The sequence below is a fragment of the Nicotiana tabacum genome, chromosome 7 (genome assembly GCF_000715075.1).
Source record: "Nicotiana tabacum cultivar K326 chromosome 7, ASM71507v2, whole genome shotgun sequence".
Classification (NCBI taxonomy): domain Eukaryota; kingdom Viridiplantae; phylum Streptophyta; class Magnoliopsida; order Solanales; family Solanaceae; genus Nicotiana; species Nicotiana tabacum.
The window spans coordinates 107,554,126-107,626,214 of NC_134086.1; the positions used below are offsets into that span (position 1 = coordinate 107,554,126).

The following is a 72,089-nucleotide window of genomic DNA, read 5'->3' on the forward strand; positions in this document are numbered from 1 at the left end:
TCCAGATTCTATTTCTGATTATTTAAAATTTCTGCTATAATACTGTTTTTCTGTTTCTGCTTTTTTTTTTATTTCTCTGTTTCTGTTTTTTTTTTTTTTCAGAAAACTTATTGTTTCATATATTTTATAGTATTACAGTTTGACTAACAAAGGTAACTTTAACTCGAACTAATATGAGACTGTAACATATACTATACCCTATACAAGAGATTCTAATATGGTACATAGAATAGAGTTATAGTATGATCTTTTCTTGATATGACTTGACAGTTTCAAAACAAACACTGCTTAAAGTAAGTACAGATAATAGCCATCAGTTAGTTGCAACTTGCAACATCGTGTCCACAGACCACAGTCAGCAGAGGCATACTCGTGCCAGCTCCCGATTTAATCATTAATATTTGTCATTCTTGAAACTAAAAGTCAGTAAGATTGGGTCCATGTAATTAAGGTTTGTCCATTAGGAAAGCTACCCTTCCCAAATGTCATGTGTTTAAATCAAATTCTCTTTTTGAACTCATTCAACTTGAATGTGACTTCCTTCAATAAAATTAATCTGTAGACTTTACTATCATGCGATACTTTTGGGTCACTTTTCTAGCTAGCTACTCTTGTAACATCCTCTAGATAGAAATTCAAAGTTTTTTTCCAACAAAGTGGTCGAAATATAAAATATCCTCTCACTTTCAAGATTACTTCAGTATTTCATGACATTCTTTCTTCTAGTTCCATTCACTAAATTGTAGAGAAAAAAATAAAAAAAGAGCAAAAAGTATACAATAGAAAAGAACTTAAATTATATACATAGGTAGTGTGAAAATCTTTACCCTACCAATGTAGTTAAACATGTAATAATAGACTAGTTACCCTTTGCACTAGGAAACCAATTAATGTGTATAATAGAAGTTTACCTATAATTCCTTATAAATGACATGGATACAACTACAGCAACAACAACAACAACATACCTAGTATATTTTCATAAGTGGGGTATAGAAAGGGTAGTGTACGCAATCATTACCCCTACCGGTAGAGAGGTTGTTTCCGAAAGACCCTCAATACAACCAAATCACAACAATTACGACAAAGAACTATGGCAAGCGAAGTAGTAACAACAATTAAAAAAATAAGCGAAGCAAAGAGAAAAATATCGAACTAAAAATAATGAACACAAGGATAACACTAGTACTACAGCTAGAGAAGGAAGTACATGTGTGAAAAGGAAATAAACACGACCACTAACTAACCTATAACCCTAATTTTTTGACCTCCACCCCCTCCTATCCAGGATCATGTCTTCGGTAAACACTAAATATGCCCCGTCTGATGAACAAATTACTGTGATCCATCCAAAATATGTATAGATATTCATGGGCCATATTCATAAATGACATGAATGATTATAAAAATATTTTTTTATATCATTAGTGCATAAAACATAAAAGTCGGAGAAAATCAATAGCTATTGTTCGAGAAGATGTGAAAAAGCAAGATGAAAGGGCGCAAACGACTTCTCTAAATTTTCTTTTATTTTTTAGTTTTCAAGGGGTTAAATTAGGAGATACTTGACACTATGGGAAAAGAAAACAGAAACAGGGAAAACAGCAACTTCACTCTGTAAATGCTTTTATTTATTAATGTTGGATATCACAACAATTCGATTTTGCAGCTTGCGCTGACTGAAAGAAACTAAGTACAAGAGTAGTAAGTACATAAAAGGGTACAATATCTGTATCAGTTGATAGCAGAGCAAACTTTACGAATTTCACCATTAGTGCCAGTCTTAACTTCAATATTGCTCATTTTAACCATGGACCTGCCAAACTCCACGCCGAATGTCAATCCAAGTAATCCCCTAATACCTAAAAACCTTTGGACAAACACCTGTGTAGAAGCATCGGTCCACAGCTTCTGGTCTGATTCCAGAACTCCACGACCATTCCTGAGGTTGGAGAAATACGAAGTGTCGAAATTGTTTACGCTTCCAGTGTCTAGTCCCACACGCCTTGAGGCATCCCCATTTTGTGGACATAATGCTCGAAGCTGAGGAAGAAAGGTTGCATCTATTGAAGGGTCAGGGCCACCAGTGGAGTTGAAATTGAATAGCCTGTCTCTGATGACTGCGCAACCTGCGGTTCCAATAGTGTGCGCACCTAGCCACACAAAATTAAGCATTGATTATACACACAAGGGTTGATGTATTAGTATCTCTTTGAAGGCTACTTTCATTTTATATGACAACCTCTTCTGGGCACGACGTTAGAAAATAAAGATTTTTGACACGCACCAAAAGTATGATAGAACTTGAGGACCGTGTTAAATTGCCATGACAATTTTATCGTTATAAGAACATGCATGTCATTAAAGATAAAAATAAGAAATTTGTAGTTAAAATAGTTCCCACCTGCTTTGCCATGCTAACAAATAATTAAAACATAGTACTATGTTATACTCATTACTTAGTTACCAGTAAGGGCGACAAGATCTTGAGTGTTGAGACCCTTTGTAAGAAACTTTCGCTTTTGAATATCCACAGAATCAAAAAAAGCTGGCAGGTCACCCGCATCAGCTGCTCTCGAAACTCGCCCATCTCTACGTCCCGTAGGCACAGACCATGTCAGTCCCCTAGTCTGCATCAACAATAGTAGATTATTACTACAAAGGATTTAGCTTAATTATATACTAAGAATTTTACACCATAAGCATATTTTAACCCGTTTTAGTAGGTAATTTTGTATTACTTTTCAGGTCATAAATAAATTCCTAAATATTCTTAATGTATAGAAGTAAAACTCTATTATGGATACATGCATGGGACCATACAAACTATTTACCATTCAAGCATGGTCGCATGAGTTGGAACGGAGGAAATATACGTTTAGATATTTGTGCGTGTATATAGATAATAAGAAGCGTAAAATATATAAGACAATGGGGGAGATATTCTTACCGCAACAACGGAATCACGAGCAGCTAGAGCAAGAATATCAGCACAGGAAACAACTCCAGGACAGATAGCTTCAATTTGCGTCTTAGCATCCTCAATAACGTCGAATCCTTTCAAATTTCTGTTTGGGATAGCAGTTCTCTCAGCGTCTGAACCTTCAATGAGGATAGAACCATCACAACCTAGTACAAAACAATCATGGAAGTGCATTCTCAGGATTCCTGGTGCCACCGTTGGATCAGACTGAAAATGAGCCCTCACCGTTGATTGAACTATGGATTCGGCCCTTGGGCACGTACTGGAATAAAATCCAACACGGGTTCCTTGGCCTAAAACCATAGTCACATCTATGGCTAGCACTAGAATAACCATAAACATGGCCATTTTGTTAATTGAATGGTGATAGTACTCCATGGTACGTGTTAACAGTATAAACGAATTCTGAGATTTGAGTAAGTAAATTTCTACTCTTTTTTGTGTGTTACTTAATGATTGAAATTGTATAAGAAACCTGGACATATTTATAGGCACAAGTGAATAAAGAAAAGATTGAGTAGTGATTGGAGCAGGAGACCATGTAAGCAAAGTCGGCTCCCAGCGCTGAAAAGGACTAAAGGGCCTACGCGTTTGAAATTTTCTTTTCTTTATTAATTACGAGGAGAGAGTGGGGGATCAAGATTTCAATGCTGTTTGGAGGAATGAGTTGGCATGCGTATAAGTAGCAGCTTTGATTCTGTCTTGTCTCTTTTAATTAGTCAAATTTGTAATTTGAGGAATATTAATGCTTATCTTGCATATGGTAAACTTATATGTACATTAATGGGAAATTTTCTTAAATATGGAGAATATTTTTTGACAGAAAAGGGAACTTTAGGACTTATGAGTTACGATTTGATTATGCTTCCAGTAATCGTATATTGCAAAATACTAAATTTGACCAATAAAGTTGGTTTAAGACGCTCTTAATTTAGCTCCAAATGACAAATTCTCATGTGTCTCCTGCCATTTTCCTATTCTAAACAAATAAAAGGTTATTAAAAGAAAAAGGTTGCCACTACTCAAACCATTTAATTAGTTGCATGTTTTTATTATATATACCAACTTTTAATGATTTCAATTTGTTTTTTTTTCCCCAAGATCATGAGGGAAAAAAAAACGAAAAAGAAAAAAGAGTTGTTATTGCCATTGCAAGCTAATATAGGGACGTCAAGTACTGCATGCGTGGTGAAATTTTTGTTGAGGAATGATTTGTGTGGCTGTCAAAAATGATAAGTTAATAATGTAAAATGTTGACTAAGAAAATTTACTGATTACAAGAAATGTGAGATCACGCCCAAAAAAGGGAAGGCATTATTCAAAAGGAGCACTTGCTGGATATATAGGATATGTGAAAAAGAATTCTGGGGTGTTTCACACTAACTTTCGGCATGCATTAAAGATCTCGTCACCAGATATTGATATATTGGTAATATTGCAGATTGGATTAGTGGGTTAATGGTTTGTTGGTGGCATTGCAAATAGAATAAAACGAAAGGCAAATAGAGAAATGACATTTGTCGTTGTAAAGCTAAGTGCAAAGTGATTTCATAGTACTAATAAATTGGCCACTTAACTTTACTCCGTTCATGTGTGCATTCACTATAGATAGAAGGAAAACGTTTGATTCTCTAAATAGGAGTATAATTAAAAATCTGAATTAACAAAAATAGAGGTTGTGCGGTCGGTGCGGTGCGGTGCGTTGTTTATAAAGCAGATAAAGTTGAGGAGACGATCCAAGAGATTTGGAGTAATCAAACAAATTATTTTTTGCATCGAGCAAACTGCAAGCATGTATAGCATGTTGAAATTTTGAACAGATCAAGTGTGGATTATTTTAGACCTCATTTCTTTTGTTTGATCTTTAGGTAAAAGGTTTTACCCTCACTGGAATTATTTCTCATATATTTCCCTAAGGTAAGATATTCAATAATATGTATATTCCCAATTAGAAATGGACAGAAAAAACCTTTACCTGGTAAAGACATTCAATCTTTAAGTGAAGCTACGAGAACATACCAATTAAAAAATGACTTTTTGCTTTTAATTTACTTGTCCATTTTAGCAAATCAAAAGAGGTTTATTATTTTCTTCCAATATTACCTTTACTATTTAGTATCCAAACTTCCCAAATTTATTGAAGTTACAATTCTAGTAACCATGATCAAAATAATTTAGTAAAATAATGAGAAACTTTCAGAAACCATTGTGTTTTAGTGGTTATTAGCTAGTTGTAGCTACCATTTACTATATTACTTTCTATAGCTATGTTTTCAGGTTTTTTTAGAGTGTATTCGATGTATTTAAGCTATTGTATTCAACTGTATTCACGGCGTGAAACAAGGGATTACAGCTAGACAGATTATTGCATTCGACTGTATTCACGATATGTATCTGTGAATACAGTAACGTAAATAGTGCAATTCATGGTCTATTCAGTTGTTTTTAAACGGAAAGTGAATCAATTAACACAATAGACTCCTAATATAACTCAACAAACACAATTATAAATCTGAATACATAAAATACATAAATTATATTAGTTAAAAAAACATATGAATACATTGATGGAATATAGAGAGACAGTGAATACAATGAAATACATGGAATACAGCGAGATATATTGAAATATAATGAAAAAAATGACAATGAATACAATGAAATACATGAAAATAAAGCGAGATACATTGAAATACACTTTAAAAAAAAAGATAACAAAATCTTCAAGTTGCTCAGCCCCAAACTTCAGACGACCTAATTTTCGCCGACGATTTTCCGACGACCTATCGGATTTCGACCATGATTCCATAAGCAACGATAAGAAAAAGAAGAAGAAAACGAGAAAGATCGCTGAAGAAGAAATTGCTAGCATCCGTAATGCATCGGAAGAAGTTAAAGTCCCAGAACTGAATTGCTAGCACCCGTTGGTAACACGCTGAAGAAATTGCTAGCACCCGCTGAAGAAGAAATTGCCAAGAAGTTAAAGTCCCAGAAAATTCCTGTTGACTACTCGGAAGAACAATTGACGGGGGAATTGATGAGAGAGAATCCACGAGTTTGTATTCATGGAGAAAAATGGCGTAGTGAGAGAGGATGAAGAAAAATCTGAAAGAATGAGAGAGAAAAATAATACAAAGCGTATTTTATGGCTTAAGGGTAGGAGGTGGTCATAAATAGATGTTCGACTAAAAAATCAAAAGGTAGCTATGGAATATAATTTTTTAAAATGATATTTATTTAAAATAAATAAGGAATCAACTTTTGCTATAAGAGGTAAAATTCCTAAAATAATCCCTTAATAAATAGTAATTTTTCAAGGGGCGTGCCAAGTGATCCCTTAATAATGTGCATGTGGGCCGATTGAATACATGACATCTAAGTCAAATTATTAGGGTATCTTGACTTTAGTGTCATTGACACGTAATTACTGGTTTATGCAAGCACAAGAATGTTTACATATCTCGTCACTTGCGTAGAATTATCAGAATCTCTTCAAATTGTGTCATGGTAGAAGGACGACCCACAATAATAATTGGGAATGGATAATGTATCCGATATTGATGTGATGTTTGATGGTAATTCTGCAGCAGAGTCAAACTAATTTCTGATCTGTAGAGAGCTTATTCCATGCAATAAGGAATAATTATCGGCTAGAACTTGAGTGATAATTGTAGAAATTTTTCGGGAGTGGAGTGTACATGGACCGCGATAAAAACCGAACCAACTATATTGATTTGGGTTGCTTCGATTTATCGGGGTTTTTTTTTTGTTAATTAAATATTATTTCAATTTTATTTTGTTAAATTTTTTATAAGTAAATATATGTTTAGTAAATATTCAAAAAAATGACAAACATGTTATCTATTAAAATATTTTAATGGGATAATTTACTTAGCAACACATGGTAGTTATTTTTTTAGTCGCCTGACAATAATTTTTCATTAATATACACTTTCAATATTAACCGAATTTAGTAATCAAACATAAGAATCAATATGATATCTAAATTTAGTAATTAAACATAAAAATCAATATGATACCTAAATAATATTAATCACTTCAAATTCGAAAAAGATATAAAAAATTAATAGATCTTGACATATGAATATGGAAGAACAAAGAGATTGACGCATTTCAGTAACACTTGATAAGAAAGTGATCATACAACCCATTATTTAAGGTTAATAAATATGGAACACTTCATATTCTATTAAATATTATACCTCGTAAGAGAATCTCAAATATTTCTAGATATATTTTAAAGAAAATTCTGTATAAAATCTTAAAAGTATATATAAAAATTATATATTTATATGTCGATTTGGTTCGAATTTTTTTACTCAATACCAAACCTAGTCGAGTTTTTTTATCGGTTTGGTTTGACTTTTCGATTTGGTACAACTTTTACGGTTCGGTTTGTACACCCTTAGGAGTGGTTGTTTGTTTTGTCTAGTATGTGGAAAATTACGAAATATGGAAAAAATGGTATGCCCCATGTACCATGGAATTCTTAAGTCTATGATTTGGATTAAATAATTCATATTACCCAACTTATTCTTTTTATTGGACAAGTTTAAAATGAAAAAATTAAAGGACTTTCCATATCTTATGTTCTCATCGTTATTACTTATTAATGCTACTCTGTCAACTATTAAAACAAGAAGAAATACAAAAAGAAGAAAGAAAAGTAAACAAGATCCATTAGTTAACAAAAACTATATGCATTTCGCTATACAATAATACAAACAGGCTGTAACTTTCGTTCTTTAATTACATAAGCAGGCATTCCACGTTATACTGCAGTTAGTGGCGGATGCAACCCTTAAGTGACGGGTTTCAATCTCAATCCGATATTTCTGATACATATATGTGTGAAAATTCACTAAAGTTCAATAAATATTTAATTGCAATTTTAAAAGTACAATGAGTTAACCGCTAAAAATATTAGTATCTAATTAAATTCGTCTCTAAACAACAGTGGTACTTAAAACGCATTTATTTCTCCAATTGAAACTAGGAGTATGTGAAATTGTACTACTATATATTTATTTAAGCTTTTCAAATAACACAAGTGGCATACACAATTTAATTTCTCTAGGTACCCACCACGAGTCAGATTCGTTAAATCAAAGAAGGATAAACAAGTGGATAACTCAAAATGTGGAGTTAGATATATAAGCTTTTTAAATTGACTTTAGATGGTTTTTTCTGAAAAGTCGTCTCAAAATGGTGGACATATTACATCCTTACATAAAAGTTGTCATCTTCAGTATGCAGTTAGGTGAAGAATTTTGTACGCGGTTGTGCTTGAAATAGTTGAACCCAATTATTTTTCATGAATTTGAAACAATCAGCTTTGGCCTATATATAACTGAGTCAACGTTGACTTGGGGAAAGATTCACGGGATTTGTCCTTTTGTCTGCTAATACTAAAAGCTTATAGTGCAGTTGTGTATTGTTATACTAGTAGTGAGTTTAGTTAGCTTACCCAGGACCACAATGGTGAATCAAAGAATGCAGCGGAGTAAAATTCTAATAAGAGATATCGATATTTAAAATTATGTTATAGGTTGCCATAATTAAGATTAGAATCTACAATATTGAACCCAGTTTTAACTTTTAAGTGTTATTTTTTTTTTACCTAGTATAGTTTTTCTACGAAGATAATTCAAATGAATCCCCTTTGGACTACGTAACTCCGATCCGCCCAACCAGAATGGCAACTTAATTAAGAGCAATTGATGGTGGAGACCAAGTGTGTGTCTCGTACGGGAATTGAACAAGCAGTTCGATCAGATTAGAGCTAAGTTACGTAGTGAGCAAGATCACAGGTGTATATTCCTAGTTTATTTGCTTACGTTGTGGCATACTGGCATTGTGCTCCGAGTATGCTCGATCTTGTTTCCCGTTTAAAATCTTCTAAAATATATATAGTCTACAACTTTTCTATGAGTTAGACTGCCCTCGAATTAAGTGTGTATTTCGCCGGAAAGTATGAACACAGTAACAAGAATATTGAGAGCTTAAGAATAAGAGAGTATATTGCTTTTGTGACGTGAATCTGATGCCCTTTACAAATAGCCCCCTTTATATAGTAGAGGAATCATATTCTTATCTCATGATTGGCTAATTAATCGGCCTCTTCTTGATACATGCCGGGATTTATGCCGTGATTCTCGCCCGATTACAGATATTTTGTCTTTCTGTTATTCGACCCAGTAAGCTTCCCTCGATCTCCATCTTATTCGGTCCCGGTCTTGGTCGTTCTCGATCTTAATCGGTCTCATGACCTCGAGCTTGGCAATCTAACTTTGTATCACGACCCGGTATGACATGGGGTCAGATCTTGTCCTATCAGCCCCGGTCTCGATTTATCATAAAAAGGTCGAGCCCTATTTTAACTGTATACAGATAGTCCCCTCGTTTTTGGGAAAGTAACGACAAGAAATGATTTGAGCCATCAAACTTCATCTCGATATATCATGACATAAACATCATGTCGTAAGTAACGAAGGTTACCGAAAAGTCTCGTCGGTCCGGTTCCCCAGGCATTTAATGCACGTCAGTCGATGGTCGACCATTATCAGCTTTGAACCATCACTGAGAAATTATAAATATCCTTCTTCTTAACTTTTCAGTCTTTACTTTCAAATATTCTTCACTTTAATCTTCAAAACCCTTTGCCTTCCTCAAAGCTTTGTATTCTTAGATCCCTGAAGTTCTTCACTCGCTTCATCACATAAATACCAAGCGTTCCTCTACATTCCCATTCTCCTTCACTCGTAAAAGTAGAAATGGCTAAGACTTCAAAAACCGTTCCACAAATGGAGACTGCTTCATCGTCACGACCGGCCAGTGAGGAACCGGCGGTGAAGCGACGCCCTGAAGAGTTTTTTCCCCGGGGTTTGTCCTCGATTCTGATTTCAATGTTGAAAAGACTTCCTCGGTGCCGGGCTGATGCGAATCGGTATCGAGGTATATATGTTCGATAGCCAAGAAAATCCTCTCCCAGGTTAAAAAAGATTGCAACTAGGGTAAAAATACACATTATGGTGCGTGCTCCAGAAGAAGCAATCACCATCCACGTGGAAGGGTTCTTAAGTATTTACACTTATTCCTTCACGTTGGGTCCCTTGGATCCGATCATCATAGATTTCTGCAAGAACTACGAGGTTACCCTTGGTCAGATTCATCCCTCTTTCTGGAGGATAGTGATACTACTTTGTTTCTTCTCAAGTAAAGTCGATGGGCTTCCCTTCACCCTCGACCACCTCATACGCCTATATAACCCCCGACTCTATCGAGGAGGACTGATAAAGCTTCAACGTCGAGAAACCCGGGCACCTTTCTCGAGCATAGATGAGGAGAAAGACCGGGGCTGGATGGGCCGATTTGTTCAAGTGGAAACCTCAGACTTGATCCCGGCCGAGAGTATGCCATTTCCTGAGAAATGAAATATGAAACGTAAGTATAATTCCTTCCTTAACTCCTGTTTATTGTCTTCGTCTTTTTACCCTTTCTTATCTGCATTTTACTTGATGAAGTCGTTGCTTGGATGTCGGGTGCAGTTCCTCAACTCGAGGACTGGGTCAGGAGCCTAATATCAAAGTCGACACATGATGAGCGCGCATGGCGCAATTTTGCGAAAGGTCGATGGGAGGCTAGTAGTCATGGTAAACCTTTCTTCCTGACTTGGTGATTTGACCATAGTTCGAATATTTTCCCAGGCTTATTCATTTATTTTCGTTTGTAGATCTCGGGATATTTTTAATGATGAGGCCTCCATCTGGTAATGAAGAAGTCCAACCATCTGCTCCGAAGTTGAAGAAAAAGAGGAAAAGGGCTTCGAATTCCGTGGACTCCGAGGGGCAGAAACCCAAAAAGAAAGTAGCCCGTAAACCCAAGGGGAAAATCATCCCTTTATCTATGGAGTCAGTCCAACGGCTAAGGGATGAGCCCAAAGAAGAAGAAGAAGAAGAAGAAGAAGTTGAAGAAGAAGAAAGAGAAGACTCCGGGCTAGTGACCCGTGCGCGAGCTGGCACTGGAATTCGAAGAACTACTGAGCCAGTGGGAGCTGAAACTGTTCTACCTCGAATTGATGAGATTAAAGGGGAAACTTCGGCCGAAGTCCCCGAGCTAGAAAGATCTGAAGATATTTCGCCTCGAGGAGGCGGTTGATGTTGGTGTAGAGACCGGGACCGAGGCTTTCCGAGGTGAAGGCCGTGCCCCAAAAGATTTTCCTGGGGCGATTGAAATCGGATATTCCCCCTCGCTTCCTTCATTCATTGAGTCGATGATTAAGGATTCTCAGGTGGAGGAGACTTGCATGATGAAGGGGTCCATAGTGCAGAAAACCCTTTTGTGGCTATTTTGTCATAGTGGAAGATGTCACCGGTCTGGGTGACTTGGAGATACCAAAGAAGAGCTCGAGCGGGGCTTCCTCGAGCCTTAAACTAACTATTCGGTTTCCAACCCCAAGTGTTGATCTCAGGCATAAGCGATCAATTGTCATCTCGGTCCAGAAGATGCTCGGGTCCTTTTTGCTCCTGTAAGGGTGTCTATCTACCTTCGATTTTTGGTAACCGAAGAGGACCAGGCTAAGATGGACGAAGTGGAGATGCCCTGCCTATTCAATAAAGCTCAACAAGCGTTGAATCGGGTACCCTTAGATACCTTTGACAATTTCAGGTTCTGTACTTATGCTTTTATATAATTTCCTTTTTCGTGTTTTGCAGGGTTCGATGCTTCATCATGAGGCCTTCCTCCGATCCCGAGAGGAGTTGAGAAGGTATGAGGCCAAGATTTGGGGGCTCACCGAGAAGAATGAAGCCTTCAAACTTCTTAGTGAGCAAAGACAAATGGAGGTTAATAGCCTTCGAGCTGATTTAGAGGTGGCCCAAAAATAACATGCCGATCTGGTCGAGTAGATAAACAGAATCTTTGAAGTTACTTAAGACGAATCGGGTATTGTGACTAACGATCTAAACCCGCAAGTTTACCAAAAGATTAACATAATCGGGCAACACCGTGAAGAGGTAGAGACTATAAAGATTGAGGCCAAAGTATGGAAAAAGAACATGGATCTTAGCCTCAGAAAAGGAGACTGTCAGGGCCCAACTGGCCTCGACTGAAGTTTAGCTCCAAAATATAAAGGAAAAAACCTTGGCGCAAGCCAAGAAAATCGAGGAGCTCCAGTCTCAGTTGGGTTCTACATTTTATGATCGAGAGAAGTTGGTCACACAGCTTGAAGTGGTGAAATCGGTAGTCGAAACGATCAAGGCCAATGTTGATGCAGTGGTAGCTATCTATCGGGCTGATGTCGAAGCTGTTCTGGTTCGGGCAAAGGAGGTTGCCGAGGTCGATGAGATTTGAGAAGAGAGGATTGTCGATCACGCCAAGTGTCAATCTCGGAGTGGAGACCCTTGAATAAATCCATGCTCGGGGTTTTGATATTTCGACCGAGATCAAGGGCGCTAAGAAGCTTGAAGCTGATATTGAGAAATTAGGTTATCTCGATAATGACGGTGAATCCAAAAGCTTGAGCAAATCCAAAAGTGCAGAAGACCTTAAGGGAGGAGACGTCACTCCCCGAGATGACCATGTCACTTAGGCTTTTAGTTAGTTTTTGTATTTCTGCCAAGGCTGCTTTGGCCTTTTGTAAAGAACTTCCATCGGGTCGTGTTGACCTTGTAAAAAGGTTTTGATAAATATGTAAAAAATATTCCCTTCCATGTCTTTTGAATCTATTATCTTTTTGTACGGGTCAAAGCGCTTTAGCATAAAATTATGAAGTTGTTTTGGAAGGCCCAAAGTTTGAGATAGTAAGGATCGATAATAAGTAATGCCCTGAATTGTTTCTGATCGATGGACCCCGAATGACCATTTGAACCTGAGTTTGAGTAGCTATTAGGCTTAATAGTCGAGTGAGGATTTGCTCGAACTCGAAGTGAAGGTAGCTCTTAGGCTTTATGGTCGAGTGAGGACTTGCTTGAACTCGAGATAAGGTTGCCCTTGAGCTTGATAGGTAATCCTCGAGTGAGAATTTGTTCGAACTCGGGTTAAGCTAGCCCTTGGGCTTTGTAGTCGAGCGAGGACTTGCTCGAACTTGAGATAAGGTAGCCCTTGGGCTTGATAGTTAGTCCTCGAGTGAGAATTTGCTCGAACTTAAAGTATAAGTAGCCCTTAGGCTTTATACTCGAGTGAGGATTTGCTCGAACTCGAAGTAAAATTATCCCTTAGGCTTTATAGTCGAGTGAGGATTTGCTCGAACTCGAAGTAAAAGTAGCCCTTAGGCTTTATAGTCGAGTGAGGACTTGCTCTAACTCAAAATAAGGTGGCCCTTGGGCTCGATAGATAGTCTTCGAGTGAGAGTTTGCTCGAACTTGGATTAAGGTAGCCCTTGGGCTTTGCAGTTGAGTGAGGACTTTCTCGAACTCAAAGTAAAAGTAGCCGTTAGGCCTTATAGCTGAGTGAGAATTTGCTCGAACTCGAGATAAGGTAGCCCTTGGGCTTTATAGTCGAGTGAGGAATTGCTCCAACTCAAGATAAAGTGGCCCTTAGGCTCGATAGATAGTCCCCGAGTGAGAATTTGCTTGAACTCGGGTTAAGATAGGCCTTGGGCTTTGTAGTTGAGTGAGAATGATCTCTCGAACTCGAAGTAAAAATAGCCCTTAGGACTTTATATTTTTGCTTTCTTTTGTGTCTTTTTCGAGGCACCGTAGCCTTTTGGTTCGGGTATAGCCCAGTGAGCTTGCTTCACCGAGTTATCCAGGAGTGCCTAAGATAACAGTTCCCGAGTGGGAATGGCCACAATTTTTTAAAAATTCGAGGGTTGCCTAAAAGGTCTTATGCCCTCGACGTTCAATAGTTCGATATATACGAGTTTTATTTTTTGGATGGCAGTCTCCGAGTGCAGGGGTGACTATCCGAACTCTGGTTATGATCGGCTCTTAAGCTCGTTCCCATAATATATTGAAAGCATGGAATTTTAAAGTAGAAAAACTTTTTCTAAAACATAAGATAATTGCAAGGAAAAATACTTCTCTTTATTCTTGAGAAAAATGATTACACATGCATATATGTTTTGAGCCAGGGCTCGAACAACCTATGTGGGAACGGTTCGTTCGACCATTTGGACTTATCGAGACCCCGTCATTATGAATTAATATCCTTGCAACAAAGTTTACTTCCAAAGGCAATGCCCCCCAGTATTCGAGGTTTATTGAAGGGAACCTCGGATACTGTTAAATGTTGTCTTTGACATCGATTCGTGGTCGGCCTTAGATTTTAAGTTAGCATGATCCGTCCGAAAAACCCCAATTGGGACAGATATGGTTCAAGGGAAAAAGAGTGCAATGCGTGCTTTAAGATCCAAAGCTTCGTGCAGCTCCTTGTCGATAACCTTCAAGTGTTAGTAGAAAAATATAAATAATTGAAATGGGGTCATACCTTCATTTAGATTTTGGATGTTTAATGTGACCTTCCTACGTACTAAGTCCCTGAGAACTTTGACCTCGATCATTTCTCCTCTTATTCCGTGTAGAATTTTGCCCAGACCTGCAGTTTCTATGGTCCCCATTATACGGTTGATATCGATCTCTTTTTTACCTCGGTTCTCGGTTGATATCTCTCTTGATTCTATCCATGGGCCTGTTAGGATAAACGGACCTAGAAGGATCCCCCAGTTGATCATCCTCGACCCTGATCTTCGATTGATACCGGTTATGTACATCGGCCCAAGTGACAGTTGGGTATTCGATCAAATACTGCTTCAACTGCCGGGAAGCTACTGAACTTCGAACATTAAGACCTTGAGTGAAAGCTTGAACGGCCCAATCGTCAATGACCGGTGGCAAATCCACTCGTTCCATTTGAAATCGAGATACGAATTCCCTGAGTATCTCATTGTTTTTCTGCCTTACCTTAAAAAGGTCTGACTTTCTTGTTGCAACCTTAATGTTTACAAACATCTGCAAGCACATCAAACGAATCAATAGAATTAGGCGATAAATTATAATACCATATCATGGCACCTTTCGATAGAATCTCCCTGAATTTCTTCAGCAATACGAATAGAATTTCGTCATCTTCCAAGTCATTTCCTTTGATGGCGCACGTTTACGAGGTGACGTGTTCATTTGGATCAGTCATCACATTATTCTTAGGAATCTCGGGCATACAGAACTTCTTGGGGATTGGCTTCAGAGCCGCACTCGGGGGGAAAGGTTTTTGTACAAATGTTTTGGAATCTAGACCTTTCAATATTGGTGGTGCCCCTAGGATCTGGTCGACCATGGAATTATCGGTTTTTACTTTCTTGTCATTTTTCTTGATCTTCTTTTCCTCTGTCTCAATTCGTTTTGTTAGTTCTTCGAGCATCTTAATGATTGAAGGGTTGGTCTCCGATTCCTTCTCGCTCGACCTCTTCGAAGACAATTCGACCCTATGTATGATTTCCTGGGATGGCTCGGGTTCGACCCTGCTCGATGTGTGATTCTAATTTTGGAGCTAAACTATTGTTGCTTGTTGGACTTGCAACATTTTGAAGATTACTCGCAGGCTGATTTCACCTCCGTGTGCATTCTGAGTAGTTGATCGGGTATCCCCACGAACAATGCTTTTGGGATTGGCAGCCAAATTTCTATTGATGGTTACATGCGAGCTGGCGTCAATTGGATCTATAGCCGGAACATTTCCTGGTGCAATATTCTCATTCTCGCCATGGTGGCTGAGATCATTGTCAATGTGTTGAGGTGCTGACTGAGAGTTTGACATCTTTTAATCTTGTAATCAAAGATACTTCAAAGAGCAAGCGTAAAATAGTGTGTGTGTTACGAAAATTCGTACCAGGCAATCACTATTATCCTTAGCCCACGGTGAGTGCCAAACTATTTACCCTAAAAACGGACAACAATTGAATTTATACTGTGGTTTTAAGGACACGTGATTCACTTAGCACTTAAGAGAAAATGTAAATTGATAGTGGAATTAACTACAAATATATTGAGAGTTTTAATCCTTGAGCTAGACTGCCCTCGAATTAAGTATGTATTTCGTCGGAAAGTATGAACACAGTTACAAGAATATTGAGAGCTTAAGAATAAGAGAGTATATTGCTTTTGTGACGTGAATCTGATGCCCTTTATAAATAGTTACCCCTTTATATAGTAGGGGAATCCTATTCTCGGTACAATCCTAAATACAGTAAAAAAACTCATGATTGGCTAATTAATCGGCCTCTTCTTGATACGTGCCGGAATTTACGCCGTGATCCTCACCCGATTGCGGATATTTCGTCTTTCCGTTATTCGACCCAGTGAGCTTCCCTCAATCTCCATCTCGGTCGGTCTCGGTTTTGGTCGGTCTCGATCTTAATCGGTCTCAGGACCTCGAACTTGGCAGTCTAACTTCGTATCACGGTCTGGTATGACATGTGGTCGGATCTTGGCTAGTCACTCCTGGTCTCAATTAATCATAAAAAGGTCGAGCCCAATTTTAACCGTATACACGTGTCAAAATAGTTTTCTAATTGATAGGATAGATAGCCATAATAAAGAAAATAGGGCTTTAATATTAGTTTTGTTTGGTAATTAAATAAATTATAAGGGAACAAATAAAAAAAGAGAACTTGATTAGAGTCGAAGGAGTTGGACTATGATCTATTTGGTTAATTTATTTTGATCCGGTCCAAGTAATATTTAAATCGGTCATTAATCCGACCTTTTTAATTAATCTATTCAAATTCAACTCAATTCGCACATTTAATACCCATAATGGCATACCGCCAGAATCATTTTGGTTGAACTTTCACTTCGATCTTCCGTGTTGAGGAATTTTGCATGTACCACTCGAAATGCCCAATTACGGTATTTTAAAGAGACCCATCTTTTTCTTTTTTTTTTCTTTTCTTTTTTGGCTGCAAAAGTTGGCAAAAATGCAACACAAAGTTGGATAAATTTTGCACCATCGAGGAAGTTAATTCATTTTAATCATATTTAAGTTTTTTTTAATGTGATTGATAAAATTGTTGTCATGTGACCAGAAGAGAGTAACGCGACGTACAATAGTCGCTTGTGGTTGGCCGGATCCCACGCATAACAGACGCGTAGAATATCACAGTGCCTTTTTTATGTGAAAAGAATAAAGTGGTCATCTGAATTTCTTCCCATTGCTTACAAAACAGTTAATGCTGTAGTGCGCGTCCAGTTTGCTCAATTTTCAATTTATTGGTTTTTCAACATATAAATAAATAAAATAAACAACTTGTTAGAAAGTTCTGCAATCATTAAACATTTAGCCAAAAGCCATACTGTTGATTGATGCCTTATATTGCATGATTACCAGCCACAATTGAAGAAATTACTTTGACTTGGAGCTCAGTTACAAAATTTCCAGCATATAGTTGGATAACTGTCATCAGTCATGTCTGTCTTTATGAGTAGACAATTATTAATTTGTTAAACCATTAGATATATAAAAGAAAAATCAACTCTACTGAATATCTTAAAAATTTAATGTCGTTGTTCATTTCTCATGCACCAACAAGATTAGATTGGTTAGTCTAGTATTCAAATCGAATTTGCGATTCTCCTTGTATCATGACGCAATTAAATTTTTTTTATTTTTTTATTTTTTTATTTTTTAAAGGAGTGCAATGAGATTTAGGAACAAGAGTGATTGATAGAGGTGTCAAAATTGGCCCCCAAAAAAGAGTGAAATTCAAAAATAGCCAGATTTACAAGTGGTAATTGAAAAATAGCCACTTGAAAAATAGCCACAATTTCAAAAGTATTAGAAATTTAGCCATTTTTATGTAAAGATACATCTTAACGAAAACACTATTCAAAATCCGAAAAATATTCCAATATAATATATTGGAGTTCCAATATAATATACTGGTCTAGCATAATATGCTGGAAGTTCATACACAGGTGCTCTAATCTCCAGTATATTATGCTGGAACTTTCCGTGTGTTGGAGTTCCAACATAATATGCTGGAAGTTCCTACACAGGTACACTAATCTCCAGTATATTATGTTGGAACTTTCCGTGTTGCAGTAAAATAGTGGCTACTTTTTAATGACTTTGCAAACGCTGACTATTTTTCAATTACCAGTCCGAAAACTGGCTACCATGCTATTTTCACCAAAAAACATGACCTGCCCAACCGGTCCCAGGTTGGGCTGGTCACTGACCCATCTATTTATGGAATTCAATCCATCTTGACCCAACTCATCTCAGCCCATCTAATGTTGGGCTGATTTTTAGTCCAAATTTATTCATGAGTAGCTTTGCCAAAATATCTTTTAAATAATTTTTTTTGTTTAATATGTTATATATGACAATAATAAAATAAAAAAGTTTTATTTTAGTAATTAAACAATTCATAAAAAAATAACACATATTAATTAAAGCTTGGTAAGAATTGGGCGGGTTGAGCTATGACTCATATTTTAGTTATCTTGACCCAACCTATCTCAGCACAAGTAACTTTTGGGTGGTCATGACTCAACCTATTTTAACCAGCTCAAAATCGATCAGACCCGCCCATTTAACACCCTAGCGATTGATGAGAATCATTTTAATCGATCATGTAGAAGAATACTTGTTTTAGTGGTAGAATATATTACTCTTTTATCATAGAATTATTTTTCATGTTCAATTTGCAAAAAGTAAACCAGATTTTTGGCCAAATGTGCCTAGATAAATATATACTCCACAATTTAAAACTTTTAGATCCTTAATCTGATCGGTCTCTCTATCCTCATAAGGTAGGGGTAAGGTCTGCGTACATACTACTTTTCTCAGACTCCACGGTATGTGATAATACTGAGTATGTTGTTGTTGTAACCTGACAGTATTATTAATGTAAATTTTCGCTGTTGTCATTTCACATCCTACAACTTTGTGAAAATTAATCGTAGACTTTGACTAGAGTTCATCTTGACATTTTTGAAAGTTAAAAATCGAACAAAAGCTATAAGACAGATGGAGTAACGTGGAAATCAGACACTTGGCTACTTTAATTTGGACAAATGATGGAGTACTACAAAATAAATCCAGTGGGAGTAGAATAATTAATTTGGACTTAAAAGATTTGACACAATTAAAATATTGGATTGGAGTTTTCAAATTCTACTTCACTTACTCCATTACTTGGAGGGATCGCAAATTAGCACCTAACTTGTACTAATTTTAAAGGATTCGCAGAGATAATGTAAATAATTACAGTATTTTATTTGTAACCAGAAGAAAAGGTTGCAAATACTTTACCCAGAAATGATGTTGCGTGAGCTGGTTCACAAATGAGATATTATGATGATTAAAGATTCTAAAAAAAAGTGATATAAACCTAAAATAACACAAAGAGAAATTATTTAAAAATATATAATCTATCTAGAATTTATACAGACTTAGCTAAGAAACAGTCCGATGAAACAGTAGTATGGACGAAAAATTAATTTAAAAGAATGTTAAACTAATGAAAAAATATATATTTAAAAGGGAAAATTAAAATATCATAATTTTAAATAGGTTAAAAGAATTGGAATAAAAAAAAATCAAAACATGAGAGATAAGTGTATATTGTAAATCACGGGGAGGTTAGCTTTACGAAGAGAAACCTTAGACAATATCTCTTTAATTATCCGAAAGAACTTTTATGGGAAAACTACCCTATATACCTAGCTAATCAAAAGTAATTACCCGTAATTGCCCATTTTAAAAGTAATTACATCAATATCTATTCTATTACAACTAATTACCCGCCCAACCCAACTCTCGCGTGCGATGGACATATCTAATTTAAGAAGCAAAAGTGTGAATCCTAAAAAGAAACCAAAGAATAGTTAGCTTTTCTCAAAAGTGGGCAGTGTTATTAGTATTGTACTTTTTTGTGATATCATCACCCCCCCCTTTTTTTTTCTTTGTACTCCATAGTTTATTTTATCTTCTAAAAGTAAAACAAAAAATAATATGTACTATCTAACTAAAATTTGAATTTTCATGTGTGTTGAAGTATTTGCTGTTGGAATTTATTGGGTATTGTTCTTTGATTATGATGTTAATGCTAATTTTCAAAGATTTTATTGTGAGAAAATTTAATCCATCATTGAAGGATCTTGAAACTTGAAACTCATAACTTGGTTTGTTTGAGTTTTTAATTATTTTGATCCGATCATGTATGAGTTTGTTTGAAAAGTTGATTGGAGGTTGTAGCTAAAGTTTTAGTTAATTTGATGGAGATTTTGTAGTAGATTTAGAAATTTGGGTTGAAATATAGTTGAACCAGAGAAGATGATGAATTTGTTAGAAATTTGTTTCCGAAAGACCCTCAATACAACCAAATCACAACAATTACGACAAAGAACTATGGCAAGCGAAGTAGTAACAACAATTAAAAAAATAAGCGAAGCAAAGAGAAAAATATCGAACTAAAAATAATGAACACAAGGATAACACTAGTACTACAGCTAGAGAAGGAAGTACATGTGTGAAAAGGAAATAAACACGACCACTAACTAACCTATAACCCTAATTTTTTGACCTCCACCCCCTCCTATCCAGGATCATGTCTTCGGTAAACACTAAATATGCCCCGTCTGATGAACAAATTACTGTGATCCATCCAAAATATGTATAGATATTCATGGGCCATATTCATAAATGACATGAATGATTATAAAAATATTTTTTTATATCATTAGTGCATAAAACATAAAAGTCGGAGAAAATCAATAGCTATTGTTCGAGAAGATGTGAAAAAGCAAGATGAAAGGGCGCAAACGACTTCTCTAAATTTTCTTTTATTTTTTAGTTTTCAAGGGGTTAAATTAGGAGATACTTGACACTATGGGAAAAGAAAACAGAAACAGGGAAAACAGCAACTTCACTCTGTAAATGCTTTTATTTATTAATGTTGGATATCACAACAATTCGATTTTGCAGCTTGCGCTGACTGAAAGAAACTAAGTACAAGAGTAGTAAGTACATAAAAGGGTACAATATCTGTATCAGTTGATAGCAGAGCAAACTTTACGAATTTCACCATTAGTGCCAGTCTTAACTTCAATATTGCTCATTTTAACCATGGACCTGCCAAACTCCACGCCGAATGTCAATCCAAGTAATCCCCTAATACCTAAAAACCTTTGGACAAACACCTGTGTAGAAGCATCGGTCCACAGCTTCTGGTCTGATTCCAGAACTCCACGACCATTCCTGAGGTTGGAGAAATACGAAGTGTCGAAATTGTTTACGCTTCCAGTGTCTAGTCCCACACGCCTTGAGGCATCCCCATTTTGTGGACATAATGCTCGAAGCTGAGGAAGAAAGGTTGCATCTATTGAAGGGTCAGGGCCACCAGTGGAGTTGAAATTGAATAGCCTGTCTCTGATGACTGCGCAACCTGCGGTTCCAATAGTGTGCGCACCTAGCCACACAAAATTAAGCATTGATTATACACACAAGGGTTGATGTATTAGTATCTCTTTGAAGGCTACTTTCATTTTATATGACAACCTCTTCTGGGCACGACGTTAGAAAATAAAGATTTTTGACACGCACCAAAAGTATGATAGAACTTGAGGACCGTGTTAAATTGCCATGACAATTTTATCGTTATAAGAACATGCATGTCATTAAAGATAAAAATAAGAAATTTGTAGTTAAAATAGTTCCCACCTGCTTTGCCATGCTAACAAATAATTAAAACATAGTACTATGTTATACTCATTACTTAGTTACCAGTAAGGGCGACAAGATCTTGAGTGTTGAGACCCTTTGTAAGAAACTTTCGCTTTTGAATATCCACAGAATCAAAAAAAGCTGGCAGGTCACCCGCATCAGCTGCTCTCGAAACTCGCCCATCTCTACGTCCCGTAGGCACAGACCATGTCAGTCCCCTAGTCTGCATCAACAATAGTAGATTATTACTACAAAGGATTTAGCTTAATTATATACTAAGAATTTTACACCATAAGCATATTTTAACCCGTTTTAGTAGGTAATTTTGTATTACTTTTCAGGTCATAAATAAATTCCTAAATATTCTTAATGTATAGAAGTAAAACTCTATTATGGATACATGCATGGGACCATACAAACTATTTACCATTCAAGCATGGTCGCATGAGTTGGAACGGAGGAAATATACGTTTAGATATTTGTGCGTGTATATAGATAATAAGAAGCGTAAAATATATAAGACAATGGGGGAGATATTCTTACCGCAACAACGGAATCACGAGCAGCTAGAGCAAGAATATCAGCACAGGAAACAACTCCAGGACAGATAGCTTCAATTTGCGTCTTAGCATCCTCAATAACGTCGAATCCTTTCAAATTTCTGTTTGGGATAGCAGTTCTCTCAGCGTCTGAACCTTCAATGAGGATAGAACCATCACAACCTAGTACAAAACAATCATGGAAGTGCATTCTCAGGATTCCTGGTGCCACCGTTGGATCAGACTGAAAATGAGCCCTCACCGTTGATTGAACTATGGATTCGGCCCTTGGGCACGTACTGGAATAAAATCCAACACGGGTTCCTTGGCCTAAAACCATAGTCACATCTATGGCTAGCACTAGAATAACCATAAACATGGCCATTTTGTTAATTGAATGGTGATAGTACTCCATGGTACGTGTTAACAGTATAAACGAATTCTGAGATTTGAGTAAGTAAATTTCTACTCTTTTTTGTGTGTTACTTAATGATTGAAATTGTATAAGAAACCTGGACATATTTATAGGCACAAGTGAATAAAGAAAAGATTGAGTAGTGATTGGAGCAGGAGACCATGTAAGCAAAGTCACGGCTTGATTGAGTAGTGATTGAGTACTGGAATAAACTTCACGGCTTGATATAGTGTGGAAGGCACAGTTCCATCAGCATGGATCCATGGCCGGCCCAACAGAAGATTATATGAGGCTGGTATGTCAAGCACCTGAAATTCAACTTCGAACCAAGTTGGCCCCATCTGCAAGCAAAGGTTGATTTCCCCGATCGTGGCCCTCTAGGACCCATCGAAAGCCTTTAAATTCATTCTTCCTACACGTATCTCATGGAAACCTTTGTCCAAACTTTTCAGAGTGTCCAATGTACAAATATTTAGGCTCGAACCTCCATCAACCAAGACCTTGACAATGAACTTGTCTTCAAATTGCACCGTAATATGCAATCCTCGATTGTGATTCAGTCCCTCGAGTGGTAGCTCATCTTCGTGGAAGATGATCTTATGACTTTCTAGTACTTGTCCAACCATGTTGGCCATTTCTCCGCCGATGATGTTATATGGTACATAAGCCTCGCTCAACACTTTCATTAAGGCGTTCTTGTGTGCCTCTGAATTCTGCAATAGTGACAGGATAGATATCTAAGCAGGGACTTTGTTCAGATAGTCAACAATAGAGTACTCCTTTGCCTGTACTTTTCTCCACAGGTCATCTGGCCAGATCTCAATGATAGGCTGGCTAGTAGTGGCCTCCTTACTTGAACCTCCCAGGTGTTCGGGTGTATAAACTTTTTCGGTTCTAGTCATTCCTTGTGCAACATCATATTCCTCTACCTTGGCCTTCCCTTTCCGCCGAGCCTCGGCAACATAGTCCTAGGGTATTGCTTTTGAGTTGAATGGGGGTGTGGTTGATACTGTCACAGTGAAAGGTGTGACCACTTCTACTTCAAATGGAGCGGGGGTGTCTGTGGGTGGAGCCACTTCCACCTTGAATGGAACTGTGCAGTTACCTCAACCTCGATTGGTGCCTGAGTCTGAACCACAATAGGAGTAAGTGTGACTGCAACTTTAAAGTTATCGCCTTCTCGAATAAGCTCGATCGACCCCTCAGGGTCCCATTCTTCATTTGCTTCTATCACATGTACACCATCACCTCTGTGATCATGGAGGGGATTGTTGCGGACATTAGGTGCGGCTTCCTTTGCTTGTATGACCTTGTTGTCAATCAGCGCCTGGATCTTATCCTTCAATGTTCCGCACTCAGCAGTGGTATGGCCTTTCATACATGAATGGTACACACAAGTTTTGTTCGGATTGACCCACTGGGATGGATTTTCTAATGCAACAACAGGAACAAGTGTGACGTAACCAACAACTTTCAATCTTTCATATAGTTGGTCGGTGGGCTCAACAATGGCGGTGTATTGTCTGGGTGGCTTGCGGTCGAAGTTGGGTCTTGGTTTTGGATAATTTTGGTGTGCTGGTGGTGATTGGAAGTGGGATGATTGGTGTCACACCTCCTTTTCACTACCCCCGGAAGGGTAGATAAGGGAGTTTTTTCCAACTTAAAGTGACAATCGAAATGAGATTAATTATTAGAGTTCAGAGTCACCACTTGGGATAATTTTATGGTGTCCCAAGCCACCGATTTTAAATCCCGAATCGAGGAAAAGATTGACTATGTTTTATAGTCCACGAATACAGAAATCCGGGTAAGGAATTTTGTTAACCCGGGAGAAGGTGTTAGGCATCCCCGAATTTCGTGGTTCTAGCACGGTCGCTCAACCATCATTATTGGCTTATTATCTAATTTTAAAACATGTTGTGGCCTATGGTTGATTTTAATTTATTAACCACTTTTAATCATTTTTAAGAAGATTCAACACTATTTAAAATGCGCCTTGGACCACGCCACATGAAATGCACCCGCGGTCCGCAACATATTTTATCTAACGTTATTGAGAATTAGAGTTGGGTCACATGAAATGCACACTCGAGTTTAGGAAATTAATTTTTAAAATAGCGCGCCTAAAGCAACTACGCACTTTCAAATTTGCGAGGGCCATGGAAAGTTTGCTAATGGCACACCTCGATTTCTAATAAATGAAAAGGGCTAATTCATTAACTAGAAGACTAAGGGAATTTGCATCCTTTATTTCAAGCTAATGTTCGCTAAACTTAATGCTTAAAGGGTTGGCAATTAACTGACTGCTTGATTGTTTGGTGAGACTAAGGCCAACAGCAAGCCTTATATCCTCAAACAGGCCCAACCCAGTTGGATAAGCAATACGTGAGAGGCCCAGGAGTATGCCAAAGGAGATGGCAACGTAGCAGAACAGGCCCAAGAGGCCCATTTCGATATACTGCCTGTTGTATGCCAATATTAAACCCCAAATTGACAACATAAAATGTATGGCATCAACCAAAACCGTCTAAGACTATCATGATTTAAACAACCTGCTACAGTTAAACAAGACACTAAACTGAATTTGAAATTCTCAATTAAAAGTACCAAAACCTCACACCAACAGGATACTATGGGAATGCATAACTAGAACAAACCAAATTATGCTGGTTCAATAACCAACCTCAAACTGGCTTTAAAAGAGCAAATTCACAGAAGAGAAGAAACAACATTACCATTTATATAGTTTTTAAAGGATAGGATGATTCAGACTACTAACGTATTCAATAATAGCTAAACCCATTAACATGCTCAATAGTAGCTCATCATGAGTACACATCCAACAATCTCTTGAGAAAGCAAACCCCAATAGTTACAATCAACAGTAGCTAACTATTAACAGCTAAACAAGCTAGTACGAATCACATGCTTAAACCTGAACTTCTATTACAGTGATCTCACGACACACATATGTCCAAAAACCTATTTCAATAACTTTGTAACCTATATGATCAGAACTTCAATTCATGTGAATCCAAACCTCATACTCAAACCCTCACAGAATCAGACCAACGAGCAAACATGGATTCACTTTACAAGACTTTAGCAACATGAGAAAGGGCTAGACTAACATGCATAATATAGGGTTTATATACATAATTATACAGAAATAGAAGAAATAAACTTGAGATTCAACTTGTATCCAAAGTGTTTCACATTCAAAGTGCAGATTCACATATCACATGTTGTTTATGGTTCCAAGAGATACCTGGAAAAGCAAAAAAAGCAAGAAGAATGAGGGATCAGCAACAACAGAACAATATCAACAACAATGTAACAATAAAAAGCTAGCAAATCCAAGCAAAACACAGCTTCTTCACACCAGTAGGAAAAAAAACCACTGAAGACCATTCTATGGAGACTCAAATGCTCAGGTTAACTATGCAATTTGTGGCAAAATTGAATCAATTTCTGACTAAGGAAAATACAGGAAATTCAATTGTTCTTTCAAAACCTTTCAGACTCAGCCATCTCTGATTTTTATTGTTCTGATCCCCTTTGAAAGTTTAGGAAATGGGGATTTTATAGATGGGTTTTAAGGCAACAGTAATGATTTGTTAAATATCAGTTATCCCCTTCCCCAATTTTCTTTTTGTTCGACCTAGACCCCAACTTACATCAGTTTTGCAAGCCAATCCATTCCCCCACTTTCCTAGAAGCTTCCCAATGTAGTTACAAAAGATTCCTCACCTTCAATTCCCTAAACTACCCCCTAAACAGCTATTATTTACCTTCGAAAACCAAAACAGATATGGGTCAATGTTGACCCAAGGCCGAATTAATCCAAGACCTAGCCTAAACCCATGAGTTTGTATACTAACAACCCAAATTGAATTTTCAAACTCTGAACTTAGTCGGAATCTTTCAAACAAACCAATCTTTGAATTTTTAGCAGAAAAAGATTTCACTAGAGAAGCTCGGAAACATTTATTTAAAGTAATTAAATTAAATTATACCAAGACATTGATACACTAATTCCCATTTCATTGAACGCCAAAATAAACCCCAAATAAAAGAGGAGGCAGATTCAGAATCATAACCATGCACACAAAATGACTTAAAAACATTTAAAAGACAGAAGAGAGAAGAAGCAAAAGGAGACGAGTACACGAACGAAACAGAAGACGGAGATGAAGGAGAAAAGAACAAAAATACCTAGATGGCCATACGGATAGGGCTTGACAGGCGATTTCGATTTGACCCGAAACTGGTATTACCCGCATGTTCTCTTTGAGAACAAATGAACAACACTAGTTTCAAGCCGCATTGTTCATAAAAAACTAAAATCTTGAAAGATTTTCTTTCCTTCAATTTTTAGATTCAAAACTGGTCCGATTTGGCGAGGATTTGGGGAGAAGTGGTGGTGGATTAGGACTCAGGGAAGGGTGATGGTTGCATGGCTGGATTTTGGTGGTGGTTGGAGGTTGGTCTGAGGCGGCGCCGCCGGCGAGTGAAAGGGCGGCGGATTAGGGTTATTGAGATGAGGGAGATGAAGTGAAGGGTGTTTGGGGAACTGACCAGTTTTCTGAGGAATTTTGGACAATGTTATAAAAATTTGACGAAGCCCCCTCAACTGTTGGATGAGAGGATATGAAGGGATCAGATCGATTTAAGAACCAATGAACTCGAAACGACGTAGTATCGCCCCCATACTATGTCGTTTCAAAGGTCTCCATGACTGACCAGTTGGACCGGGTAAAACAATGGGTTTTGGGCCAATTTCGATGTGTTAATGGATGAAATTCGATTTGGGCTTGGATGAAATCAAATTAAAATGGCCCAAAGATCAGGCCTTTCATTTCCTTTTCCTTTTCTTTCAATTTTTATTTTCAAAAATTCTTTTCTTTTCAAAATTTAGAACCTAAATTAATTTCTAAACCAAATTATCCTACCAAATTAGATTAATTACTCAAAATAATACTTACCATAACTAATTAATTACCAAATTTAAACAAATTACAAAATTCGACGCTATATGCAGAAATGAGTTATTTTTTGTAATTTTTCTATTTTTTGTAACACAACTAAATTATTACCTATTTTAAAAATGCCAAATTAAATTCTAAATGCAAATGCAACATATTTTTGTATTTTTTCATGAATTAAATAAAATAAATGTGTACAGACAAATGCAAACAATTAATCAAAAAAATGCTACAAAAATCCACGAAATTGCAAACAATGAAAAAATTTATTTTGTTTGAATTTATGGGAATAATTCATATAAAGCAAAAATTACGTTCTCACAGTTGGGAGTTATAGGTGTGATGGTCAGTGGTTAGTTGGGAATATCTGGGAGATGAAGGTTGATATGTAGGCGGTGATGGTTGGTATGTGGGTAGAGGTGTTTGATATGTGGGTGGAGGTGTTTGATATATGGGTAGGATTTTGTGGCTGTTGGTTTTGTGTGTTTTGAGGAGGTGCTGGGTTCTTTGTGTTTTGTTGGTGGATATCGGGGACGTTGAGGGTGAATGACAAGTTTGCTAAGTTGCGAACCTGCTCAAGTTCTCCTTGCAGTTCCCGTATCTTTTGTTCCAGTCTCAAGACCAGATCCTTTGGGGCCGGAGTACTACGGCCATCTGAGGTTTTTGCGTTCTCAATATTCTCCTTTCAGATACCACTTAAGTCGTCCATTTTTGCTTTTTCTATGCCTTTTGTATTGCTTGGAGGAGGAGGAGGTGGAAAGCCTCTAGATCTGGTGTGGTATGCTGATGAGGCCAGTATGAGTGAACCAACCTAAGGGGATGGGAATAACAATAAAAAATAAACAAAACACAAAAAAGGTAACAAGTCAGTTAGGATCCTGAAATGTTTGCAGTATTTAAACACATATTGCAGAAATGTAAATTCGCGTCTTAGTTTGGGAACCTCATTGTGCCCGAGGTAGGCCTAGCGAGAAATAGATTTGGAGAACTTTTAATGCTAATAAATGCTTTATTTCATAATATAAAAATAGACGAATCCCAAAACAACACTAAGATAATAATGAAATAAGTCACTACTGGCACTTGGCCTTATTACATTTTTAGGAAAAGCAGGTAAATCTAGCCTATTTGGTCCCAGAAGGACCTTCCCCAAATTCTATCTTCTGGACTCCATTATACAGATTCCCCAGATCGCGCAGCCCCAGCAGCAAGTAGGCTCTGGCCAAATGTCCTCCTTCAGTTCCTTTAGCGTTCTGGCAAATTTCAATCCTCTTTGTGACTTTACCTTCCAGCTCTACTATTCCTCGCTCTAGATATTCCAGTTTCCTGTTGGAAGTGACTGCCATCTCTTTCCATTTGATCAACCTCGCATTCCTCTCATGTATTTCTCGGTGCTCATTCTCAGAGTCGTGGACCCTCTTGCGCAGCCTGTTGTACTTATCTTGAGATTCAACTTCCTCATCTATGATTCTGTTCCCTCGACCGGCCCCTGGTGTCAACATTCCTTTCAGATTATCCTCCAACCATGCCGGGTAGAGAGGTTGGCACCCTGCATGATACTTGTCTGGCTCAACAGTGTTCTTCTCCACAATGATTTTGCAGTGCCACATGTGCTGAGCTTGACACTTATAAGGGACATCGTCATCTTGAAAGTCTGCCCTGAAATGACTCATCTTGACAACCCTTGGTACAACCTGTTTTCTGCCTGCTTGCCTCATAACTCGCATAGGGACATATGGGTATATCCCTCTTAACCCGATCAACACCAAGTGCGGAGCATCCCTAGATATGATAATAAATTCGTCTGTTGGGAACCATTCAAACATCCACTGCACTTGTTCCTCGGTCAGATTGTTGAAGAACTCTACCCATTCTTTGGCACTTTCCGGCTGAGCAAATCTGTTTGGAATGTAAGCCATCTGCTTGGGGTGATAGAAGGAAATATGGTCATTCCAAGCCCTTTGCGGAAATTCTTGGCGATAGCGATCCTTTTGGAAATGCTCCAACAACCATAACTGCAGCAACAAGTTACAACCCTCGAAATGCTTGACCCCTCTTTGACAGCGCTCCAGAGCCCTATAGATGTCGGTTATGATCATGGGGACTATGATATATGTCTGTCCATTAATCCCTTCCATCAAAGTCTTGGAGACCATGGTCAACCTAGTGTAGATTCTTCCCTTTTTCATTGGGAACACTATCAGGCCTAGGAAGCACACAATGAATACAAACACTCTGCGGTAGATGTGACCCAAAGAAGTGAGAGAGATCTTATCATGGTAAGTACGGAAAGACTTGCTATGGCCATACCTCTCGTATAGGTATTCAAAAGGTATGTAGGATTCTTTTAAGCACACTAGGTCGACATTCTTCTTCAGCCCCATCATCTTCAAAAAACCTCTGCCCGTATGGTTTTTTGGTACCAATAGCCCGGGACTGTCCCAAGTCAATCCCGCAAGCCCTCCAATTTCCTCTAGAAGCGGTGCCATTTCTATGTCGCCGAAACAAAACACAGCCCTTTCACTATCCCAGAATACAGTGGCAGACTCGATCAGTTTGTTGTTTGGCTCAATATCTAGCAAGGAAGGCATGTTACCCAGGTACTTTCTCAGATGTTTCTTGTCACTTGAGGAAAGGTCCTCCCACTAATCTAGCAGCAATGGTGGGATATTGCTAACCATACCGAATATGGGGACCTCGTGCCTCATTTTCCGTAAAACAAAAGATCTTACCCCTATCGGACTTGACTATTTATACATTTATGATCAACATATCGGCATTTAGTTCTCCAAATTAATGCACGGAATGTGGTTATGTCCGTTGGGATTATGGAAAACCCGATGGACTTTGGATAAGGCTTATCTTAAAACATTATTATGTGGACAACATAACTGATCCGACTAGGTTTGACCATGATGCATGCACAATTTTCACCAGAGTAAGGTTTTTATGGGGTTTTAGATTGGTACCCTCAAGAGGACAACTCGAGGAGGAAGGCGCGGAACCGTTGACTGCACCGTTGATCGAATGGGTTTACCGCAAATAAGACTTTCTGAATTTAAGGGTAGTAAATAGGAAGAGCGCAACCACTCATTAAAGCGTTGTTATGGGATTTGATACACATGAGTGGAATATGATGCAGAGCATAATTTATGTAGCAATTAATAGCATGTACTCAAGTATTTGCACGTAGGAAAATAAATACAGCATTTAAATAATTGAAAGACAGTTACAGGAAAAAAGAAAACAAAGGGACAAGTCAGTTTCAGGGATAAAAAACCATAAACGCTTAAAAAATGGATAGTTAAATTCAAATAAGGGAGAAGGGTACAGGATAAAGCATGATTGGACTAATTCATAAAAAGATAAATTCGTTATGGTAAGAGCCTAAAAGGTATCCCCAGCAAAGTCGCCATGCTATCGCGCCTCCCTTTTTTCCCTCCACGGAGAGAGTCTGGGTTTCGACATTCATGGGGGTAATAAATCATTTCCTTTTGGGAATTGGGTATTTGAAGAGTCGCCACCTAACGGGTTATGGTGCATTAGGACACCTAGAGCGATTAAATCTTGGATTGGTTTGCATTACCAGAGATTAGGATAAGGGCTCGAAATGACCTCGAGAGGAAGGTGTTAGGTACCCCTCTCGGTTCACAACCGTGGGTCCCGACCGAACTTATACTTACGAATTAGTCCATTAACAAGTAAATAGTTGAATCAAATATTTTGCAAGTAAAGCACGTTGGACGTTGTATAACTCAAATAACAAGGCAATGATTTTGAACAAGGTGTATACATACAAAACAAAGTTTTAAACAAAAGGACTTTTGGGAAAGGAGGAGTCCTAGGTTGGTTAGCCTATAGGATCACCCCACACAATGTCCGGTAAACACTCTTCAATGAGGGGCTACACGTGACATTAGCGCATAGTTATCATATCCAATATCTACCCTTCCCACCCCCTTAGTGGTTATTAATGCGAGTGTTGGTTAGCGATCTCTACTGTGTGCTGTTACCCGTCCCTTCTTAATGGTCCTAGAGAAAATTTAGGACCTCTACCTATAGGTAGTTCTAGACAGACCCCTAAGGTTTAAAGGATAAAAGACTAAGGCTACATGCAAGAACAATTAGGACCTTAGCACATAAGACAGAAAAGGAGAAATTAGAGGCTCAAGTTCACCTCCTCAAATAACACACATAGCACGAGTCAAACATAAATAAGGGCCTTATTGTTAATCAGTATCCTAAGACATGATGTCTAGGTGAGTATCAGAACACAGTAGATATGCAGGTTCATTTTATAACTCAAAAGCAGGGGCCCTAATCAATTTGCCTACTGATATTAAGCATGTTAATTATTAAGCAGTACACACAAAGGGGCAGTTTCCAGTTTTACAAGAAATTGGATTACCTAAGGCTTTCCTAGGGGTAAGATAATGCACAATTGTTATCAGAACTATTAGAATAATGAAGGAGTTATTTTACCTAAAGCATACTGTTCTAAGTGTTATAAAATACAGGAATTATTACCAATTTATTTTAAACAAGATAATTGAATGTGAAGTTGTTTTTCACATCTTTCATAATCAGTAGTTTACACTATGTATGACTGAGCAAGTACGAAAGAGATCCTAAAGCATGGTATCTAAGATGCATGTAAAGAATTCCTAAAGCATGATTTCTAAATGCACAGCAGGTTATAACATGATTTCAAAATGCATAGGTGATAGTTTATCTTTAATGTCGTTTATCCTAGAAACTGGATTTCTATGTGATAATATAGATGTCAAAATGAAATGCTGAAGGTAGTAGACATGGAACCTAGGAGCATGGTTTCTAATACATGATATGCTTTGCATGTATTGGTCCTAATCATGAGTTCTAATACAGATACAGGAGGATATAAACCTAAAGCATATTTTCTACCCATTGATATTGATAACATGTATAGCTACCCTGCCATTTTTCACTATTCAACCCCCATATTCGTTTACAAATTATTACAGGCCAATATCGAATGAATTAAATAAGTAGATAAGAAAAATAAGAAGTTACTCTATAGGGATCCTACCAATAGGCCCAGATTTCCAAAAGTTCCAATGCCAGATTGCCTCATAGCCTTTCATATAATTCAGGTGTGTCAGAGTTCCATAAGGACCTCAAGGGATCCCGGGCAGTGTTCACACCCAGATTTCATAGTCATAGTTGAGTAAATGCAGTACAGAAGGGCTAGTTCTAATGTATCAGAGTTCAAAGGGATCTCATAGGGATCCCTAAGCAGTCACACATTAGAGGGGCAAAACTTAAACTATGAGTAGATGTGAGAATGTTTGAAAAGATTTAAGCAGGGAAACAGTTTGAAAAGGGACTTGTTTGAAATAGTTCTGTAAAAGATAATAGATACAGTTTCGAAAAGAGAGTGGAGTAGTAAACAACAGTCCAAACACAACACCCCCCAAAATAGGTTCATATATAGCCAGAGATCATAGAACAAAGGCAGGTTCAACACCCACAAACAGGGGTCAAGGGATTTGGGGACACATAGGTCATGTGAGTAAACACATAGTTACAGGAGCATAACAATCCTTGTGAGGGTTTATGGGATTAGGGAATAGCTAGTGATATCAACACAGTATAGATTCAGAAGCAATCATAGAATCAGACATCTAAAGTGACAATTCAGTTTGCAAAGAAAGTGCATGTCAAAACTAGACAACAAGTAAACAAGTATTCAAAGTAGGATAGGGTCATATTGAAACAGACAACTAGGGGAGCAGAACTAGCATGCTACATGAAGCCGTAATACATGCATGTCAATTACACTTTGAACAACAGAACCATAGATAGAAACAAATCAGAAACATGATAAGTTGAAGCAGTAAATGAAATATATTGGTTTTGGAACTTTAATTGAAATCAGGACATACTAGTAAAGTGACAGTAAACAAAAGTGAAGAATAGGAGAGCACAATAATTAGCCTTGGCTTGCAGCCGGCTAACTTAGAACAGTAGTAAGTAATCACAAAGAGGGCAGAGAGCTTTTAGTGTGTGAGAGAGAGTTTTGAACCAAATTTGTTCGTGTGTGTAATGAAAAGAGAAGAGAGTATATATAATAGTTTGAAAGCTAGGTAAAATAAGGCAAGAAACAATTGTTCAGCAATTATAGAACTACAAAATCAATTAAGAACGAAAATCAGCCAAGTATCGCTTAATTAAGGGAGTAATTTACCTATGGTAGAAAGTAGGTAACAAATAAGGAAAGAATTCAAAAAACATAGGTACAGAATGTGTGAATTAGGGATAGATACATAAGGGTCTAATTAAGGAAATAACAGTAGAAATCAATTAATAATATGGTCAACCACATAATAAGGAAAAAAATAATTTAAGGGATAGGAAAAATAGCCAGAAATCTATATAAGAGTATCAACACAGTAAATCAAGGATTCAAGAATCGAAAAATAGTACTAATATTAAGGAAAATAGACTTCCATGAATAAACTAATAAACAGAGTATAAACAGGAAGAACCAAATCGAAAACCTTAACAAGATACTACTAGGATAAAAACCATAAAAATACTCTAATTAATCGCGGCATATTCATGAGAATTAAACATACAGGCAAATCGAATGACAAATCGTAAAGACGATCTCATAATCCGAGACTAAAGCCAAAAAAATTAGGGGTTTCCAACATGATGAATCAGATAAAAGAAAACATAAATAAACCATTTAAACATAGTAAAAATTATAGAATAATACTGAAAATCAGAGGAAAAGTAATAAAAAGGGGTTAAGAAACTCTAGTTTTGAAGACGAAGAGGCGTTTTGAAAAATCGGAGAGTTTATCATGGTAAACTGCAGGAATAACTCAAAATATACTCAGATCTATGGTAGATCGGAAGAGTCAAGAGATGAGTTAGGGTTTCAGAGAGATATAACCCAGAGATGGAGAGATTGCGGCTTAGAAGCTATAGATCTAGTCAGAAAATAGAAAGATCTTACTCGGACGGGACAAGGTGGCCTGAGAATGGTGAGCACAGACCATAGGTGTGAGTTGAGCAGCCACCAGTCCCTTGAGGACCTTCGAGATGACAAGAATCCGGTGCGTGAGGGGAACCATGGAGGCTAGGGGTGGTGGTGGAACCACCATTGATACCGGCGAGCCAACGACCGGCGAGTAGATAGGCTACCTAGTAGTGGCCTCCTTACTTGAACCTCCCAAGTGTTCAGGTGTATAGACTCTGTCGGTTCTAGTCATTCCTTGTGCAACATCAGATTCCTCTATTAGGTTAAATTAGAAAGGAATTAACCTGGATCGTTGATCAAAAATGATCAACGGCCAGGATCTGGGCGGACTTGGGTCGGGTAGAATTTAGGTTTGGGCCTGGGGTATTGGGCTGATTTAATTGGGGTTTTGGGGCTGGTTTAATTGGGTTAAAATTGAAATAAAATGGGCTATTTGTTAAATACCCAATTAAATTAAATAAAACAATTTATAAAAATAGATGATAATTGTACATAATGAATTTCATGCATAGAAAAATAGTTAAAAAGATTACTTGGTATTTAAAAATACAAATGATTAATTTCAGGTCAAAAAATAGTATGAAATCGTATGATTGGGCTATAATTGCAAAGTTACTGCAATTATAGCCAAAGGATGCCAGTTTGGCCAATTATGAAATAATTTGATTCAAATAAGACCATAAATAATAAATTAAATCAAGAGATGCTTCTGAAATCATTTGTAATGCCATTTTGTAATTATTTATTGGAAACAAAAGTGCTGGATAAATTAATAAAAATATAGAAAAATTATAGAAAAATACCAATTGCTATTAATGCATGATTTTGAAGGTATATATGCAATCTTAAAATATTTTTGGAAAGAATTGGGTATCAATAGAGGGCAGTCCTATCGTTGATCATATAAATAATTTTTAGCGCGTCCTTGATCAATTGTCTGAAATGAGAGTTAATTTTAATGATGAGATACAAGAACTTCGGCTTCTTAATACTTTACTAGACTCTTGAAAAACTCTTTGTGTTTATTTGACAAATTCAACTCATGGAGGTAAGGTGACCATGGAATATGCCAAGAGTGGTGTGTTCAACGAGGAAGTAAGGAGAAAATATCAGGGTTCGTCATCACAAGTACATATCTTGGTTACAGAAAATCGAGGGAGAGATAGAACAAGAGGTTCGAGGAATAGAGGTAAAAGTAGAAGTAAGTCAATGTCTAAATACCATAATATTATATGGAACAACTGTGGCAAAAAAGGTCATATCAAAAAGTATTACCACAAGTTGAAGCGAGACATTAGAGAAGGAAAGAAAGTTGAAAATAACGAGAAAGTTGACCTTCTTTTTTTCCTATGATGAAAATGTCATCAATTTGGTATCCCATGAGATGAGCTGGATAGTAGATTCTGGAGTTACCTCACATGTCACACCAAGACAAGACTTTTTCTCATCTTATACTCCCGTTGACCCTGGAGTGTTAAATATGGGCAATGTTAGTGAAGTTAAGGTGTTTGGTGTTGGCACAGTTTGTTTGTAAACTAACAATGGTTCAATGTTAGTTCTTCAGAATGTCAAGCATGCTCCACTTTCCTTTCAATTTGATCTCCGCAGGAAGACTAGATGGTGAAGGTTACCATAATGCCCTCTTTAATGGCAAATTAAAACCTCACCAAAAGCTCATTAGTAGTGGCTCGAGGAGTCAAGTCTTCTCAATTATATGTGACATAGGGCTTTATTCTTAATGACTCCATAAATCTTGTAGAAAGTGACATTTTATCAAAATTGTAGCACAGAAGACTGAGTCATATGAACGAGATAGGGATTACGTGTTTGGCTAAGAAATATTTGCTTTTTGGATAGAACCAACAAAGATGAAAAGGTGTTCATTGTTTAGCTGGAAAACAGAAAAAGGTTTGCTTTTATAGCCATCCTCTTTCAAGAAAGCCCAAATTATTGGAGCTAATACACGCTGATTTGTATGGTACTTTTAAGGTAAATTCAAAAGGTGATGCACTTTACTTTGTGACATTCATTGAGGATCATTCTCGTAAACTCTGGGTGTATCCTTTGAAATCTAAAAATCAAGCATTTGGCATGTTTAAGAAATTTCAGGCCGTAGTTGAGAGACAGACGTGGAAGAAATTAAAATGTGTTTGTACTCACAATGGTAGTGAATATTGTGGTCGCTTTGATACATTGCAAAGAAAAAGGAATTCTTCATAAGAAAACTCTGCCAAAGACGCCTCAATTAAATGGTTTAGCAGAGAGGATGAATAAAACTCTAGTTGAGAGAGTTAGATACTTTCTTTCATAGGCTAAACTTCCAAATACATTTTGAATGGAAGCACTTAATACTGTTGCTTACATTATCAATTTATCTCCTATTGTTGCTTTGGATGGTGATGTCCCTGATAGAGTTTGGTTTGCCAAAGATGTTTCTTATGATCACTTGAGAGCTTTTGGGTGTAAAGCTTGTGTGCATATTCCTAAAGATGAGATATTGAAATTGGATGTCAAAACTAAGCAGTGCATCTTTATCGGTTATAGTCAAGATGAGTTTGGGTATCATTTTTATGATCATGTTGACAATAAACTTATTAGAAGCCGTGATGGAATATTCTTTGAAGACCAGACTATTGAAGATATTGACAAAGCTGAGAAGATAGATTCTCATAGTAATGAGATCTTAGTTGATATTAATCTAGTTTCTATTGCCAAGGCACCTATTGCATATGAAGGAACCCAAGATAATAATGAAGATAGTGATCAAGATCAAATAATCATCATGGTGTAGATGTTATGGATGCTCCAGTTGATGAAGTTGTAGTTGATCAACAACCAATTCATGCTCAGGTAACTAATTTGAATGTACTTGAAACCTCTCTTAGAAGATCTACAAGGGAGAAACAAAAATCCATACACTATCCTCCTAATGAGTACGTACTTTTGACAGACATGGGAGAACCTGAGAATTATGATGAAACCATGCGAGATACTCACAAAGATCAGTGGATAGAAGCCATGGAAGATGATATGAAGTCATTCCATGAGAATGGCACATATGAGTTGGTAGAATTGCTAAAAGGTAAGAAAGCTTTATCAAACAAATGGATATTCAGAGTAAAGCAAGATAATCATACCTTTGCGCCCAGGTACAAAGTGAGGTTAGTTGTTAAAGGTTTTGGCCAGAATAAGGGAGTTGACTTTGATAAAGTATTTCTCCCCCTATTGTGAAGATGTCTTCTATTCGTGTGGTTCTAGGCTTAGCAGCGAGTATAGATTTAGAGGTTGACCAGATGGATGTCAAGACTACTTTTCTTCATGATGATTTAGATTAGAAGATTTATATGGAGTAGCTTGAGGACTTCGTAGTTAAACTTGCAGATAAGCATATGCTTTGTAGAAAATTGGCAGGCATGAAGCATGGCAATAGTTTCTCTACTTTAAGATATATTTGACCCCTTGGCTGGAGGGGTGCCCATAGTGTCTAGCCAAAGGCCCAATAGCTTAATCCTATTCTCTTTTGGTTTCCATTCCTATTCGGAATTGGATTAGGTTTTTATTCCTATTTAGAGTTAGTTTTGACTTTAACCACTCATCATCTATAAATAGGACTGTAACAACTAATTTTGCACCTGAAAAATAATAATCAAGACAAGAAATATAGCAATAAATATTATTTTTGATTTCAATTGATGGGGTTACAGTCTCTAAAATATTTCAAATCTAAAGAGATGTAATCCTTTGATTCTTCTCCTCACGAATGATTGTTCAAGAGCTTGAGAGCTTGATCTTGAACTTGACGGATTTCAAATATGTAGTACGTCACGAACAATTTGAAGGTCGTTACGAACCAGGCTTTGGTGTCGGGTTATCACGAACGGAAGATTTGAAGCTGTCCACATATGATTTGAGTTCACCTTTGATATTTGACCACAAATGACGATTGCAGACATGGATGGAGACCTGATGCTATTCTTCAGAGCTTCTTTAGCCTTTCCTTCTGCTTACTTTATTTTCCTCTAGCCTTGTCCTTTGACCCCTTTATATAGGTGTAAGGTGGAGTAGCCTCCAAGAAAACCCTACTGGGCCATTGGACTTGGGGCTCATGGGCCGACCTATTTGATAAAAAGCCAACTAATGGGCTAGTCCAATAGTATAGGACTTTTATTTAAATCAATTTGATTAGATTTAAATAATTAACCCAATTATACTAGTCCATAATATTTATTTGGACTAATATATGTTTAATTTTAAGATAAAATACAAATTTTTTATGGATTTAAATTTAATAAAATTTTAATAGTCTATAAGGACAACATTGGAAAATTGTTCTATGCTCACTTGTATAAGTATTTGAAAGACTTTAGTACATGAGAGTGATTTTTGAGAGAGCTTTTATCAAGAGAGAAGAGAGAAGAAAAAGTGTTTGTTTTGATGCAGATTGTATTCCGACCATCCAACTTCAAATTATGTTTTGCAATTCGTTAACCGTTGGATCGTATTAAAATTTTGACAAAGTATTTCTAACATCTTCATATTTAATTCGAATGGTTAAGATCAGATATGGAGACACGTAACATAAGATTTTGGGCTCTGAACTACAGCTCCATTTTCGTGACTTCTCTTCTTTCTTACCTTGATTTGTTGTTTCTCTTGTTAATATTGTTGCTACATTTGACACTTGTTGTGTAGACAATTTTAAAAAAATTGTAGCCTTTTTATTTTTATTGTGGATCTTTTTGAATCTTTGTGATCCCGTGGTTTTTACCTTCGATTTGAAGGGTTTTCTACGTTAAATTTTGGTGTTTTTTATCTTCTTTATTTCGGGTTTGCCTCTTCCTCGACATACCATTGTTGGCCCATGAAGGTCGCCACTATTATGTCAAGGAAGAGGAAAAATTATTATTTATCTGAGTTTTGTTACGGAATGGAGATAAATTTTTACCATGTTTGGTTTTTCTATCTTTTGAAGAAAAGACAACATATTTACCATAATAGATTTTTCCTTTACGAAAAGAAAAATATAATTCTTCCCTATTTGACTAGTACCTTTTTTTGTAGGAAAAAGTTTGGACTTCTATATATTGAGGATCTTTCATTCTTATTCAGCAGCATCCACAAAATAGCCATATAAGGTTTGAGAGTCTTGTTAATTTAGGGGAGAACTTTACGGGACAAGTGTTAGTGTGTCACTTGTGTTTGCTTCTTTGTGAGGTTATTATCTAGATATTTTGTACTCTCTTTTATATAGTGGATGGATGATCTCCGTCGTGAACGTAGGTCAACTGGCCAATTATGTTAAATGTTTGTGTCATTTTTGGTTTATTTCTCTTTTTTTGTTTGATTTATCATCGTTCAAGGTTTGCTTTACTCGCTTCCGCATGACACCTGATTATTTAGGTCCTAACAAGTGGTATTAGAGTGTAGTTCAAGACAGGTTTATCTGGCGGGTTCAGTTCTAGCCGCAACTTATTTGCCGGTAATCATGATTTTTGTCTGAGAAATTTTACCGGAGTGCTACTCACATTGAGAAAAACTTTGTGGTGGAGATTTGGAGATCCGACATGTTGAAGGTTATGAGACGAAGGTGGATCAAGTTTATTTTGTCAGAAAATTCAAGCCAAAGGGAAGAATTATTACATATTTGTCTTGATTTTCTTACCATATTTGATTTTTCTATCTTTTGAAGGAAGAACAACATATTTACCATAATTGTTTTTTCCTTTTACAAAAAAAAATTTATAATTCTTCCATATTTGGCTAGTCCCTTTTTTTTGTAGGAAAATGTTTGGACTTCTATAAATTGAGGATCATTCCTTCTCATTCAGCAACATCCATAATGTAGTCATATGGGGTTTGAGAGTCTTGTTTATGGGGGAGAAATTTACGGGACTAGTGTTAGTATATCACTTATGTTTGCCTTTTTGTGAGATTGTACTCTCGATATTTTGTACTCTCTTATATATAGTGTATTACTCATCTCCTTCGTGGACGTAGGTCAATTGGCCGAACCACGTTAAAATGGTTGTGTCTCTTTTGGTATATTTCTCTTTTGTTGGGTGCTTTATCGTCATTTAAGATTTACTTTACTAGCTTGCGCATGACACCTGATTATTTAGGTCCTAACATCTTGTGTTTACCTCGAAAATATGAGTAACAATTAAATTTGATTTGTGGTTTTAAAGAACGTGATTTAGTTCAATATTAATTAATAATCAAGAAGTATGATGTGTAAATGAAAGAAATGAGTAAATCATACCAGTGTTACTAGGCAGTATCGACCTCGAGCCAATGTGACCTCGAGATGGACCAAGAACAATAAAGCAAGAATTATAAAGCTAAAGGAGAATTATGATGAACAATGAGCGAAAAGGTAAGAGAGTATATTTTTTTCTAATTATTGGATCCTGTTTACAAATGATTGGGGTCCCCTTTATATAATAGGGGAACCCTAAATAAGATACATTTCTATTTACAGTAAAGAATTTTATTGGGACAACTGTCTAACTGCCTAGTACGGATTCGTACAAATCTATTTCGAGATTTACGCCATAATCTTGGGGACATGGAAGGAATCTTGCTCATTCTGTTACAAATTCATAACGGTATTATCTCGAGGCCAATAACATTAGGTTCTGACATTCCTCGAACACTTGATTCTTCGAGCCTCATACTTTGTCCTTGAGCTCGATCTTAGTCCCTCAAGCTCGAACTCAATCCATCCCAAACTCGGGCTTAAGGCAACCCCTCAAGCCCAGGAAATCAGGCATACCTGATTTCGACCGTATACAGATAGTCCTCGCGTTTCTTAGAGTAGAATGATAAGAAATGATTTGATCTTCGATGCTCCAATGCCTCGGCCATGATGTCAATCTTGTGATATCAGCGGCTGAAGTGATTGAAAAGTCGCTTCCGCGTAGTTCCCAAGGTCATTAATTGGAGGCGGCTGATGGTCGGCTATTTGGCTTCCCCAAAATGCTTAAGCGGCCTCTATAAATAGGCCAACTTCATAATTTTTGCAAACTTTACTTCTCAAATCATTCTTAAAATCTCTTTAGCTCATTCAACTTCTTTGAGTTCACCCTCTTCTCAATTTACTCTTACTACAACATCTACTCCTTCTCCTCTCTTGAATTTATAAAATTCAATGGTTAAAACATCTAAAACTCTTCGTCAGAAAGAAAAAGCTTCTTTATCATCTCGGCCGGCCATAGGTAGAACGATGGTGCCACCTCGTATCAAGGAGTGTATTCCCGGGCTGTGCGAAATAACTTCTAATTTTGAAATCGATTAACCTGCTTCGACACCAAGTCATTGTGAGCCCATGTCTCAATACATCTGCTTGATAACTGAAGGTGAGCTTGAGCAGGTGAAAAAGGACTACAACTGGGAGAACAAAGATGTTGTGATCCTTTTCCCCGAAGAAGACATCAGTACCCATAAGGCGTGTATTTAAGCGTGTATACCTATCCATTCATGTTGGGTCCCGTAGATCCAGCTCTGGGTTCCATAGACCCAGTGATTCTTGATTTTTTCCAACAATACCAGGTAACGCTTGGCCAGATCTACCCTTCATTCTGGCGCATCGTCAATTTGATCATATATTTCTCGGGCCTGGTCGAGGGGATGCCTTTTACCCTCGCTCACCTGATCAGGCTATATAGTCCTCACCTTTATTGAGGTGGTATGATAAAGCTGCAATGCCGATCCACGAAATCCCTTTTCTCTAGCATCGATGAGGATAAGGATCGAGGATGGACGAGCCGGTTTGTCCGAATCAGGACCTCCAATCTGATTCCTGTTGAGAGAATGCCATTCCCCAAAGAATGAAACATGAAACGTAAGTACAAATTTATTGATGATGACTTAATATTCTGCTTTCCCTACTCTTTCTCGATCTCATCCTTTACTCAATCTAATCCCTTTATAATGATGTAGCTGTTTCTTGGTTTCCTGGAGCGGTCCCGAAACTCGCAGGTTAGGTCCGACAACTGGCCTCCACCTCTTCATAGGCAGAATGGAGTTGGCGTGATTTGGCCAAGGGTTGGTGGGAAGCTAAGAACCACGATGAGTTCTCTTGTTCACATATTTGTGTTTCTTAGTGAAATACTTACTTTATCATTATGCAAGCCTTGGAGACACTATTGCTATGTAGCCGTACCCACCCGGTGAAGAAGAAATCCCAAAGCCTACCAAGGAAAAAAAGAGGAAAATGAGGTCACCTGCAAGTTCCCCAAAGCCAAAGAAAAGTAAGGCTCGAAAGACTAAGGACGATACCTTGGCCCTATCTCTAGAAACGTCCCAACGCATTCGGGATGGGGATGGGGAGAGAGAAAATGATTGTTGCCTGTTGGTAGCTCGGAAAAGATGAAGCACTGATGCTTCAAACACCACTGAACCAATGGTGGCTGATGCGGTTCATTCTCGAACTAAAGAAATCTCGGAGGGGAGTTCGATCAAACTCCCCGAGCCATCGAGCAGCAAAAGAGCACCTCGTCTTGGAGTTCATTTAGCGGGTGAGATCGATGGGCCCGGTTCCGAGGCCCTCTAAAGAGAAGAGAATATCCCTAGTGGATCACTTGGGATAATCAACATAGATTAATCGTCGCCTGGTCCCGAGTTCTCAGAGGGACAATTCTGAGATGCCTAGAACATGAGAACTCCCGATGTGGGAATTACCCACAAAGGGAGTGATATCTTACGGGAGTGCCTTGCAGGGGTCAAAGATGGTCCCGACTCAAATTCTACATTTATTTTTGATGAGTCCTAGCAGCTCTTCAAACAAGAAAGTTTCTGCCCTTAAAATTACGCTTGTGCTTTATCTTTGTTGTTATGAGTCTACTTTTTCCTTTTGTAGAGGCTGTGACACTCCATCGAGAAGAATTTTCCAAGTCTCGAGCTGAGCTTGCTCGATATGAGGCAGAACTCAAGAAGCTCGCTGAAGAGAGGGACAACTTTAAGATCCTCTATGTCAAAAAAGAGGGCGAGATCAGTGATCTTCGAGCCGAACTGGCGAAGGCCCATCAAGAACATATTGAGCTTATTGAGCGGGTAATGCAAGTTCTTTTTGGAAGTTAGCTGCATGCTTATTTTATTTGGTGACTAACGCCTTTAATTTTGCAAGCTCAGCAGAAAGGCGAGCTAGTGAAGTAGCTTCGAGAGGAGATCAAGTTGAAAGAGGCGGAAACCCTGGGGTGGAAGCAGCAAATGGACTATCTTGCCTTGGAGAAAGAGACGCTTCCGGCCCAGTTAGCTTCAATGGAATGCCAGCTTCAAAATTCACAAGGGGAAAGCTTGGTCCAGAGCTTAAAGATTGAGGAGCTCGAAGCTAAATCAGTCGCCGAGCTTGCAAAGGCTAAATCCGAGGCAGAGGCATTTGTGGCTTCTTATCAAGCTGACGCCAAAGCTGCCAATATTTGGGCACATGAGATCTCTATTTCTTCTGAAGTCAAATTGTTTTGTGCTCTCAATCATGCCAGGTTACAATCCCGGAGAGAAACTATGGAGAAGGTACACGCTTGTGGCTTTGACTTCTCAGCTGATATTGAAAATGCAAAAGCTGTAGAGGACGAGGCTGCCACTTTTCTCTCCGACGACGAAGGCTCAGCTAGTGGTTCCGAGAGCGGTGGAGATGAGGATGAAGTCCTCGAAGATGCGGCTCCCAATGATGAGTCTCCCTAGGGAGCGGCTCCCAAGGATGCGGCCCCCAAAGCAGATTGGGCTCTTAGGTTTTTAAATTTTTGTTTTTGTGTAAGGCTCCTCGTGGGCACTATAAATACCTTTTATAAATATAAGGAATTCCCTTCCTTTCCTCTTCATCTTTGTGTTAAATTCTGCTCCATCTTCATTTTGTGAAATTTTTTATGTTATAACTTCAATGATTGAGTGAGCAGAGGCTCGGACTCAGAGTAGAATAAACCCTTAGGTTTTTTAGTGGTCAATGGGTGATCTTAGAACTTATAATAAAGTACCTCTTAAGGTTTTTTGTTAATCCTCGAGCTATGTTTAAGTTGATTTGATGCGAGCTCTGGATGACGGGACTCTTGAGTCCGAATTGAGTGAGAGTGAGGTCTCGAACTCCACATGCTTCGGCCCTTAGGCTATTTTATATTGGCCCTTAGGCTCTTTTAGGTCGACCCTTAGGCTCTTTAAGTTGGGCCACTTTGGCCTCTAAGATGGCTATAATTTTTCCCTCTTTTCGGCTAAAAGACTTAATGAAAATTTCTTTATGCCTTAGCATGTGTTTTTGTACCTGTTGGGTTTTTCGAAGGTTTGATCGATTGAAACCTCACTCGTAATCCGTTTGGTTTGATAATTGAATACCTCTTGAGGCTTTTTCGAAGGCTGATATTATCGAAGCTTTTCAGTTATTCAAGGGCTGATTTTATTGAAGCCCTTTTTATTAGCTTTTGCCGAGAGTAGCCTGATTTAACCAGTTTTTTCAAAGTATTAGAAGGCCTTTAACTTATGGAAGAAGTCGTACCACATTATTTCGGCCGTAGCCTTTTTTATATGACCGTACTGTTTAATATAGACGTAGACTTCGGGTATGTCTCTTCGACTTGTTTCCTGATAACCCTTCGAGCTTATTCGAGAGGTTAGCCCCCGAGTATTTGAGGTGCATTTGCATTTTGGCCCTTGAGCCGTTTCTTGCAAAATCACAAGTATGATGCTCGTATAGTAGCAAATTTCTTTGAGACACAAAGTATTGTGATATAGAAGGAATGCTTCTTTAAATAATTGATACATGTGTACATGTTTTGCCGTTGGAGCTCAACTATTCTATATGGACACGGTTCATCTGACCGTTTGGCCCATTATAAAGTTATCCTATCGAGACCCTTTTTGGCGTGAAGTATTTTCCTCGAAAATATAATCTCCGAGAGTGATGCCCCCCCAGTATTCAAGGTTGATTGAAAAGAAGCCTTGGATACTGTTGAGTTCTCCTTAGGTAGCATATAGTTGTTGCCTCGTTAATAACCTCATCGGTAAAACCCATTTGGGACAAAATCCGATCTAAGGGAAAAAGAGTGCAACGCGTACTTTAAAACCTAAGGTCTTCATGTAAAAAGGTGCCCTCGATGTTCTCGATCGAACACCTGTAATGAGTTAGTTTTAAATTTAAATGGACAAAAGGAGAAAATCATACCTTAGCAGTAGTATCGTTTGAGTAGTGATACATTACAATTGTTCGGTAGTTGTTCGCCTTCCATCGTGCCAAGCTTGTAAGATCCTTTACCGACAACTTCGATGACTCGATACGGTCCTTCCCAATTCGGGCCCAGTTTTCCCTCTTTTGGGTCTCAAGTATTGAGGGTGACTTTTCATAGAACTAAGTCCCTGATTCCAAAGTGTCGAAGGTTAGCCCTTCCATTATAATATCTCTCGATTCTTTGTTTCTGTGCGCCATCCGTACAAGTGCAGCTTCTCATTTTTCATCTAATAGATCGAGGCTAGTTTTCGTAGACTCATGATTTGACTCCTCCGATGCATGTCGAAACCTGGCGCTGGGTTCTTCGACCTCGACTAGGATTAATGCCTCGGAGCCATATACTAAAGAGAACGGAGTAGCCCCCGTGCTGGACTTTGATGTTGTTCGATATGCCCAAAGGACCTCAGGTAGAACTTCTCTCCGTTTTCCTTTTGCATCGTCCAACCTTTTCTTTAGGTTTTGAATAATAGTTTTGTTTGTTGACTCGGCCTGTCCGTTCCTGGTTAGGTGGTACAATGTTGATAAGATCCTATTTATTTTGTGTGCTTCAAGGAACTTCGTTACCTTGCTGCCGATGAATTGCTTGCTATTGTTGCATACGATTTCGGCAGGTATCCCGAATCGACACACGATATGGTCCCAAATGAAGTCAATAACTTCTTTTTCTCCAACCTTCTCGAAGGCCTGTGCTTCCACCCATTTAGAAAAGTAGTCGGTCATAAACAAAATGAACTTAGCTTCAGCTGGGGCCATTTGTAGTGGGGCGACGATATCCATTCCCTATTTTATGAAAGGCAATAGGGACAGAACTTAGTGAAGTTGTTCTCCGAGCTGATGAATCATCGGTGCAAACCTTTGACATTTATCACATTTTTTGACAAACTCCTTAGTGTCTTTTTCCATATTATCCCAATAATACCCCACTCTAATAATTTTGCGAATCAAAGACTCGGCGCAAGAGTGATTCCCATAAGTGCCTTCGTAGACTTCCCGTAGAACATAATCGGTGTCTCCCAGCCCGAAACATACCACCAATGGTCCATCGAACGTCCTTCTGTATAATTTTCCATCTTCATCTAATGTGAACCTAGAAGCCTTTGTTCGTAGAGCCTTCGACTCTTTGTGATCCGATGTGAGCTTTCCATTTTTCAAATACTCGATATACTTATTCCTCCAATTCCAAGTCAAACTTGTAGAATTTATCTCAGCATGACCCTCTTCGACCACATATCTCGATAACTAGACAATGGTCCCCAGGACAATATCATCATCTTCAACTGATGACCCCAAGTTAGCGAGTGCATCGGCCTCACTTTTTTGTTCTCGAGGCACATGGTCTAGAGTCCACTCCTTGAAGCGATGTAGGGTTACTTGTAATTTTTCCAAATATCTTTGCATCCTATCCTCTCAAAATTCAAAGCTTTTGTTTACTTGATTTACGACCAACAGGGAATCGCACTTGGCTTCGATCACTTTTGCCCCCATGATTTTAGCTAGCTTGAGACCTGCAATCATGGCATCATACTCGGACTCATTCTTAGTCAACCTAGAAGTTTTAAGATATTGTCTAATAGTACTTCATGTGGGTGGATTCAAAACAATACCGAGCCCGTACCCTTTCACATTCGAGGCATCGTCTGTGAAAAGGGTCCATACCCCCGATGATGTACCCGATCCTAGCAGAAGTTCTTTTTCTACTTAAGGTACAAAGGTCAGTGTAAAGTCGGCCATGAAGTCAGCTAAGATTTGAGACTTGATAGCCGTTCAGGGTTGATATTCGATATCGTAGCCTCCAAGTTTGACTACCCATTTGGCCAATCGGCCTGATAATTCGGGCTTATGCAAAACGTTTCAGAGAGAATATGTGGTTAATAAACATATGGGATGAAATCGAAAATATGGATTTAACTTTCTAGATGCACTTATTAATGCAAGTGCTAATGTTTCTAAGTGAGGGTATCTAATTTCAACATCTTCTAGAGTTTGTCTTACATAATAAATAGGGAATTGAGTACCTTGCTCTTCTTGAAATCGTACTCCACTTACCGCTATCTCGAACACTGCCAAATATAAGTAAAGCTTTTTATCTACATTCAGGGTGTGAAGCAAAGGTGGTCTCGATAAGTATCGTTTCAACTCTTGTAAGGCTTGCTGGCATTCCGGGGTCCATGCGAAATCCTTTTCCTTTTTGAGCGAGGAAAAAAACCTATGACTTTGATCAGATGACCTCGAAATGAATCAACCCAAGGTGTCTATTCATCCTGTTAGCCTTTGCATGACTTTCGCACTATCCATAATTATGATATCTTCGATGGCCTTGATCTTGTCGGGGTTGATTTCAATCCCCCTATTCAATACTATGAAGTCGAGGAACTTACCTGAGACGACTCCAAAGGCACATTTTTCCAGGTTAAGCTTCATGTTGTACTTCGTCAAGATTTTGAATGTTTCCTGCAAATGGGTTAAATGGTCCTCTGCGCGCAGGGACTTAACCAACATATCGTCAATGTAAACTTCCATAGATTTACCTATCTATTCCTTGAACATTTTATTAACTAGGCGTTGGTATGTAACTCCTGCATTTTTTATCCCGAAGGGCATTACGTTGTAACAATAAGTTCCAAACTTGGTGATAAATGAGGTCTTCTCCTAGTCCCCCGGGTTCATTTGAATCTGATTGTACCCAGAGTAGGCATCAAGAAAGCTAAGGATCTTGTGGTCGGCTGTGGCACCGATCATGCCATCGATGCTAGGCAATGGAAAAGAGTCTTTAGGGCATGCCTTGTTTAAATCCTTATAATCTACGTACATTCTAAGTTTGCTTCCCTTTTTAGAAACTACGACCATATTGGCTAACCACTCGGGGTATTTTACTTCCCGAATAGACCCTATTTTAAGAAGTTTGATTACCTCATCCTTTATGAATGCACGCTTCACCTCGGACTGGGGCCTTCTCTTTTGCTTCGGCAGTTTGAACCTGGGATCGATGCTTAGCCGGTGTGTTGTTATTTTCGGTGGGATCCCTGTCATATCTAAATGAGACCAGGCAAAACAATCCATATTATCGATAACAATTGAATGAGTTTTTTCCTGAGTTCGGGGGTTAACCCCGTCCCCATATATACCTTTTTCTCGGGCATGTACTCGACCATTGATTTGGTTGCGTTCGACTCTTCGGGAACAACGATGGTTCGAGGAGTAAGGAAATCCTCTTTTTCTTCTCCGATTATCTGTTCCTCTGGCTCGATCAGGTCTGGGATCGGTGAATGCTATTTGGCCGCCTGCTTATCTTTGGCCCCCGATTTTTTTGAGGTTAAAGGCATTGGTATTGGTATCACTTCGTCAACTACAAATATTTCTTTTGCAGTGTGTTGTTCTTTGTAAACCATTTTTACACTATCTGCTGTTGGGAATTTCATCATCTGATGAAGGGTTGAAGGTACTGCCCTCATGTTGTTGATCCATGGCCTTCCGAGAAGGGCATTATACTTTATGTCGCCTTCGATGACATGGAATTTTGTTTCTTGGATTGTTCCAGCCACTTTAACTAGTAGGATTATCTCCCCCTACGTTGTTTCGCTTTCTATGTTGAAACCATTTAGGACTCGGGATGCCAGTATAATTTGGTCTTGTGGGCTGAGATGCTCTACGACCCTCGATCTGATTATGTCTGTTGAGCTACCTGGATCCACTAGAACACGTTTAACTTGAAATTTATTTAACAAAATAAAAATTACCAGGGCGTCATTATGTGGCTGAAATATGCCTTCCGTTTCCTCGTCATTGGATGATAGGATGCCCTCGGACACATAGATCTGAGTCTATTTTTCTCTGGTGATCGACACCTTGGTGCGTTTGAATATAGTCCCTTGTGGAACATCGACACCGCCAATGATCATATGAATTACATGTTATGGTTCTTCTTGCTCATTTTTTCTGTTTGCATCTCTTTCCCTGAAGTGGTTCTTAGCTCGATCACTGAGAAATTCTCGAAGATAAACTTCGTTGAACAATCGAGCTACTTCCTCCCCAGTTGCCTGTAGTCTTTGGTTTTATGGCCATGTGTTCCATGATACTTACACATCAAGTTTGGATTCCTTTGAGAGAGATCGGTTTGTATAGGCCTGGCCACCTGATGTCTTTGATTCTTCCAATAGCTGATACAATCCCCGATGCATCTACACTGAAATTATACTCTAACAGTCGAGGTACTTCCACGGGGTCGGTATATTTGTCAAATCCATTCTTACTCATGAGTCCCTGAGAGCTTTGACCTCGGTCATTTCTTTGATCGTTCCGAGGAGAGTTACGCCCCGAACCACTGTTTCTCCGATCGACATACGGCTGATACTGTTCCTTGTTTTATCTTAATTCCAAGTTTGTATCCCTCATGGGCTTAGCTGCCAATCTATTAGGATGAACTGAACCCGAAGGGGCTCCCAACTGGTCATCCTCAACCCTGATCTTTGATTGGTAACGATTATGTACGTCTGACCACGTCACTACTGGATACTCGATCAGATTCTACTTCAATTGTCGAGACGCGATCGAACTCCGCTCGTTCAAACCCTGCATGAAAGCTTGTACTGCCCAATCATCCGAAACTTGTGGTAATTCCATTCGCTCCATCTGAAACCGCATTGAAACTCCCTTAGCATCTCATCGTTCCTCTACCTTATCTTAAAAACATCTGATTTCCTTGTCACCACCTTTATAACCCCTATGTGTGCTTTTACGAAGGCATCTACTAACGTAGCAAATGAATCGATAGAGTTCAGGGGCAACTTGTGCTACCAAATCATGACTCCCTTAAACAAGGTTTCTCCAAACGTTTTCAACAATACTGATTTGATCTCATCATTATTCAAGTCGTTTCCTTTAATCTAGCAAGTATACGAGGTAATATGTTCCTTGGGATCAGTTTGTTCCGTTGTATTTAGGTATATCGGGCATATGGAACTTCTTTGGGATGAGCATTGGAGTTGCGCTCGAGGGAAACGACTTTTGTATGAATTTTTTGGCGTCCAATCCTTTCAAGACCAGGGGTGCCCCCGGTATTTGATCAACACGGGAATTATAAGTCTCTACCTTTTTGTCATTATCCTCAATCTTCTTCTAACCGGACTCGATCCTCTTGATGAGTTCCTCGACTATCCTCATAATTGTAGGGTCAGTCCCCGAGCCATTCTCGTTTGATCTCTCTGGCACCGGCTCAGTATGTTGAGTGTTTTCTGGTTCGACTATACTTGGAGTTTTATTCTGACTTTGAAGTTGAGCGATGGCAATCTGTTTAGCTTGTAGCATCTCAAATATTACTTGAAGGCTGATTCCCCCATCTCCTACACCCTGTGTTCTTTGGCCACCAGATCTGACTTTCTTGCGTACACTTGCTCCGGGCTCTATGCCTAGATCTGCATTCAAAGCAATGTGTGAACTAACATCTACTGGTTCCACATTTGGCACTTCCCTAGGGTTTATCGGTGGTATATCGACATCTGGAGCAATTATGTTATCACTTTTTTCGTGGAAATTAAGACCGTTATCACCGTGTACGGTGCGTTCTATGAGTTTGACATGTTTTATCCTGGAATCAAAGAATCTTTGACAAGAACAAGTGTGAAAATAATGTGTGTTATCAGAATCAGTATCTAAATAAACACTATTATCTTTAGCCCCATGTCGCGCCCCTTTTTTTCCTCTGCAGAGAAAGTCCGGGTTTTGACATTCACGGGGTGTAATGACTCATTTCCCTTTTGGGAATTGGGTATTTGAAGAGTTGCCACCTAACGAATTGTGGTGCGTTAGGAAACCTAGAGTGGTTAACTCTTGGGTTGGTTTGCATTACCAGAGATTAGGATAAGGGCTCGAAGTAACCTTGAGGGGAAGGTCTTAGGCACCCCTCTTGGTCTACAACTGTGGGTCCCGACCGAAGTTATATTTACAAATTAGTCCATATAAATAGTAGAATCAAATAAGTTGCAAGTAAAGCACGTTGGATAGTTTAAGTAGTAAGAACAAGTTGTAAAAGACGAAAAGTTTTGAATAGAGAAAGGATTTGGTAAAGAGGGGTCCTAGGTTGTATGTCTTATAGGATCACCCCACGCAATGTCCGATAAACACTCCTCGATGAGGGGCTACACGTGACATTAATGCGTAGTCATCATATCCCATGTCTACCCTTCCCATCCCTTTATTGGTCATGCAAAGCGAGTGTTTGGTCACTGATACCTATTGCGTGTTATTACCCGTCCCTTCTTAATGGTCTCAGAGGGAGTTAGGACCTCTACTTATAGGTAGTTCTAGACATACCCCTAAGGTTTAGAAAGGCGAAAACTCTAAGGCGATAGTCAAAATACTTAGGACTTTCACATAATAGGAGCGATTAAGAGGCTCAAAATTTCCTCCTAAAAAAACAAACATACAAGCAGCACGACTTAAACACAGTTAAGGTCTTTATTAATCAAAGTTCTAAAGCAGGATATCTAAGTGAATATGCAGAAACAGACAAACCTTTTTACACCCAGAAGTTATAACATAGTAGTTGCCTAGGGACTCCTTTTAAAAGCTTATTAGAATGAGAAACGTTAAACGACAGAAGCAGCTTCAGGGAAATACAGTTTTTTGGTAAATTCCCTAAGGCTTGCCTATATGCAGTAGACTGTGTCTATGTTAATGCAAGAATAAACAAGTTTTCGAAATAGACCCCTTTAATACCTATATACATGATATCTAATGAGATTGAAGTAATTTTGAAAGAACTTGTTTCAGGAAATATTTGACACTTAATAAGACCAGTTTTTAAAAAATGAACTAGGCATAATGAAGTTGATTCATTGGGCTAATTAAATTACCATACAGAATTGCGAGTAGGGATCCCTAAAGGCATGATATCCAGGCGTATTACTAATTTAAGACAATTTGCAGCAACATACAGAAAGACTTATTAGAACTGAATCGGAGTTGAGTCCTATAGGCATGACATCTATATTTGAATGGATTTAAACACAATTGTTTGGGACCTATAAGCATGATCTCTAACATGACAAAATGCAGAACCTTATGAACAAGATTTCTACCTAATGCAAACGAAATAGGAAGTAAGATCCTATAGGCATGATTTCTATTAGACAAAGCAATCAGATTTAAAAGAGGAAAACCCTATGAGCATGTTTTCTATTGAGTAAAGCAGACAGACTTCAAAAATAAGATCCTAAGTGCAAGATTTCTACCCATATTACCCTTTAAAGCATACATCTACCTACCCTTTTACTAAATATCCCAAATATCTGTTTACAAATTATTACAGGCCAATGAATTACATAAGTAGAAATAGAAATCAAGAAGCTATTCTATAGGGAGCCTGTAATTAGGCCCAAGTTTCTCAAAGCCTCCAATAATCTCACAAGCCTCATTCCCATAGACAAATCAGAGTCTAGGTGCATCAAAGTTCCTTAAGGGTCTCAAGGACCCCAGGAAATGCTTATACCTAGACTTAGTAACCAAGAGTTGAACCAGTGCAGTGTGGAAAGGCCAACCTCAGTATGCCAGAGTTTAGAGGGCTCTCAAGAGGATCCCAAGATAGTACACATACTAGAGGGGGCAGAACTTATTGACTAAGAATGAAGTGAAAGTGCAGGACACAAGTTGAAAGAGGTTTATTAAAGACTGAATTTGAAAGTTTATTTTGAAAGCAATTAGTAAAGCAACAGAGATTGTTTGAAAAGAAGTTGGAGTAGTGAACAAAGCTCAAACACCTTAAGATAGGATCACACACAGCTAGTCTACAGAATCCAAATGAATTCAATAGTTACACATGGGTCAAGGGGTTTAGGGATACACAGACATTTGACTGTAAATACATAACCCAGCAAGGGTCTTAGGACTGGTTTGGACATGCTCAAAAATAGTTGATACTAGCATAATCACAAACCAGTCAGGAAGAACACATAGAAATAGGGTAATAGGATTTGGGGACTCATAGGATGGTAAACACATAATAAGTAAAAGGTAGTTGACAAGGCATGCTTTGAAACACACATATGGGAATACATTAATCTAAAGGGAAGGGGAGACATAATAACATGCTGATAATGTAACTTAACTACAAGTTTCACAACAGAACCACAAGTAGAAGTAGACTATAAATAAGAGAAACTGAAACAATAAGAGAAACATGTTGTTGTTGAGGCTTTAAATCAAAGCTAGGACATACCAGTGAAGAGAGAAGTAAGCAGAATGAAGGAACAATAGAGCACAGATGATTAGCCTTGACTTGTAGCCGCTAATAGCAGCAAATAGCACAAGAGAGAGGGGAGAGCAGAGATTTTTAGTAAGAGAGGTAGTTTTTGAAAACCAAGTGTTTGTGTCTGTGTTAATGAAAGACTTAGAGTATTTATAATTGAAAGTAGGTAGTGGAATAAGGTAAGAATCATAGTAGCATAATAATTGAAGAACTCAGAATCAATCAATTAGAGAATCAAGGAAATATTCCCTTAAGTTACGGGAATCAAATCAAACAGGAAGATTCAGTATCATATAAGGCAAGAAGAAAAATCAGTGCATAACTAAATAAGGAAGGAGTAAGGTTTCAGTAAGCATAAAGTAGTCAATTAGGACTAAATTCATAAAACCATAATTAAGGACACGACTCAGTAGAAATAAAGTATCATAGCAAATATGGTAACGAAATCAGTTAGCTTAAACAGGCCGGGTAAAGGTTTTAGGTCTTTTAAAAGAAAATCCTTCAATCACCATCAATTAAGGAAATCAGAATCAATCACGAGGGAGTCGTGATTCTGTATTTTCAACATATAAATAGAGAAGATCAAACAGGCGTAGCAAACGGGCAAGGTTAGCCATAGTGACAGAAAGAAGCAAGAGATGAACAAACAAAATGAGCACAGTCATATAGAAGCGACATAAGTAGGCTAAGGATTCAGTAAAACACATTCAAAGCATGGTAACCACGGAAGATTAACAAGAATCAAGTAAACAGGCTAACATACAAAACCAAAGCAAAGAAAATCTTAGAAATTAGGGCTTTTGATATAGGCGAATTAAAAAGCAGTAAGAACATAAGATTAGTCATGATAAGCAAGGAAAGGGGTTTAAACATAAAGAAAAGGTCGGTTAAAACAAGTGTAGAAGAAACTCCGAGAAACCCTAATTTTAAAGAAAGGAAAATGGTTTAAAGTTGAGGATCTTTCAGAAGAAGTTCGAGAATAGTGCAAATCATAGGAAGAAATAGACTTAAAGCGTTAAAAATAACACAGATCTAAGAGATTCAAACGAGAGTTAGGGTTTCAAAAGGAACCTAGATAGAAACGACAGAACCTGTTGTAAACTTCACCGATCATAACATATAAGGTGTGATTTTGCCAATCACACCGGAGAAGCCATGATTAAAAGAAACAGAAACCCTAGATCCAAATCGGCATGGCCCAGGACCTTGAAGGCCTTAGATATGATGAGCAAGGCGGTGTCGTGACCATTAGAGGCTTGGGGTTGAAAGGTAGTCGCCGGAGATAACCGGAGAAGAGAGGCGATCGACAGAGTCTAGGGTTAGGTTGAGAGAAGAGATAAGATGTGAGGATTTGAAGGCGGCGGATTTAGAAAATGGTTTAGGGTTTTGGGGGGTGTATGAATTAAAAAAGGAAAGAGCAAAGGATGGCCGTTGATCTTTTAGATCAACAGCCAAGATCTGATGGGTTTGGGTCAGGTAGGAAGTATTTGTGGCCTGGGTCGGGTTATTTAATAGGATATTGGGCTGGGGAGGGGTCCGAGTTAGACTAAATTGAAAGCCAAATCTAGCTATGATTTAAATAGCTAATTTTCCCTATTTTAATTTATAATAAATAATAGGTAATTTTTGAAAAATAATTTAAGGTTCCAAAATGATTTAAAATACATAATTATCATTTTAAAAATATAGGGACCAATTTTATGCATTTAAAATATAATTATACCTTAAAATGGGCTAACATTGCAATTATGTGCAAATTAGATTAAAAATACTAAATGTAATTATAAAAATGCATGAAAAATATATTAACCATATTTTGGCATAGGTATTGAAATTAGATGAATAAATCACCATAACAATAATTTAGAAAATAATTATTGGTGATTTTATGAATAAACGGGGAGAAAACGAATCAATTTAAACCCTTAAAATTATGGGAAAAATAATAAAAACCTTGTGCATGCTTATATATACATATATATGCTATTTTGAATATATACGCATATATATGCTATTTTGAAGGTATTTATGCATATTTAAAATATATAGGAAAAAATTAGGTATCAACAGCTGCCCCTCTTTACCCGGGAAGGATGAAAGAGTTTTCGGGTAAAGAAATAATGGCCAATTTTGACCGGATGAGATGTTTTGAAAGATAGAGGCTGAACTCTGGTTTTCAAGTTGCCTACATATCCCTGGTTTTACAGGAATCAGGCCATGTGTAGTTCTAGCTTCACTTGTGGAGTATGTCGATGAAGTTATTGTGAGAACGGACACGAGATGTGGAAGCTTCTATGATCTGGATGGTTGGAGGGAACTTGAGCGAGATTGCTCCTGCTAGGATAGCTGTTGTTTGTTGGTCACCTGCAGATAAAAGATGCTACAAACATATTTGCAAAAATTTAAACATGATGCAAATTCCCTTTGGACCATGAAGGTTATCTTCAAACGGTTAAAGATGACGTCCTTGGACCATGACGTCCTGGGCCATAAATGTTTTAATGAGGGATTCGCAGGCCATGAAATGATATTCTTGGGCCATGAAAATGGTGCTTCCGAACCATGACTCCTTTGAATAATGATATGCAAATTTGAGAGATCCTCAGGCCATGACATGGTGTCTTCCGGCTATGAGGATGGTGCCTTTAGACTATGACGTCTTTGGACAGATTGCCAATGTTTCAGCCCATGATATGCAATAATATGATGTAACAAGACAAGGTTTAGTCTTGCGAAGTAGAGGGCAAAGCTTAGCCCGATTGAAAAACAGGTAGATAATAGTAGAAAATAGAGCAACATTGGTGCAAAGAGGGACAATGTTTAGTGTCATGCAAGTGGGGAGGCAGGGATTAGTCTTATGCAAATGGGGAGGCAAGGATTAGCTTCATGCAAATATAGAGTCAGGGCTTAGACTTATGCAGGTGTGGAGGTAAGGATCAACCTTATGCAAATATTGAGTCAGGGCTTAGACTCATGCAGAGAGAAGGCGGTGCTTAGCCTTATGCAAATATGGAGTCCGGGATTAGACTCATGCAAGATTGGAGATAGAGCTTAGTCTCATGCAAGAAGAAGGCAGCGCTTATCCTTACGCAAATATAGAGGTAGAGCTTAACCTCATGCGAGATTCGAGACAAGGCTTAGTACCATGCAAATGGAAGGCAATGCTTAGCCTTATGCAGATATGGAGTCCGGGATTAGACTCATACAAATATGGAGTCAGGGATTAGACTCATGCATGATTGGAGTTAGAGATTAGACTCATACAAATATGGAGTCAGGGCTTAGACTCATGCAATTATAAAGTCAAGGATTAGACTCATGCAAATATGGAGTTAGGGATTAGACCCATGCAAATATAGAGTCAAGGATTAGACTCATACAAATGTGGAGTCAAGGATTAGACTCATGCAAATGTGGAGTCAGAGATTAGACTCATACAAATAGAAAATAGCAGATAAGGGTAGAGTATATCTTAGCTAGGATATGTTCAGCATCTAACGGACGGATGGATGGTGAATTTGCTTTGTGTACAAATGCTATCGTCAAATGTGCCTGCGTTCAAAGAAAACTCATAAGTTTCATGAGGGGAGGTTGGTTCTTTCCTCGTCTGCCGGCCTTGCTTTGCTCCGCTCTGGAAGCCCCCTTCGAGTTCCCCTAGTTAGCACCTGACTGTTATGAAAAAAAATAGAATAGAATTTTCGAAAAATATGCGTTCATTGATAAAATAGGATTTTTTGGAAGCGTATCGATATATCAAGTAACTTTTGATGAACTAGCGATTGTGACATATTTCAAAGGCATTGCAGCTCTCTTATGTTGGAATTTTGAGGGTCCTCCTCAAAATTTTGCCCCAGTTTGATAGATGATTTTTAACTGTTTGCGGATGGCGGACCTTGATGAACCTTCTTCAGAATTTTGGGAATCCTTTTCAAAATTCTGCCCCAGTTCTTGACTGATGACTGACTTCCTGGCATGTGATGGCGCTGGCTGGACTTGTTCCGAAATTTTGAGGACCCTCCTCAAAATTCTGCCCCAGTTTCTAATTCTGGGGGAAAATGAAAATTTTATTATGATATGACCAAACCCATAAGTCTGCCTACATATCCCCTTTTAAATGGGAATTAGGTCAAGCGTAGTTTAATTACATTAGAAAAGAAAATGTGAAATGATCTAGGCATAGTATCTCTTGACTGCGTCTGAATTAATTTGTTTTATCTAGATTTCTCCATCCATCTTTGCAAGTATGAGTGCTCCTCTAGTTAGTACCCTGTGAACCATATACAGACCTTTTCAGTTGGGAGAGAATTTCCCTTTGGAGGAGGATGCCAAACCCTCCGTTGAACATCAAAGAAGATTAAATGAAGCAATGCAAGAGGTGGTGAAGAAGGAGACTGTTCTGATACAGTTGGCCGTGACATACTGCGTTCATTATTTTTCCATCGATAAGGGACAACTGTTCATAGCAACTTCTTATCCATTTTGCATCGCTGAGCTTCGCTTCCTGTATGACTCTTATAGAAAGAATCTCTACCTCGGCTAGGATGACAGCCTCCGTACCATAAACCAGCATGTAGGGGTTACCCTAGTTGATGTGTGAACTGTGGTGCGGTACCCTAACAGAGCAAAGGGTAACTTCTCATGCCACTGCTTGTGATTCTCTACCATTTTCCTTAGTATCTTCTTAATGTTTTGGTTGGCAGCTTCTACTGCTCCATTTATCTGAGGTATGTAGGTTGTGGAATTCTTGTGCTTGATTTTGAAAGCTTCACATATAGCTTTCATCAAGTCACTGTTACGGTTGGCAGCATTGTCGGTAATAATGGACTCAGGAACTCCGAATCGGCACACAATACGATCCTTGACAAAATCTACGATGACTTTCTTGGTTAGTACTTTGTAAGATGCAGCTTCTACCCATTTTGTGAAGTAATCAATGGCTACCAGAATAAATCGATGTTCGTTTGAAGTCGTGGGCTTAATCGGACCAATAACATCCATTCCCCAGGCGGCGAATGGCCAAGGTGAGCTTATTTCATTGAGATCGTTTGGTGGCACTTTTATCATGTCGGCATGTACTTGACATTGAAAGCATTTGCGGACATACTGAATACAATCCATCTCAATGGTCATCCAAAAGTAACCTGCCATGAGTATCTTCTTGGCCAGAACAAAACCATTTATGTGCGGACCGCAGGTCCCAGCATGCATATCCTCAAGTAGCTTAGAAGTTTCCTTTGCGTCGAGACACCTTAGCAAACCCAAATCCGGAGTTCTTTTGTACAAGTTCTCTCTACTGTGGAAGAAGTGATTTGACAATCTACGAAGCGTGCATTTTTTAATGTGATTTGCGTGCCCAAGATATTCTCCTTTTTATAAGTACTCCTTGATGTCATGGAACCAAGGCTTTCCATCTGTTTCTTCCTCGATATGAGCACAATATGCCGACTGATTATGGATTCTCACTGAAATGGAATCAATATAGTTCTTATCTGGATGTTGTATCATTGATGACAACGTGGTTAATGCGTCGGCGAACTCATTCTAAATTCTGGGCACATGTCTGAATTCTATTTTCGTGAACCTCCTTTTCAATTCCTGCACATGGTGCAGATATAACAATATTTTGGAATTCTTGGTAGCCCATTCTCCTTGTACCTGGTGCACAAGATATTCTGAATCACCAAACACCAACAATTCCTAAATGTTCATGTCGACTGCCATATTGAGCCCTAGTATGCAGGCCTCAAATTCTGCCATATTATTGGTGCAGGAAAATCTGAGTTTAGCAGATACAGGATAATGCTAACCCATTTCTTATACCAGAACTGCTCTAATGCCTACTCTTTTGAAATTTGCGGCTCTATCAAAGAACGTCCTCCAACCATCATATGCTTCTGTAATGGCTTCTCCCACGAATGATACTTCTTCATCAGGAAAATACGTTTTCAGGGGTTCGTATTCTCCTCCCATCAGATTTTCAGCAAGGTGATCTGCCAATGTTTGTCCCTTGACTGCCTTTTGAGTTACATAGACGATGTCGAACTCACTCAGCAGTATCTGCCATTTAGCCAACTTCCCCATAGGCATGGGCTTCTGAAATATGTACTTCAGAGGATCCATCCTGGATATGAGGTATTTAGTGTAGGCACAGAAATAATGCCTCAATTTCTGTGTTGTCCAGGTCAAAGCACAACAAATGCGTTCGAGTAGATAATACCGTGCTTCATAAGGTATGAATTTCTTACTTACGTAATATATGGCTTGCTCCTTTCTTCCTATCTCATTATGTTGTCCCAAAACACATCTGAAGGCTCCATTTAACACGGATAGATAAAGTAGCAAAGGTCGTCCTGGTTCTGGAGGGACCAGAGCTGGAGGTGTGGACAGGTATTCCTTGATCTTGTCAAAAGCTTTCTAACAATCCTCGGTCCAACTTGTCTCGGCATTTTTCCTCAGCATCTTGAAGATGGGTTCACATATTACTGTTGACTGTACTATGAATCGGCTAATGTAGTTGAGTTACCCCAGGAGGCTCATCATGTCCTTTTTGCTTTTAGGTTGCGGTAGCTCTTGAATAGTTCTGACTTTAGTCGGATCTAGCTCGATCCCTCGGCGACTGACAATGAATCCCAATAACTTTCCTACAGGAACCCCGAATGCACATTTTGCGGGGTTCAACTTCAAATTATACCTCCTGAGCCTGTCGAAGAATTTCTTCAAGTCTGTTATGTGTTCTGTGACCATCTTGGATTTGATAATGACGTCGTCCATATATACCTCTATTTCTTTGTATATCATATCATGGAAGATGGTTGTCATGGCCCTCATGTAAGTGGCCCCCACATTCTTCAGACCAAACAACATCATCTTGTAACAGTATACACCCCAAGGCGTAATAAAAGTTGTCTTTTCGGCATCTTCTTCATCCATCCAGATTTGGTGATAACCTGCGAAGCAATCTACAAAGGATTGGAGTTCATGCTTGGCACAGTTATCGATTAGGATGTGTATATTTGGCAGTGGGAAGTCATCTTTGGAACTTGCTCTATTTAAATTCTGATAATAATCACATACTCGGACCTTCCTGTCTTTTTTTTCGGAATTGGCACAATGTTAGCTAACCATGTTGGGTACTCAACCACCCTAAGAACCTTGGCTTTGATCCTCTTGGTAACTTCCTCCTTGATTTTCAAATTCATGTATGGTTTGAATTTTCTGAGTTTATGCTTGACTGGCGGACACATGGGATTAGTAGGCAGCTTGTGAGCCACTATAGATGAACTCAAACCGGTCATATCGTAATACGACCATGCGAATATATCCTCATATTCCTTTAGAAAATGGATGTACTCTTCCTTCTCTGTTGGCGACAAGTGAATATGATACGAGTCTCTTTGACGGTCTTGGTGTCTCCAAATTTACTGCTTCTGTTTCGTCCAAGTTGGATTTAGGCTTGTTCTCAAAATTCTCAGCTTCTCTGACAATTTCCTTGGGTATCTCATCTTCTTCCTCTGAGTCACCATTCTCATATTGCGTTGCCTCATTACATGTCACAGTCACTAGTTCATCATGAAAGAAATAATAATGATGTAGAATGGAAAAGTATAAAAAATAGTAATGAATAATGATAAAGGATAAACATGTTTGATTAAAACTAAGAAAATTGTTCAAACAAAGCTTGCCTCGGTGGATCGAGCATTTATTTGAAGCAAAGAAATCTTAAAACAAAATTGCTGAAAATTTAAATGCCTAGAACAGCTATAAATTCTGCCAAGCTACCTAGGGACTCAGCGGGCTTGGGATGGTGTGGTGGTCTAGTTTCTGAGAATACCTCCCTTTGGCACAGTCTGAATAGAGAGGCATTCTTCCTTCTCCTCCTCAATTATGGCACTGCAGCCCATATCCTCATCTTCCAAGAACAGATCCTTCAGTCCAGCTAGTACTTCTTCTTCAGTAGTTCCCCATATTATGTCCGCCTTATGGAAAACTTGTTCCAAACGGGGCACCGGTTGCTCAAGAGGGTAATACAGTCCATGCCATGGAGGTGACCACTCCCTGTACTCTTTCCATGTATACTAGTATCCGAGCCCAAAGGTGGTACCATGGTTTTTTAGTCGTATCGGCTTGGTGATACCTTGGAGGTTCTTTCCCAACCCTTTGCCGGGTTCATATCCGGACCATGCTAGTATGCTTTCTATTTTGTTGCTCCACCACTTATCCTTCTCGACGACATTGACCCGTTTAATATGATTATAGGTTTCCCCTCCTAGACTTCTTCTATGTCCAATGGCCGGAATGCTTTGACTGGTGTATATGGGGTTACTCCCATATCCATGAATGATTACCTCTTGATGGTTCCATTCGAATTTACGACTTGATGTAGTGTGGAAGGCACGACTCCAGCAGTATGGATCCATGGGCGGCCTAACAAAAGATTATATGAGGCTGGTATGTCAAACACTTGGAATTTAACATCGAACCAAATCGGCCCCATCTGCAAGCAACGGTTGATTTCCCCGATCGTGGCCCCCCAGGACCCATCGAAAGCCTTCACATTCATGCTTCTAGTTCGTATTTCATGGAAACCTTTGTCCAACCTTTTCAGGGTATCCAATGGGCAAATATTCAGACTAGAACCTCCATCAACCAGGACCCTGGCAATGAACTTGTCTTCAAATTGTACCGTAATGTGCAATGCTCGATTGTGATTCAGACTTTCGCGCGGCAGCTCATCTTCATGGAAGATAATCTTATGGCTTTCCAGTACCTGACCAGCCATGTTGGCCATTTCTCCACCAGTGATATTATTGGGTACATAAGCCTCGCTCAGTACTTTCATCAAGGCTTTTTTATGTGCCTTTGAATTCTATAGTAGTGATAGGATAGATATTTGAGCAGGGACTTTGTTCTGGTGATCATTAACAGAATACTCTTTCGCCTGTACTTTCCTCCATAGGTCATCCGTCCCTGTCTCAATGACAGGTTGCCTAGCAGTGGCATCCTTACTTGAACCTCCCAAGTGTTCAGGTGTGTAGACTCTTCCAGTTCTAGTCATCCCTTGTGCGGTGTTAGATTCCTATATCTTAGTCTTCCCTTTCCGCCAAGCCTCAGCGACATAATCCTAGGGCATTACTTTTGAGTTGAATGGGGGTATGGTTGACACCGTCACAGTAAAAGGTGTGACCACTTCTACTTCGAATGGAGCAGAGGTGGCTGCGGGTGAAGTTACTTCCACCTCGAATGGAGCTAATGCAGCTACCTCAACATCAATACGTGCCTGAGTCTGAACCACAAAAGGAGTGAGTGTAACTGCAACCTTAAAGTCATCGCCTTCTCGGATAAGCCCGATTGACCCCTCAGGGTCCCATTCCTCATTTGTTTCTATAACATGTACATTGTCACCTCTATAATCAGGGAGGGAATTGTTTCGGACATTAGGTGCGGCTTCCTTCACTTGTATGACTGTCACACCTCCTTTTTACTATCCCGTGAAGGGATATAAGAGAGTTTTTCCAATTTAAGTGGCAATCAAAACGGGATTATTTTATTTAGAAATCAGAGTCGCCACTTGGGATGATTTATGGTGTCCCAAGTCATTGGTTTAATTCCCGAATCGAGGAAGGTTGACTCTTATCTTATGGTCTGCAAACACAGAAATCCGGGTAAGAAATTTTGTTAACTCGGGAGAAGGTGTTAGGCATTCCCGGATTTTGTGGTTCTAGCACGGTCACTTTGATCATACTTGGCTTAATAAATCGTCTAGTTACTCATTTTAGAACCTATGTGCATTTGCCTCTTTTAATTATGAAATTATCTTAAAAAATAGGTCACGCGTACGTGTACCTATTTGTTTGGCACGTCCAAAATCATGTCACGCGAAAGTGTCCACAATTAATAACGCTTTATCATTATTAAGAAAGTTTAGTCAAAGTTGCGCGAACGCATACTCCGATTCCATTTTTAAAATCATAATTATGCCACGCGAACGTGTCCACAATCACGACGATACATTAAATGCGCCTAAAGCATTTTCTATGAATATTCATTTTTTTAAATCTTACTCGTGTCACGCGAACGTGTACACAATTAATAACACTTATTTTTATGAAGACTGTTTCGCCCAAAGTTGCACGAACACATACTTCTGTTTTAATTTTGGAAAATCACAATTATGCTTCTAGCGCTCAAAATGGGAAAAGAAAAGATAAAATAAACTAAAATAAAGACAATAACCATATCATGCTTAGTCTCTTTTCATGTTTAAGTCCCAAACCCTCTCGGCATGTTGCAAACGATTTAATTCACACAAATTAAAGAGATCAACGTATATGACAAGTAAATATCCAAGAGACATCTAATATTATAAAATAAATAATCAGATAAAGAAAACAAATAACATAAGATGGGAAAGGAAAAGATAAAGAAAGATGGCTTAAAGATGATAAGGGCCATATGATATTTCTCGAATAACCCAGCTCCTCATTTCTATTTTAAGAGACCAAACAAGAAACATTAGGCACTCTACATAATCCACCTAAAGCACTATACAATTAAACTCTAAAAGAAAATTATATACAAATTAATTCATGCACTGAAAGCTCAATCGAATTAATTCACAACATTCATTTTAAGGCAATGAAAACGTTCAAATAAAATATTCACCACAAATGACAAAGCACGGTGTGGCGAGATTATGAATGATTTTAAAAGTTATGATGCAAACAAGACAGATTGTTGGGTCTGCAACTAGTTTTCTTCGTCCTTGATGCTTCTAATCTGTCAACAAATATATTGGTAGAGGCACCGTTGCAAAGAGAAAACTCAATAGCAAATCAAGTACTTACATCATTGAAAAGGTTAGAAGTGTTTAGAATCACTTCAACTTTCGTACTATTTTTAGTTTGACTATGTCCTTACTTCTTTTTATCTTGATTCTTCACCAAAATTATGTCAATAGAATACCAAATATGAGCTTAACAACTAAAAAGGCTCTCAGATATGATCATAAGTCAGTAGAGAGGAGAATAGAATAAGAAACTAGACAAATTCATATCAAATTGCAGAACGGAAAATTTCAGAACTCAATTCACATGTAGAAACCGAAAACAAACAGAGGTGAGTGAATCTCAATATTGACAAACCAAATTTAGTCTGCCATAATACTTCAATTAACATCAAGAGAAAGAGAGGGACATGGAGCTCGATCGGCAAACCTCGGGCATCAACGACTTCAAACCTCAGCTCGACCCTATTTACGAAACAAAATCGAAAAATGACACTGAAATTCGACTCTTCACTCACCTAATTTTCCTCTCCAATTTTCTGAAACTTTGAAGCCGAAGGATCAGCGATGGAAAGGGTTGGTGAAGGAAAGTGAGCGGCTATTTGTGCGTTTGAAGAGAGCAAGGGCCGTTGGTTAGGTTGAAGAAGATCGGGATCTGGCTGAGGGAAAGGTGTTCTGCCATTGAAAAGCCTAGCTCTACCGGATCTAGGTCTTCATTGGTTTCTGTGTGTGTGTGTGTGTGTGTGTATTCAGACTGAAGAAGAAGCAAATTCAGATGAGTGAAACAGTTGAAGGTCCCCCGGTTCTCGTTCTCTGCTTATGGCTTCAGGTTTTTGTTTTGTGTATCGATCCCCTCTTCTTGTGAAGGACAAGAAGACGTTAGGGAGGGGGTCTTTCAAGGTCATAAACGGCGGATTTTATCTCTTAGGGGTATAGGTTAGTTTTTGTAGGTTTTTTTTAGGTTAAGGGGTATGGACCTAGGAATTATGGGCTTGGGAATTATGGGCTACGTCCGAAAATTAGGCTTAAAATGGGTTGTTTGAGCCCAAATTTTATTCTTTCTCCATGAACAAGACTAAAAATATGACCTCATTTACCAATTAATCCTACTTAGATAAAATAACCATTAAGATAAGACTAATCATTAAAAAAAACTTTTTTTTGGTATTTTCATATATCGTATAAAATAATAAGGTACTATTTTTGTATTATTTTTTAGTTTTACCAAAGGTATATAAACTAACAACAACTAAAAAGAAGAAATATTTTGGTACTTTTTATTTTTAGATAAAATAAAGTAAAAGAGTCAAAACTAATTGAAATATCGATATTAGGCCTAAACTAAATATTTTACGCTAAAATGGGTGAAATCTCGGGGAGGCTCAAAAATCACATGTCTACAGCTGCCCCTCTTTGACTAGAAACACGAAGTATTTTCAGACAAAGAATGACTAGACAGGTATTTTGACCCGACCTTTATTTAGGGAGACCAAAAACTAAGAGAAAGGAGAATGTGATCGAGCCCTGGTATCTGAGTTGCCTACATATCCTTGGCTATAAAGGAATCAGGTCACGTGTAGTTCAGAAGTAGGAACAGTGATGGAGTATACCGAGGTGGAGAGCCGATTGAGGTTCCACTCCGTCGAGATCCGCGGTCCTGTTATTACATCATAATCAAAAAATGAAAAAGACCAACTAAGCCTGTCAACTATGAGTTATAAGATTCCTATCTATAAGTCTTCTAAATTTTGATCTTGAGTCTTGAATGGTTCTTTATGCGGACTCTGATCTGAACCTTGACACTTGCTAGCTGCAGGTGCTAGTTCATTCTTCTTCAGCTTTTCGGATCAAGATCGGCCATGTAGTGCCTATGACCTCAGCCATGTCTTGAGTAGCTCACATCTTTCATCAACTTCTGCATTTGGATTCACTTATTGCTTTTTTTATTCTTGATTGTGACTAAGTTCTGTTGATCATCTCGGACTGTTGACTCGCATTCTTGCCGTGAGCTTCTTTTGTTGCTGACTTGAATTGCATTCTGAAGTGAATTCCCTTGTTTTCTTGGTGGGCGCCTGATTGCCAAAACTTGAACTGTCTTCCTTTGAAACTTGAACTGCTTTCCCTTGAAACACGAACTGTTTCCCTTAAAACTTGAATTATCTTCCCTTGTTCTCCAGGTGGGTGCCTGATTGCTGAACTTGAGCTATCTTCCTTCAAAACTGCTTTCCCTTGAAACTTGAACTGTCTTCCCTTGTTCTCCAGGTAGGTGCCTGATTGCTGAACTTGACCTGTCTTCCTTCGATACTGCTTTCCCTTGAATCTTGAGATAATTTCGAAACAAATTCCCTTGTTCCCCAGGTGGGTGCCTGCAATCAAGACAACAAAACAAACAAAATTTTATACCCCAGTTTGCACTCGGAAGATTTGTAAGTTGTTAGCAAAACTGTAAACCACTTATGCTATTGATGTAATGACGAAAGTAAACTAGAGACTCGAGCTATTGATGCAATGATGAACTAGAGACTCGACTAGGTTGTGCATCTCCTGTGAGTAAGACCAAAAAACTTTGACCAACAAATGTGTCTGCTAAAAATAAAAACTGAATGACCCAGATCAGGAAATGCATCTCCTACGGGTGAAACTTGAATGAACCAAACTAGGAAGTGCGTCTTCTAAGGCTAAAACTTGAATGAACTAAACTAGAAAGTGCATCTCCTAGGGGTAAAACTTGTATGACTCACACTAGGAAGTGCATCTCCTAGGGGTAAAATCTCAATTTGGGAAGTGCGTCTCCTAAAAGTATATCCTGAAAAACCTAGACTAGGAAGTGCGTCTCCTAGAGGTGAAACTTCAATGACTCAAACTAGGAAGTGCATCTCCTAGGGGTATAATCTCAATGTAGGAAGTGTGTCTCCTAAAACAAAAATATAACCTGAAATACACAGACTAGGAAGTGCGTTTCCTAAGGGTGAAACTTTAATGACTCAAGCTAGGAAGTGCGTCTCATATGAATGAAATTAAATGAACCAGACTAGGAAGTGTGTCTCCTAGGGGTGAAACTTTAATGACTCAAGCTAGGAAATGCGTCTCCTATGAATGAACTTAAATGAACCAGACTAGGAAATGCATCTCCTAGGGGAAAATCTCAATTTAGGAAGTGTGTCTCCTAAAACAAAAATATAACCCGAAAGACCCAGACTAGGAAGTGCATCTCCTAGGGGTGAAACATCAATGACTCAAACTAGAAAGTGCGTCTTCTAAGAATGGACTTAAATGAACCAAATAGGAAGTGTGTCTCCTAGTGGTAAAATCTCAATTTAGGAAGTGTGTCTCCTAAAGGTGAAGCTTGAATGAACCAAACTAGGAAGTTCGTTTCCTAGGGATAAATCTCAATTTAGGAAGTGGGTCTCCTAAACAGTATAGCCTGAAAGACCCAGTCTAGGAAGTGCGTCTCCCAGGGGTGAAATCTCAATTTAAGAAGTGCGTCTCCTAAAACAAAATATAACTTGAAAGACCCAGACTAGGAAGTGCATCTCCTAGGGGTAAAATTTCAATGACTCAAACTAGGAAGTGCGTCTCCTAAGAATGAACTTAAATAACCAAAGCTAGCAAGTGTGTCTCCTAGGGGTGAAATCTCAATTTAGGAAGTGCATCTCCTAAAGGTGTATCCTGAAAAACCCAGGCTAGGAAGTGCGTCTCCTAGGGGTGAAACTTCAATGACTTAAACTAGGAAATGCATCTCCTAGAGATGAATTTAAATGACCAAAGCTAGGAAGTGTGTCTCCTAAAAGGTATAATCTGAAAGATCCCTACTAGGAAGTGCATCTCCTAATGGGTAAAACTTCAATGACTCCAACTAGGATGTGCGTCCCCTAGGGATGAATTTAAATGACCAAAAACTAGGAATTGCATCTCCTAGGGTTGGAATCTCGATTTAGGAAGTGCGTCTCCTAGAGCAAAATATAACTTGAAATACTTAGACTAGGAAGTGCGTCTCCTAGGGGCAAAACCATCAGTGACTCAAACTCATATGATCCAAACTAGGAAGTGTGTCTCCTAAGGTTAAAATCTCAATTTAGGAAGTGTGTATCCTATAACAAATATAACTTGAAAACCCAGACTAGGAAGTGTGTCTCCTAGGGCTGATGTGTGATCTTCTCAATAGCCTTTGCGTAAGCAGAATTAGGGCATTACACCTAAAAAATTCAAGCTTCCAAGCTTTGATATGAACATAGCTTTCGTCCCTATTTCAAACAAAAAACCTTGTGAGTTTAAATACGGTGGTTGGTTTGTGGTCTTGACTTTGAGGGCGATTGCTCCTTCACTTGCCATGATAACTTTGATTTCAAATTGAAAGACATTGCTTATTTATTGACTAACCACTTTCTCGGTCACCCTTATCACAGAAAATACCTCTGATTCATTCAAACTCAATACCTTCTATCTGTTGCATTTTGCACATGAATTGACATTCACCGAACCATTGCATTTCTCATGAATCCCAAACCACGCCTATTGTTATTCATTTAGTGCGTACATTATTCTTTCCTGACTTATGTCTCTTTGATGTGCTAGCCAGACTCCGCTTTGTGCAATTAGAAAGCTAGTAGCAGATTTTGAAGTCATTTCTCACTTGTTCTTACCAAACAGACTCAAGAAGAGGGAGTAAACAAAACAAAAGGAACAGAGTAAAGGACAATGGAAAAAGATGATACCTATCAACGAAATTACAAAGTAGAAATTTATCAGATGTGGATACCAACTCTAATGACCATGATATGCACTTTTGGATTAAGTGGCCTAATCTGTCAAGCAAGTCTAATGCTAAACTCTTGTTGTGCCTCTTCGCCATGAAGCTGGGCTTCAATGCTCCGATTATCCTATCTGATTCACAATCCTTATTCGACTTGTAGTTCCCGAAGGGTTTTTACCATCAAGCCTCTCTCATTTTGTTCTTTCTCTCAACTTACTGTCGCCTTATGGTGCCTGTAAGGTTTTCACCGATAAGACTCTCTTATTTTTTGTTTTCCTTGTGTAGAACGGAGTGTTGCCCGTAATGAGAATCATACCTCTAACTTGCTTGACTTGGCACTACTCAAAGATTGATCGGGAGGTCTTTCTTTGGACCATAATGTAGGCTTTTGGATAGGATTAGAAACAAAGGGTATCACAAAGGCTCAAAAATAGCGTAAAAGGGCTCAAAATTACAACTTTTGGAATCAGATCTCTTACAACAACCACAACTTCTGCCCCAGTTTCTTTGCTTGGGGACTTTTGAAATTTTATTTTGATGGGACCGAATTGTGAGGCTGCCTACGTATCCTTAAAAGGAATCAGGTCGAAGGTAGTTCATGTCATAGGCATTGCTTTGTTTTTGTACTTTTCTCTCCTTTTTTCTCTTTTCTTTTCTTTTCTTTTCTTTTCTTTACTCTTTTTCCATTTTTTCTTTCTCTTTTTCTCTTCTTTTTTCCTCTTTTCTCTCTCTTTTTTTTTTAATTATGTATCATATTTCTAAACTATACTTCTGATTCCAAAAGAGGGATATGAAAGAAAATAAATAAGGCTCAAAGGGGTAACAAAGGATGAAGTGTTTAGATAGAACAATAAAATGCATTCGTCATTCCAATCTTCAAAGCATGCCACATACAAACACCACAATTAAACAAACCAAAGAAATCATACATAATATCTTTTGACTGCATAAGAATTGATAAATATATCCATACATTTGTCTTCTATATCTGTTAAATACAAAGCACCATTGGACAATACTCTCGTTACCACGAACGGTCCCTGCCAATTTGGGGCAAACTTTATTTTAGCTTCAACCTGATGCAGCAGGACACATTTCAATAGTGTTTGTTTATGTTCTATCTACCCCGGTTTGACACAATTCGGGCTTGAAGTGATCTCATAATGCCTTTATTTATTTCCCTCAAATGTCCCTATCATCTTCAAAACTGTTTCATTGCTTCATGACTAAACTAACTTTTAAGACCAGGCTGAGAATTATGCGTGCATATCATATCACTAGAGTCATCAAGAAAAGAACTATAAAAGGAAAAGAGAACTAAGCAAAAAAGGACTAGAAATAACAAAAAACAGAAAACTGCATTAGACAGACGGTGAAAGGGTTTGAACAACGAAACAAGCAAACTAAACTAGGGTTACAGCCCTGGAAAAAAACCAGACAACACTAAATGAGCTACTGCGACTAAACATACTAGGAAAATTAAAAGGATAGAAGGGTTTGAGTCACAAGACAATATCCGGATTACAACCCTGAAAATAACCCGGACAACAGAAATGACAACAAAATAAACCACCAACACTCCTCCCGGCTAACCAAGAAATGGAGCGTCTTTCCAATTACCAAGCACGACATCTTAGCCACCGGGTTCCACATAAATATTGCGAAGACCATTACCAGCTTCAATATCATTAACTTCAATCAGCAAGTTCCCAAAAGGATTTGCATGCTCCCTGTCACTGTCCTTGATCAAAATTACCCCTCTTGAATCATTCTTTATATTTCCCTTTTCAAAGCACGACAATCTTCAATGCTATGCCCTAGGACGTTAGAGTGGTACATGCATCGTACAGTAGGATCAAAACCTTTTGTATATGGGTCTGGAGTATAGCTGAGGAGCGGCTCAATCAGGCCAGAATGTTTTAACTTTTCAAATAAACTTGTGTTGGACTCCCCGATTGGCGTGAAATTATTTCTTTACCTTTGTTCCCCTCCCTGCCCCTATTTTCTAGGGTTGTTGGGTGCTCAAATATGTTTTGAAGGCAAGAGTGCATTATGCGGTGTTGGCTCTCGCCATAAGGAGTGACCCGGTGGTTGGACAGATGACCGGACATTGTTCGGAGGATAATACTAAGGTGGATTATGTGGAGTTCGGGGATAGGTTTGGGGTTGGGGTTGAGGCTGAGTATATTGGTGAGGCGGACCTGTTGAACCATGTCCTGATCCTGAGACAACCATGGCAACATCATCATGTTCCTTCTGACCCAGCAAGCTTCCTATGTCATTTGTGGGTTTTAAAGCAGAATAACTCATGATCTTTCTAGACTTCAACCCATCTTCTACCATTTCTCCCATTTTTACCACATTATTAAAAGGTTTACCCACAGCCAAGATCAAATGCCCAAAGTAAGTTGGCTCTTGAGCTTGAAGAAAGTACTCGACCATCTCGTTTTCTTCCATCGGGGGATT

General features: G+C 38.4%; 2 protein-coding genes across 2 annotated transcripts; both read right to left on the reverse strand.

Annotated features, from left to right (window-relative positions):
• Positions 1-1,609: 1,609 nt before the first annotated feature.
• LOC142161820 (peroxidase N1) lies at positions 1,610-3,447 on the reverse strand. The gene is made up of 3 exons (XM_075217478.1): positions 2,951-3,447; positions 2,468-2,630; positions 1,610-2,153 (listed from the first exon to the last, which is right to left on the reverse strand). The coding sequence occupies exons 1-3, from the start codon at positions 3,359-3,361 to the stop codon at positions 1,735-1,737; spliced, it is 993 nt and encodes a 330-aa protein (XP_075073579.1). The 5' UTR covers positions 3,362-3,447; the 3' UTR covers positions 1,610-1,734.
• Positions 3,448-20,869: 17,422 nt separating this feature from the next.
• Positions 20,870-22,681, reverse strand: LOC107773042 (peroxidase N1). The gene is given in 3 exon segments (NM_001325153.1): positions 20,870-21,413; positions 21,728-21,890; positions 22,211-22,681. Coding segments are annotated over 3 exon segments (993 nt in total). The 5' UTR covers positions 22,622-22,681; the 3' UTR covers positions 20,870-20,994.
• Positions 22,682-72,089: the final 49,408 nt, after the last annotated feature.

Excerpts from the sequence above, each read along its gene's own strand:
- LOC142161820 (XM_075217478.1), bottom strand. The coding sequence starts at position 3,361 with ATGGAGTACTATCACCATTCAATTAACAAAATGGCCATGTTTATGGTT. Across the intron at positions 2,631-2,950 it reads CTCGTGATTCCGTTGTTGCG|ACTAGGGGACTGACATGGTC; the intron begins GTAAGAATATCT and ends TTGTTGATGCAG. Across the intron at positions 2,154-2,467 it reads AGATCTTGTCGCCCTTACTG|GTGCGCACACTATTGGAACC; the intron begins GTAACTAAGTAA and ends TTGTGTGGCTAG.